The 58,979-nt window shown below is 51.6% G+C and overlaps 2 protein-coding genes across 8 annotated transcripts in view; both read right to left on the bottom strand.

Annotated features, from left to right (window-relative positions):
• Positions 1 to 5,053: 5,053 nt before the first annotated feature.
• Positions 5,054 to 30,102, bottom strand: PHF8 (PHD finger protein 8). 6 transcript variants are annotated; one of them, XM_078874030.1, is made up of 23 exons: positions 29,957 to 30,102; positions 27,676 to 27,761; positions 26,754 to 26,970; positions 26,212 to 26,372; positions 25,666 to 25,807; positions 24,594 to 24,780; positions 23,554 to 23,716; positions 22,471 to 22,558; positions 21,165 to 21,289; positions 20,278 to 20,369; positions 19,630 to 19,719; positions 18,295 to 18,684; positions 17,514 to 17,641; positions 16,298 to 16,342; positions 15,162 to 15,424; positions 14,746 to 14,825; positions 14,034 to 14,179; positions 13,017 to 13,324; positions 12,238 to 12,333; positions 11,357 to 11,466; positions 10,915 to 11,118; positions 9,973 to 10,141; positions 5,054 to 9,410 (listed from the first exon to the last, which is right to left on the bottom strand). In XM_078874030.1, exons 1-23 carry the CDS (start codon positions 30,052 to 30,054, stop codon positions 9,319 to 9,321), a joined length of 3,480 nt encoding a protein of 1,159 aa, XP_078730156.1. In that variant the 5' UTR covers positions 30,055 to 30,102; the 3' UTR covers positions 5,054 to 9,318. The 6 variants fall into 6 exon arrangements, with proteins under 6 accessions (XP_078730156.1, XP_078730157.1, XP_078730155.1 ...); XM_078874031.1 differs by having other exon boundaries at positions 17,514 to 17,644; positions 26,754 to 26,967; XM_078874029.1 differs by having other exon boundaries at positions 17,514 to 17,644; positions 29,957 to 30,101.
• Positions 30,103 to 36,506: 6,404 nt separating this feature from the next.
• Positions 36,507 to 58,979, bottom strand: part of SLC60A1 (solute carrier family 60 member 1) — a 36,804-nt gene continuing 14,331 nt past the window's right edge. Inside the window, exons 3-11 of one of the 2 annotated variants that reach the window (XM_078874275.1) lie at positions 53,737 to 53,932; positions 53,243 to 53,488; positions 51,868 to 52,006; positions 51,061 to 51,173; positions 50,309 to 50,482; positions 47,099 to 47,246; positions 45,841 to 45,911; positions 41,367 to 41,499; positions 36,507 to 36,991 (exon numbers count right to left, since the gene is read on the bottom strand). In XM_078874275.1, coding sequence (XP_078730401.1) covers positions 36,954 to 36,991; positions 41,367 to 41,499; positions 45,841 to 45,911; positions 47,099 to 47,246; positions 50,309 to 50,482; positions 51,061 to 51,173; positions 51,868 to 52,006; positions 53,243 to 53,488; positions 53,737 to 53,932 — 1,258 coding nt within the window. In that variant the 3' untranslated portion in view covers positions 36,507 to 36,953. The remainder of the gene's footprint in view (positions 36,992 to 41,366; positions 41,500 to 45,840; positions 45,912 to 47,098; positions 47,247 to 50,308; positions 50,483 to 51,060; positions 51,174 to 51,867; positions 52,007 to 53,242; positions 53,489 to 53,736; positions 53,933 to 58,979) is intronic. The other variant, XM_078874276.1, reaches the window with a different exon arrangement.

Below are 58,979 nucleotides of genomic sequence, written 5' to 3'. Positions count from 1 at the left end.
AAATTTGTATTGTTTTATATTTATGTTTATATTATTATTTTATTACTTACATATAAAACAAGATTTTGTTTTTAAATATACAACTATTATTGTTTTTATATTTTTATTATTTTATTGTTTTCCTTCGACGTGACTTTACCGAAAGAACCAAGAATATGAATCCCTGCAGTCACGAAAGCTTTAAATCGAGTTTTTACATAATATGTGTTAACATTAGAAACATTCGTGGACGTGGATGAAACGTAGGGACATGCGATAGCAAACTGAATCGTGTCACTATGATTAGTGATCGCAGTGGGCTGTGTACATTTGTACTCTTAGGTTTTTTCGGTAAAGTCACGTAGGTAAAAAATGCAATTTTAATTAATAAAAGTAATAATATAAATAAAAGATAATAATAGTGATTTCTTATTTTATTTTATTTCTATTATTACTTTCATTAATTTTAATAGTGATTTATTATTTTATTTCTATGATTACTTTTATTAATTTTAATTTTATTTTTTACCTACGTGACTTTACCGAAAAAACCTAAGAGTCCTTGCAGTCACGAAAGCTTCAAATCTAGAATGTGTACATTTCTATTTGATTGTTCCCAGGTAAGCCCCACTGAGCTAATTATCTCTCGATTTAGAAGCGACCCGGCGATCACAAATAACAAGGGGGCCGTCCATAAATGACGTCACGCACCTAGGGGGGGGGGTCGGACATTTGTGACGATGTGTGACGATGGGGGGGGGGCGGGGTTGAGAAATGTGACGTCACATCAAAATGCGCAACTTTAAATAAATATAGACAACACGTTCTACTTAATTAAATATACTTTTTAATACATGTTTTCTCCTACAACATCAGAGTGCAGCGGCACATTAAATACGCACTACAATGACAATAGTTTAAAGCGATTTGAAGCATGTTTTTTTTATTTGGGGGGGGGGGGGGCAGCGCTTTGTGACGTCATATTTCAGGGGGGGGTCTGACTTTTTGTGACGTCGTGTGACGAAGTGGGGAGGGGTCAAAAATCGTCCAAAATCGTCCAAAATCGCGTGACGTCATTTATGGACGGCCCCCAAGCTCCACGCGTGTTTTTCTCTACGTGGAGAAAAACACAAAAATCCACGCGACCACGTGGAGATGGAGATGGACACGCCAGGGTCCGAATCGAAACCCACGACTTCGTGCGTACCGGGCGAGGGATTTAACATCTCACGTTCAAGTGTCGACGTCGATTGCGACGCAGCGATGATCGTGGGGGGAGGGGGGGGGGCTCACTCGTCTGCTCGTCTCTCCAGGAACTCGCGCGTGCTGTGGACCATGGCCAGGAGCAGCACGAAGACGAAGAACGCCACCAGCGCCGTCTCCAGCAGCGCGGAGGAGGAGGAGGAGGCCGCGCGCGGGGACCTCACCACGGCGGCCGCGCTCTCCACAGCGGGGGCTGTGTACACACACAGCACACATAGGACACACACAGCACAGATACAGCACACACACACACACAGCACACACACACAGCTGGGGCTGTGTACACAACACACACAGCACACACATACAACACACACATATACAGCACATACAACACACATACACAACACACATACAACACACACATACAACACACACATACAGCACACACACACAACACACACATACAACACGCACATATAACACACACATACAACACACACAACACACACAGCACACACAACACACACATACAACACACACAACACACACAACACACACATACAACACACACATACAACACACACACATATACACACATAAATACAGAACACATACACAACACACACCACACACAAAGCACACACATACACAACGCACACACACACAACACACATACATACAACGCACACAGCACACACACATACACAGCACATACCCAGCACACACACACCACACAGCACACACACCACACACACACAGCTGGGGCTGCGCACACACACAGCACATACAGCACACATAAAACACACAACACAGCACACACACAGCACACACAACACACACATACAACACATACACAGCACACATACAACACACACATACAGCACACACATACAACACACACATACACACACATACAGCACACATACAGCACACACACAGCACACATACAACATACACATACACAACAACAACAACCGCCATTCACCACTAAGTGGCGGCGACATCACCACGGCGCTTGTGCCAGGCTAGGTGCACGTTGAGGCCACGTGAAGTGTCGAACGCCCGCTGGCAGGTCACGGGGCAGACCCAGCAGGTGCCACGGTGTCGACCGACTGAAATGAGTGGCCGATACACCACCTGTGCCCCCTACTGTGCCCCCTACTGTGCCCTCTACTGTGCCAACTTGCTGTGCTTTATCGCCCGGCGCTCCGCACGTTGTTGTGAGCGTCGCTCCTCTGCCCTCTAACTGAGGTCAATTGTTGTTATTTATTCTCTCCCAATTTTATTCCATTTGCGCCATGAGCACCAAGTCTTGGGATGAAGCGTCACCATTGGAAGGAACCATTACCCGTGTGGTAGTACACGAGCCCCCACACGGAGATTAATGGAACTACTTCTGATTACTCACCCGCTCATTTTAAAGTGGCGGATAGCGAACACGGGAGTCCCAGATCCCTGTTCCTAGCCAAGCAGGAATGATCGTGGGTGTATGCAAACATCGACCTCCGCAGACAATGCAATTGGGAGGTAAACACATTCCTGCGGAGGGAGCTGGTAGGAACGTTGGGTTGCTCGGTCAATGGCCAGGGTCAACGGCGGCGTGGTGTATTCCGCAAATATGGCCGACTGTGAGGGCGGGCACAAGCCGGCGTGAGTAGGTTAAGCGTTGAGTTTTATAAGGGCACCACGGGGTGACCAGCCCCTCCCCACCCAGCCCCTCCCCACCCTCCCCTCACCACCCAGCCCCACCCCTCCCATTTTTGGATTCACGACGGACGGATGGACACAATAATCCCCTGTGGGCTGGTGGAACCAGGTGGTTTCTACCAGTATTACCACAGTCCCATGTTAAACACACGCTATGATTCAAAGTACATTTACACAATACTGTCATTGATTTGACGAAAAAACATGAAGTTGACATTTCCCACCCATCAGCCTGGCAGTATTGACCAGAGTTGCTCAGTGGCGGATCTAAGAGGAGTGGCGATCGACAATTGCCTCCTTCATGGCACCCAACAAATTGCGACATCGCATTCGTCACGCTCGGTTGCACGTTTATTCTGTACGTTACAATCTACTTTGCTCAGCACGAGGTCGTGACGGATTTCATATGCCCGGCACCGTTCCCCGTCTGCTGTAATGTGCAGTATGGATGTCTACTTTCTTGAGGGCGCTACTGGGGCTTAAAATTTGTATTGATTAACGTAGAACTCTGCTTTAAAAGCTTGGTGTTGTAGATCCGTTTATGCTGCCAATCTTTAAAAAACATATCCCAACCGTCTGGGTGTCCAATAAACTTTCAATTGTTTTTACGTTTTACTGAACACGATCTCTGAGATGTACATCTTCACGACCACGCAGTCTCCCTACCGCCATGCACGAGCAGCGGTGTCGCCAGCAGAAGCGCCGCTCTCAGCCTCATCTCGCCTGATCGTGTCGGGTCTTGTGGCGCAAGAGCCGGCAGGGATGTCACCGCCACTTGGTGGCGAACGGCGGCCGTTGTCGTTGAGCAACACAGCGGGCTCGCGCGCCGTGGCATTCCACGTGTCCGTCTTGTGAATGTTCTTGCAGTCATTTTGACCCCCCCCCCCCCAAAAAAAAAATCTTGATTTGAAGCTTTCGTGACTGCAGGAATCCATACTCTTTGGTTCTTTCGGTGAAGTGACGTAGGTATTAACTAAAATAGATCACGACGTTTCGGGCGCAACACAAGCGTCCGTCATCAGGTGGGAAAGGATGGTCTGCTGCTGATGCAGGCTGTTTTAAAAGGTTTGAAATGGGTGTAGCCCAAGGGTCATAAAGAAGTGGCTGGGTCTAGTGATGTTAATGTGAGAAATTAGCATGTAACTGGGCACGGAAGTGGCTATGTTAATGTGAGAGATTAGCATGAAATAACAGCTGACATAGGCAGGGAGGATGGAACCGTTTTTATTTTATCGACCCCCCCCCCCCCGGAGGGATCATGGGCCGAGGCAGCCCTCAGTCAGGATCTCAACTCACAATTTTCCAATGAGTACATCCAAAATGTAATTTGAAATATAGATTCAACGCGTCGGTGTTTATTATATGGGTGTACGTGTCTTGGTGTAGTCTGTATATTGACACTTTCAAAGCAAACTTATTTTACCAGGTAAGGCCCACTGAGCTATGCAGTTTTTTTTAAGCGACCTGGCCACAAATGATCGCTCAATTTAGTGGCTTATCATGTGGACATTTATAGAAGCCAAATATTGTAAACGCGTGTTTAGAAATGTCGAGGGAAAAACCGGAGGCACCAGAAGAAAATGCACACGACCACGGGGAGAGACGTGCCAACTCCAAATATACATATTCTCAGGTTTTTTCGGTAAAGTCACGTAGGTAAAAAACATTAAAATTAATGAAAGTAAAATAAAACAAAACAAAATAAAATTCACGACGTTTCGGAGGCAACACAAGTCTCCGTCATCAGGTGGGACCGTCACAGCCGAATTAGCTGCCTCAAGTGAGGCAGATTAGCTGCCTCAAGTGAGGCAGATAATTCGGCTGTGACGGTCCCACCTGATGACGGAGACTTGTGTTGCCTCCGAAACGTCGTGAATTTTATTTTGTTTTGTTTTATTTTACTTTCATTAATTTTAATGTTTTTTACCTACGTGACTTTACCGAAAAAACCTGAGAATATGAATCATTGCAGTCACGAAAGCTTCAAATCTAGGATCCAAATATACAGGTGTCAGGATCGGGATCGAACCCACGACCTCCTGTGCACCAAGCGAGGTAGTTAACAGCTGGCCACGTTGGCACTCATCAATGTCAAAATGTTTTTAATAAAACATCACAAACATAGAAGACAAAAAAACACAAATCCAGGAAGCAACCGGGAATAGCAATAACCAGAAAATTTAATGGACAAATTAAACCATTAGTTCCAAGCACTTCTGGATGATACATGTGGTGTCTATGAAGGCAAATAACCTTGAATGAGACATCACTTTCAAACCCATACACAAACACGTCTGTACAAGTGACAACCGCACGCAATGAACACATGGGAAATGATTACATTACAAAGTACAAAAAGGTTTTCATCACGGCCTTTAAATGCGGGTTACTATCGTTAAGTGTCATTTTAAAAAAACAGATTTCAAAACTCTGGTAACAACCTACAAAAAGCTGCTTACAAAATACAACAGAACTATTCTCAAAACTTTCAGTGTTTTAAAAAAACATGTTGGGCCGGTTACAATTGTGTTCCGTATAAAATAATGCTTCTCGTTACGCCGTCGAATAGACAGTCTGCAGAGTTTGTAAATGTACACAAAAGAAGTCTTAACTCGAACTTAGTGAGAATATTGTTGGCTGCAAAAAAATATATATTCTTTTTTTACACTCTAGTTTAATGTCTAAAACATAAACCTATTACCGGTAACTCACGAGTCTGAGCGGTCAAATGAATTGCGTACCACATACAGTAAGAACAGTATCCACCTCAGTTAGTTGGAGGATACAAAGCGACAAATTAAAAGTCATCTCAGCAAAGCTGCTTTTATCTGCACAAACAGCTCTCCCGCGATCCACCTGGGTTCGGGTAATGATTCCTACGTCTTCATTTTAACTTCAGGCTCAACGCACCAATTTTTATATATATTGCTTGTTCATTGGGTATCATCGGTTCCAGTCTCAATTAAAACCTGCGTTTTACAAATTGACACACAGTGGAGTAGCATACACATTCTAAGTGATGTTGCGATAAAACAAAGCTGCAACTTTTCTCAAATTCACTCTCATCACATGAGCACTGCGCTCAACTTCCTCTGGAGCAACTGGGAAGGCCGAGGTGGGCTGATGGCAGATCGCACAACTGCCAAAGTCGGTGCCGCTGTGCAGATAAGAACACAATAATATACAGTACAAGTGTTCACCAATACCTCGTACACACTAGGTGCTCACGTCAGCTGCTCAGTGGTATTCGGTGATCTTACGCGATCTCAATGGAATATTCTTATATGGGCCCAGTGGCTCTGATTAGATCACCCAACTCGGTGGGACGGACGAACGTTCGAATATCCAGGATGGGGGTCAACTCGGCCAAAACTCCTTCCTCACGGGAGGATGTGTCATGGAGAGGATGGTTGCGCACTGCCACGCATTATATTTCAGCAGGGAAATGCTTCATTTTTTCACGTTTGACCCAGATAAAATTAGTCGTCACATTTTTCATGGGGTCGAGCTTGTGGGGTGACTTTAGCACAATTTACCAGGGCCTAACAGTTGATCGAACCCACCCTTCGCTTATGACGACCTACACTTCATTGGGCCACGTGTTATAACGCAGGGTAAGTAGAACATTTTAAAAAGTTGAACTCACTAAATCTGCAGTGCTTTAATTTCGGGCTTAATATTTATTATAAACTAGTGTGTAAGAGGTAATATACATTTTTTTTACAGAACTTATGCACACTTAAATTAAAATAGGAAATAATATCTCAAAAAAGCTTACAACATTTCGAAACTGAGAGCATATTTAGTAAAATAAGTCTTGCCTCTAAATGTTAAAGTAAATAAAAAATGCTTGCAACATGTCACCCTAAAATGTTACAAATGATAATACACTGCAGTATTGTGATTAGAAAAAAACTTCATAAATAAATACAAAAAAATCTACAACAAAACAAACGTTTAAGATTTCCTATAGTTTTAAACTATTCTCATAATTATTTCTTTCAAAACTGCTTGGCCAGACTGTCTCACAGACTGCGGATTTCCCAATATAAAAGCACATTGTTGGTCACGTGGTCACAGGTTAGCTTCTTCTCAGTGACAATTGAACCACCGCCTCAAAGGATTATACACACACACACCTTCACTGAATCTCTATGTAACTTATACTGTGTTGCGACAGGGCACACGTGTGATGATGTCCAAAAATGCCAATTAAACGACTGGTGATAATGGCCAGTACACGGCAATAATAGTATTACCATTAGCACGTCCTGGTGTTTCTGGGTACCTATTGACTTGCTATTGCCTATATCACATGGCATTTCTCACTTTAGTCAACAACATCTTACCACCAATGGGCAATACCTTTCTGAAGGATATAGTGATTTTATTATTTTTCCCATTGAAACAAATAGCGATTGAAATGCATTACACATTCATTGCTATTCGTTTCAATGAATGACACAGGCAATCGTCAAACACGTGTATTTCTTTCGCGATATCCTTCACATTCACATGCATGAGGCGTATTACAGTGACCCATCATTGACGTTACAGATATCGCCCATCACTCTCACTCGACCCCATGACAAGATCCGGCTGCAGCAATAACACCAAACAAGTGTGAGGGGGCTGAAATAACAAACACAATCGAGCTCGCTTGTGGAAGTAAACAGTATTGTGTAGGATTGAACATCTGACAAAGTTTCTTGTTTATTCAAACGATTGTTTGGTCGGTGCACAGACCAAAAACATCCCATATCCACCACCAATCAAATGCCGAATTTGTAAGATGGTGACTTCTGTGGAATTCCCACAAAAAAGTTATAATTTTATCGGCCCTGGAGAGATGATAGGACGAGTTGACCCCCGATTAACATTTCAACTCGTGACCTTCCAACTGCGAGTGGGAAGTACGAACCATTTTGTAGGAAGTCACCAGTGTTTGTCACTGGCCTCTACCATGGCAATGTGGAATTTCAACCAGGGCTGCCAATGGAGATGAGCACTGCCACATTGCTTGTTTGAGCAAGGCAGCGATGGACGGAGATGTATGCAGACTGGAAGAGGCAGGTCACCGAGACAGACATTGGAGCAGCACCGAGGTCACGGACAAAGTAGGAGACCTACAGCCAGATGGTGGCGACCATGCCGAGACTCGGACCAGACCTTGCAGGACAGCCATTGACTTTGCAACAAAACTACGGGATCAGGTTTAATCACGACAGCGGAGGTGCTTTTTGTGCTTAACTAACAATGCCAAAGGAAATCATTTGTGTCCTGATCATGCCAAATTGACTGGCAAAATGTGGCCTTAACGAGAATCGGAATTTAAGCTACGAACTTTGACCAAGACTTTAACGCAACACCTGTAGTGCATGCGTTGGCAGTGGGCTGCATCTACTGCGACCATTGTGGCTTGCTCGCTAACACTGAGAGAAAAAGAAAATGAAAAAATTGCACCATCATTGAAATACTTGTGACGTATGACGTACTCGGACCCTCCAGAGTGCTACATACAAGCGTTGCTGCTGTTTGTTGCGTGTGCGAAGCTGTGTCCGTGTGTGGCTTTTGTAGGCAGTGCTGGGGGGGGGTAACGCATCACTGCGCTTAGATCACTAAACACAGGTGACCGTTCGTGACATATTACTCCATTTTTAGTGTACAATTAAATTACACTTAGCACATTCCAAAGAATTACTATTACGATTGCATCCTAAATTATAAACATGTCAAAAAATCAAAGGGTAAAATAATCTCACTGGCAGCTTATGCTAATGTCAGGACATCAACAATATTATTTGAACGATTCTATTAATTCTGAGGTTAAATCGTTCGAATGAAAGCTAAATCAAAGTGCTCAACTCAATGTCATTCGCTTGTGAGTTAAAAGTGCACACCCTGGCAAAAGAGGAAATGTTGTTTCATGCATCTAAACGAGATCATTTTATCTCCTGGTTAAATAAGTTAATGAATGGGAGGGTTGACTTCGCTTGTAAGCATTTATTTCTTCTCATAAAATTAGCACCAATTTGCAGGTAAGTAAACGTTCGACGATTTATAGACACTGGCACTTCTTCAGGAATGTAGAATTCCCAACACCAGCCGCAGGGACATCAACAGTTCCTTATTAGTGCTGCCCTATTGCTCCTTAGAGCAGCGAGATACCCTTTGAATTTGACAATGCAGATCATAAAAGTAATCAAACGGAATACAGAGCTGTAACAATTAAATAAATACATAACTAGTTCAAAATGTGAAATAAGAAGTAATCAAGATGGATTTATTTTCAAAATACATCCTCCCAACACTGTCTGTAGGCCACGGTGGTAGTATTGGCTAGCCGGAGCGTGCATTGAAGGAACTCCGAGCACGTCAAGATCTCTCTGTCGACACAAACACACGACCCCCCCCCAATTTAAGCGCTCACAATAAGAAGCGGCCGTTCTTCTGAATCTTCAGGATCTTCCCCAGCCTCTGCTTGGCAGTGGCCAGACCCTTCCGAGGCCTCTTCCCCGCTGGAAAAGAACCACATGAGCAGACACGGCAAAGCAGTCAGCTCCACCCCTCGTCCTAAAGAGAATAAATACCCTGACTTGCTGTGATGCACGCGCTGCCCTCGAATTGTTTTTGGCCATGGGCAAATACCCCACAATTTTAGCTACTGTGACAATTACCCTGTTCATCATTTAAAAGGCCTCTAGTAGCACCAAATAATTACTAGTTCTTACGTAATTATCCTGCATAATTCACATCTGATACTATCAATAAATCAGTCGATGGCCTACTTAGCCTACAGTATCAATGAATCAGAAAATGGACTACACAACATATATTATGAATAAATCAGCCAATGGCCTACTTATTTCAAATTATGTGGATCTTTAACTGTGAAGCAGACGGCACATATTCATTGTTCATACACCCGCAATAATAACCAGGACGGCCTGCCGGAATTGACCCGCGAATCACTGCAACAAGCAGCGAGCGCACTACTGCTGGGTCATGTCATCTGCAACACGGACTGTGAATGCACAGAACAAGCAGCGGGGGGGAAGGGGCACCGGGGTGCTGCCGTACCTTTGGGGGAGCCCAGGTTGGTGGTGGGGGTGCTGGGCACGGGGGCGCTGGGTCTCCGTGATGACAGGAACACGCCGGGAGCCATGGGCGTGGCTCCCCGCGCCAGGCCGAAGGTGCCGCCCCCGGCCGACGTGTACTCGTGGTCGGCGAGGCTCCCCGTGAAGAACTCCTGCCGCCATCACGACACCGCACGCACGCACGCCGCTTTTACAGCCGTCTAGTGGCCTACAACGGTCATCTTAGAGGAGCCGGTCTATCAGACTCTTCAGTCGCGCCAACAGTGTTAACACTACAAACAGGTGGTCCTAGGTGGTGGATTGATCCACGGCAGCCAATCTAAACTAGTTGGTCATTCTCGAGAACTCCGCAGGAAGTGTCAGTCTATAGAAGAGTCTGTATGCAGTAGTCAGAGAAGTGATTCTACAGAAGTGATTCTACAGTAGTGAGTCCACGAGATTGTAAATGTTGTGGCTTGGCTCTCCAACACACCGGTGTGCTGTACTAGCGAAGAATTGGTATTTTCTGTTTTAGTGACAACCCTTACTCGTTGGCTGTGTCAAGTGGTGGCCGGTTTTAACGACACATTTATATATTCACGCGATCTAAACCAAAACACCTCTATTATGGATGATATTAGTTGCGAAAGCCTACGTGTTAAACAGTAGTGAGTCTACAGCAATCAGTCTAAAAGAGTCAGTGAGTTCGTCTGCAGCGTCAGCTTGTGAGAGTCGGTCTCCAGCAGCGAGTCCGATTACACCAACGTCTACAGCAGCGAGTCCGATTACACCAACGTCTCCAGCAGTGAGTCCGATTACACCAACGTCTACAGCAGCGAGCCCTTCTGCATCGGTCAGTGTCGAGCAGCAACACGCTGTTGCTAAAGCACGACTGGAGTCACATGACGGCTACCCCCCCCCCACCCCTTGTTCGGCGGCGCGGTACCTGTGAGCGATTGTCCGGGGAGCCCTGGGGTTCTTTGGGGGGTTCCTCCCCAGGAGGGTCGCTGCCCTCAGCGGTCGCGGAGATGGCGGCGGAGACGGCGGCGTCATCTGCGGCGAGGGGGTCCACCTCTCCCACGCCGCCCGCCCCCGGCACGGTGGCGGCGCGCTTGCGCAGGTACTTCCGCTTGGCCGGCTTGTGCTGTTCCTGCACGCACGAGCACAGCAGCAACACACGGCGGTTGAGCGTTGCATTTCAAAAGCAGGGGTGCACTTGCCCAGTTGTGTCCTGTTGTATGGAGCCCATGTAATGTGGAAGAGCATCACACCACCTTAGTGACGGGGAGGGTGGGGTGGTTTGTGTATGGTGTGTGTGAGCTGGTGCTGTGTGAATGGCGACAGATGGTGCTGTGTGTATTGTGTCTAACAGCGGGTGCTGTGCCTACCTGCTGTGAGAGTTTAGCGGCGGCAGCAGCGAGGCCGGTCTCGATGGAGGGGACGCGCGTACCCTCTCTCACCGGCCGCTCGGGACGTGGCACTGTAGGCACCACTTTGGCTGTGGTACAAGAGACAAGGAAGGGCTGTTAGCAAGCGCCTCTTAAGGCCAGCATGGCACACAAGATGGCCCTTCAAGTACACACACCACACCGGGAATTCCAACTATCTCTGAAATTGAACTTCACGTTCAGTGAATCTGACGTCTTCCTGACACTGACCTTAACGAATGTTTTTTTGCCTCCATCACTCTCAGTGCCAATTCTCCATCCAATCAACACATAGCCTAACCCAATCTGGTCCAGTGGTGCTGTGATTAGAGTACAAGATGAAAGGTCGAAAGTTCAATTAACGGTCAAAAGTCGACTCACCCAATCATCCCTCCAGGGTCAATAAAATTAGTTCCACTCTTGTCTCCCACGAGGGAGTATGGGAATGAAAACAGCAGCTATTACAGCCACATTAATCTAAAGACATAATTTAGAAGTATAACAGTTCTAATTTTGGAGAAAGTGGCCGTACCTAGGCTGAGTTTGAAGTCTAATACTGATAAACCAAAATATCTGTAAGTCACTTACAAGCGTTTCGTTGGAGAAAATGCTTCAGTAGCATCACCTCACTAGCATCGCATTCAAGTGTACGCGAGTTACGGCCGTGCTGTCACAACCACGACCAACACGCTTGACCAGACATTTCAGTATTGATTCCTCGTTAACGAAGCTTGAAGCCTGTATCAGATATCCCTGGACAATCACGACCTGGGTACTTCTCCAAAAGAGGCGCGTTTGTGTTATTGGCACTGGTGGTGTCGGTGCGACGAGAGGCTCAGTACCTCCAGGGTTCCAGGGTGCATCTCCCACGCCCTTCTTTTTCTTGGTGCGGGACTTGAAGACCGGCTCCTCGTCGTCCGACTCCAAGGAAGGGTAGACTGGAACACGAGACACACCACCGCACACATTGAGCTTTAGTGACTGCGAGGCCTGTTAGCGAGTGCCTATTAAGCACACCACGACGGGTTGGTGCAGCCAGCAACATGCTCAGCTGCCTTTAATTAATGTTAGTCGTGGTTAAAATTCAAAACCAGCTCATTGGGATTGCCATGGTAAGCAGACCACTGCACCATTACTCCCCCCCCCCCACACACATTGTGTTTATAAATAACGGCACCGATGCACCTGTTTTACCTGTTATGGTATAGAGGTTTTTCAACCCAAAACCCAACTAATAAAGAGATATGTTAGCAAACTTATATTTATTTGACGAAAGTATATTCACTGGTAGACTTAACTCACTTTCTGTCAGCATTGGCATGCAAACGATTTAAAAAGATTCTGAAAATTAGCGCTATTTTATATCCGACTTCATATTTGGATTCAGCACCCTTCAAAGCCTCCACAGCAACCCTGGGGGCGAGTGCCACCCAGAGCTGTCTCGATCCTGTGGAATCCTTGATGCACGTGCTTTTCCACCAACTCTAGGTGTTTCGTTTAACACGCAGCTGCCGTGTGTCCCCATCAGCGTGGCAGCATTTTCTCCTGCAGGCCCCACGACAACGGCTCAGGCAGCCCCCTCCACAGGCACGGCAAGGCGGCCGTGGCGTGAGCTTCGCACCGTACTCCGAGTCCTTGAAGCACGGGTCCAGGTCGTCGTCCTCAGAATCCCCATCCCCCTCGCTCGTCGAGCGGCCGGGCCGCGCCTCGGGCCTGCGCCGCTGGGTCCCTCTCTTGGCGTCGCCCGCCGCCGTTGTCGTCCCAGCGGCCGCGGCCGCGGCGGCAGCAGCCGCGGCCATGGCCGCCGCCGCGTGCCTTCGCCCGCCCACCTGGGAGCCGGTTACGGGCCAGCCGAGCCGCGTGGCTGAGCCCGCCATCGAGAGCATGCCCTGGATAGCCTCGCGCGTGCTTGGAGACGCCGGCGGCTCACTGGGGGGCGCATGGGAGACGGGGGAAGCAGGTGGCACATAGGAATCGGGGTGAGCGGGCACGGGGGGGGGGGGGGGGCTCGAACGAGCAAAGGAGAAGTGAAGGAGTGACTCCTCAAGACAACGAGTGTGGGCCACCCACACCGCCCGAGACGCTCGCCGCCGTAGCTACGAGTTCACGGCTCGTTTCACTCTTTGTTGCCGTGCGCTGCAATCGTGTTTGAGCAATTCCTTTATTTTCCATTTGTGGAAAAAATGACTGCACCTGCAGGTGGTCAGTTGGGATACAATGTAAGGAAGCCCATTGCCTGAGTGGCGAGCGGTGGTGCGAGTACTGGATGAGTGTAACAGTGGTTGAGTATTTAAATGCATGCCGAATGACTTATTGGAAAGGTACTCGGCAGTTGAATCCATTTTGGCAGTTGAAGTGATTGTACTAATGAGTGGTTAAGAGAATAATTTAGCCAGAGACTGAGTGAGCGGATGAGTGAGTGAGTGGCTGGGTGAATGCTGGATGCATGAGCATCGAGTGCTCAGCGAGAGGTGAGCGAGTGCTTCTGCGATTAAGCGATCACCTTCGTCTGCAAGCAGCAAGCTAACGCTTGCCGAGCGAGTAGCTTCTGTGTCTGGGCGAGTAGCGATCAGAAAGTGAACGATTGCCAAGCGCATGCCCCACGTGACCAAACGTCATCACGGGCCCGTCCACTGACCCGTCGTTGCCAACCTGCCGGCTGGCCTTGAGCAGGTCGAGGATGGAGCCTCCGACGCCACGGGGCACGGCCCCCTCCGCCACTCCGCCCGCGCCCCCGACGTCAATCTGCAGGGAATCCTCGTCCTCGGAGCCGGGTTCCACCACCTGCACGCGGCACGGTTAGCGTTAGACTCGAGTCCACCTGGGGTGCAGATGCGAGTGAAAAGTTTGGCAGCAGTATTTGGACGAAGTGGAATTGGGAGATGAGGTGTATGGGAGAGGATGCAGAGGAGAAAGCGGTTGAACATGCAAGAGTGGAACCAGGAGGAAAGTGTGCCGAGATATTACGATCACGAGCGAGTGAACAACCGAGTGTGCGTGTCCAGGCATGGTGCTAGCCACCTACCTCCTCGTGTGCCATGTTGGCCTTCATAGGTGCTCACTAACAGCACTGCCCCCAAGAATATGTTAAGGCAATACGGAAGATCTTTGACTTTGTATCACTCAGCCTTCGCGAGTGCCTGGTGCAGTGTATATACATCAACTACCGGGAGACAAAGGTGGCAGGCCACGGTTCTGGCAACACTAGCCTCCTGTAGGTTTGCTGACCTTAATAGGTGCTCCCTAACAGCACTTGCCCTCAAGGTCTATATGGCCATACAGGAAATCTTTGTTGAATAATGTGTGTGCATGTAGCTGAGTGTGTCTCTGTGCGTGAGCTCTGCACGCACTGGGCTGGCCTTGGTTTCCTTCTTTACAGCGGATGCAGGCACAGCCCAGCTTTTCTTCACCTCCACTTTAACTGGCCGCTCTGCAACAAAAAATGCAAAAGAGAATTTGGAGACAGCTGATATTTGTGAATAACTAATATATAAACAGTTGTTCTTATTATTTTGAATTCAGCAGTCTGCCGAGACCAAAATGACTTTTAAAAAAAAACGTCTACAGTAACATTCAAAGACCTCCGAAAGTTGGAGACGGGAGTATGTGAGTGATGCCACCTGCTGTGTCAGCGTGAAGACAGAGTGCGGGTGTAGGAGAAAGCTTAGTTCCACAAGTTGGGCGTTTCTCAAAGGGGAAGGCCTCGCACTGTGAACAGCGTCACTGGGGGGGTATTTGTATTATTAAGGTAGTGGCATGCGGCTACCTTTGCCTGTGTGCTTCCACGCCTCCTTGCGGCCCTTCTTGATGGGCGTCTCATCGATCGCCATGCGGTCCTCGTCCGAGTCGTAGTCGTAGGCATCCCTCGCAGTCTTTGCCTCTTTCTTGAGACCTGCGGCCGCCCCAGTGGCCCCCACCACAACTGTGGCCCCCACGGGAGCGGCCACTACAACGCCTCCCGCTGCGCCTCCTCCCACGCCAAACATCGGCTCAAACTTCCCCACCTCCACCTGCTTCAGATCCTTGGCGCTGTGGGAGCGAGGAAGAGGTGGTGGGTTAGATATGCCATGGGGGATGGATAGAGCGCAGTTTCATCCAAAGGCCAATAACCATTGAATTGCCAAATTTTTGGGACTAATTAAGGTAGCTGTCCTTTCTTGGTTCCTGTTTGGGATGTTAATGCACAGGCTAACTGCAGCGATAGACGGAACCCTGTAGTTGCAATATATCAATATTGAGTGAATGTATGTATGCATGCACTCCCATGCTCGCATATACCTTTACGATGGAAATGCGTTTGTACACTACTTCAGCAAAAGTGGTCAAAATGATACACTTTCACACAGCGAGTAATAAAAGTACAAGTGTGCAAGGCATGTTGTCTGCAACGTATACAAACATTGGATAAATATCTAATTTTACAAAACATAAATATGCCCGGTGATTGAAATGTGCCGATATCCAACGGTGTGCTATACTGGCACTTCTCAAAACACAGAACACGTGAACCGACTCATTTTAGAATGCTTTTTATTCCTACAGCATAATGCTACTGCACTAAAATTTACGCATCCACCACCGCACACACAATTTAAATAATGGGGGAAAATTCTGTGAGCAAGCGCCTATGAAGACAAGCCCGGCGCAAGGGGGCAGTGGTGATATGGCCAGCGCCATGCAAGGCCTACTTAATCACCACAGTGCCAATGTTCTTGACCAATATGCATCGCTAATATGATGCCGAGTTAACCTAAGGAAGGCTCTGGTCAGATTCAGATGTTCAAATGTCACTGATAATGTGCAGGGCGCAATTATTAGTATCACAGCCAAGAGTAGGATCGCTATTATGCTATTAGATTATACAATAACACACACATATGCACATGCACACACACTACTTACTGATGTTTAAATGGACTGCCAAGCTTTTTTTTGGTCTTCTTTTTGCTGTTACAAAATATGGGAAAAATGTCAGATGCTGAACACAATGAATCAAAACCAAAAAGTCCTGAAATGACTTGGGATGCAAAGATGTATCGTGAAAATGAATATCAAAATTTACAGGTAAAAAAAAAAAATCACACAATTGCATTTATATACACATAAAACCTATGCACCCACTCATCCCAGACAAATATACAAACTGAGAATTGTCAAAATATTGTAAGCAAATAAGATGTCTGCTGTGAGGTCACCCCGCAGCAATACGACTGGATTAAATTACACTGTCATGTTTGGTGCTCAAATGAGCAATAATAAAAAATATTCATAAAGGTTTTTGGGTTAGATCACGTAAGTATAAATGTGTCGTAACCCTCCACCACCCGACAGTCAGTAAGGTTTGTCACGGAAACAAAACGTGCCAATTAGTTACGACTTCAGTCCACTGGTGCGTTGGAGAGTAAACCCACAACATTTACAATTTGAGTACGATGTTTCGCTGGCAATTACATCGGGCGATTTTCCAAAATAGTGAAGCAATCCACCTATTTCCGGTCTTAGAGTAAGATTATGTCATCACTATGAACCAAACAGGTGCGGAGAGCAAAGCGGGGGAGGGGGGGGTTTGGAATTATATAACAATAATTTAAACTTGCAACGAGTACAGCGGTTTTAATTTCGCTATGTGGCCAATTAGATTAGTTACGTGAAAACAATTTGAAACTAGTGGGTTATCAACCATTCTCTTTTATTCGTCATGTAAATAAATCGGTATGACTAAAGCTACTTTAGGTGGTACCGATTTATGCTTTGGCCCACAGATAATGCTTGTCTCCATAACTTGCCTTCCTCCACCCTCCGTCTGTCCCAGCAACCACGTCCTCCTCTTCCTGATTTACATTCACTAAGCTCTCCAGCCACGCACACAAGTAACCATGTCCGACTACGGCATTCCTCACACACTCTATGTGCAACTGCATTCTCAGGCCAGAGGTTTGTTTTCTCGTTTCTTTGTTCAAAGTCCAACTCTCTGACCCATGCAGTAACAATTACATTACTCATCCCTCAAATAAAATTGACCTCTACTCTTCCATACTTTAACCTAAACCTCGTTCTTACAGTTGTGAAAGCGCTGCCCCATGTGGTCTCATCGCCAAGCTCTGTGGCTCACACCCACCTCAGCACCTTGCCGTTGGACAGCACGAGACGAACGTTCTCGCTGTCCAGGGTCTTCACATCTGCGCCAGTGGGCACTATCGGCACACCCTTGCCCAGCCTGCCCTTCTGCGGTGAACGAGTCGCCGCCTTCTGAATGGGCAACACACCGACCATCACCGCCAGCACCCTCAGTATTCATAGCACTATCAGCATTACCATCATCACAAGCATTAGCAGCACCGGTCACTACGACCAGCGGCAGCTTAATCTGCATTATCAGCACTGAAGCACAACAATCACCATCACTTCCACCCACAAAATCATTCTCCGTTACCTCATTCACTCTTGGTCATGCCCATCCACTATTATCACCACCACACACCAATCACGTGATAGTCTCCGTCAACTACCTCATTGTTGGTCATGCCGATGTTGGACACCAAAGACAAAGATCCCCATATCTCTGTTAGCGAACACCAATGAAGGCCAGCACGGCGCACAATTGGGTGGGGCCAACACAACACCTGACCGCCTGTCTCCCCAGTGACGATGTTTACACATCACAAACGAGGTACTCATTTGAGGCTGAGATGACCTAGCGGAGGCACAAGAACAGTTCAGACAATCGTCACTGGTTGGCCAAGAGCGGAAATTGAACTCGGGTCGCCGGTGTTCGTAGTGCAGTGCACTAACCACTGCGCCACTGTTGCCATATCCACACCCATACACGCACGCACACCCACAGACGTCACCCATAATCACAGACACACACGCACTCCGTGGTGTGCATCTCCACGCACCGCGCCCTTCTTAGTCGTGCCCATCTTGTGCAGCGCCTCCACCGTGTGAATCTCCATAGTGTCGAGCCCCATGTTGGCCTTCGCTGCGCGACCTTTGCCTTTCTTCGAGCGCTTGCCCTTGGCGGTGCCGGGGCCCGCGATGGGGCCGGGGCCGGCGTCGGAGCCGAGGGCGCGCGGAGGCTTGTGGCGCACGCCAATGATCACCTCGCCCGGCTCCCCCTCACTGTCCGACAGCGCCGTGTGACCAGGGACGAGCCGCACGGCACGAGGGCCAGGCTCCAGCAGCAGCGGCTCGGCCCCGCCCCAGGTGGTGCGTGTAACCCCGCGGCGGCCGCCCCCCACTCCCACCGCTGCCCCCGTCACACCGCCACCACCGCCACTTGGGGGATTCTGTGAGGAGGTGGTGGTGGTGAGATATGCCAGGCTGACTTTGCAGACTAATAGATTACAATTGTATCTGGCAAGCATTGATTCATTTAGACTAATGGTCGGAACGAATGACAAGCAAATTAAGACTACAGTTGATAAAGTACTGGCAATACAACCAGCACAAATGACAGAGAACAAATTAGACAAATACTTTTTTTTACACCGAGCTATGTGATTCGATCCCTAGTCAATATGGTTGCCATCATCATGAGCCACGCACGTGCCTTTCAAACACTGCAGATTTTAAGCAGATCAGATAGAGATGTACAATGAATTTATCAATTTTTTTGCATTCTTATACCGCCTCAAATTAAACATTTCGTTTTCAAAGACTTCATCAACCACTTTGAAAGAGCAGAAAGGTGAAAGGCCGAGAGCTTGAGGAAGAAGTAATGTTTCTTGCTGTACTGGTCAGCAAGGAGAACTTCAGGATACAAACATTTTAAAAAGCTTCTGGCATTAGTTATGCAACTTAGAAGCTTTGGACAGCACATGACGGTAACATTGTGGATGTTACCAGAATTAGGTTGCGACGAAAGGAGCATGTGTGCAGGACGGAGCAGGACATGTTACCAAGCCAAACATTGGCGTGCCATCAAGATGTTGTTGGTAACCAAGGGGAAGACCTAAAGCCGGATGGTAGGAGATCGTACAAGCAGACCTTGAGGGAGTGATATCAACTGTGCAAAGACTGGGATCTATCTGAAGGGAGTGATGTCAATGTGCGGCAGCTTAAGCAGCGCTGGCTGCGATGACCTCGCGGCTTTAACTGTGCAGAATATTGCAACCAACACCACTGGCCGTAAGGAGCTTGTGCACTTGATGAAGATTGAATGGAAACAGATCAATGCACTTTGAGCCAAACTAAGGCAGTCGAGAGGGATGAGGCTTCTGGGCCACACGCACCTCCGCAATGCGGATCTCCTTCGCCAGATCCTTGGTGAGCTGCCCATAGTTGATGTCATCTGGGATATCTGGCTCATGGTCCCCCAGCACCTGCAGTCACAACAAAGTAAAACCATGACTTCCAGTAGCATTCAACACTATCAGAAAAAGGTCATTAATGAAATTGCATAATAAACAATATTACATGTGAAAGATTTTAAAGCTAACACATCCAATGCGTGAAAATGTTGGATGTTTGCTGAAAACGTGCTGATCAAATGGGTTATGGTTGTCACCCAATGACTGCCACCATAAACCTTCCTGTAGAACCATACTTCATCAGTTTGCTCTTGAGATCATATATCTGATATGTCATCCACTCTCCGTGCTTGATCCAACCCATCTCCCAAGTCACTGGCTTCTTTTTTTATCGTTTTCCCCACACCGACCCTGCTCAATATGATCCTTTGCCTATTCTCTCCCAACTTTGTGTGTCATCTCTCATACACTCCTTATGAGTCTGGTCTCCCCAACTTCCACAACTTTGTCCAGCCCATTTTGGATTCACATACCATTTGTATAACATAGCACCTGCATTCTCTGCTCAAGGCGATGTGTGTGTGTGTACGAGAGATAATGGCCAATGTAGGACGAGAGCGGACATCGAACCTCCTTGCGCATCCACGAGCGAAGGGTGGAGTTGAGGGCCTTGGCTCCTTGCGTCAGGTAGGCGGGCGGCTGGTTCCCGCGTGCTCGCAGCTCTGCAAATTAAGTCGTGATGGGGGCACAGGGGGGGCACAGAGGGACACAATGGGGGTGGGGGGCACACGGGGTCACATGGGCAGCTCGCTACAATCAAGGCTGCAATCAGCTTTGGGCACTGTTTGGAGGTGAACCATGCACCCTGATGAACGTGAACTTAATCATGACCACTAAGTTCTGTTGCAGTTGTGTGGCCGCACACTCCTGAAATCCACCAGTTTTGAAGAAGTGTTGGTTTGACTCCCAAACCCACTGGCAGCACAACAAGTGGTTTCTTGAACTGTTAGTGCATACCTCATGTCGCGAGAGGCTATTGATGTGGTTCTAGTTCTGTAGTGTCATCTTCTGGAGTCGTTTCCTGACATGACATGACGTTATGCTCTGCCAACTCTAAGGGTAATGAATGATGTTCTTGACCTGATGGACACAACTGATAAAAACAATTCGGAGGTAATAGGTGATTATAAGGAAGTAATGATTGGTGATTTACTTGCTGGGAAACTATTTTATATTGAGCACATTACAATATCAAAGTTGAAGATGCAAAACTCAGTAATAAAATCAGCTCAATCCTTAGTTCTCCAAGACCACTTCAAGGGGAAGTCAACAGTACCACCACTATCCCAGGGCGAGCTGTTCCAATAGCGGCATCTCTATAACCGATGATACCGAGTGTGTGATTGGGGTGCAACCCATGGCTCGGCACAATAAAGCACAATTTGGAGAGCTCTCGGACACGTACCCATACACGCGCGCACACACCCAAGCACATGCACCCACACACACACGCTTACCACGGAAGGTCTCAAGGAGGCTCCGGCCGGTGTACCACAGCAGCGTCTCGAAGTTGGGGAAGGAGAAGAGGTCAGCCGTCTTGAGGCGCTTTTCCATTTCGGACACCCTGCACAATGACCGTGCACTGCACAATCACGCTCTGCGAAACGTCCACTGGAGGCGTAGACCATCAACCCTGCGCGAGTTGACGAGTCCTCACAATTTCTTTGTTTATACCAATTCATGTACGGTGTCTGCACGGTTTCATTAGTTTTTAAATCCTTTATATTAAGTTCGCTTGCTTGCTTAGGACCATGCAAATCTTTCAGTCGTTTTTTAACCCACTTCCCGTGATCCAATCGAGCTGACATTTTGCACACAGACTCATTGTGCGTGACAATGCATTTTCGTGAAAAAAAAAATTCCAAAATTTTACACTGTTTAGGGAAATTTTTTAAAATATTTAATTACCAATTGTTTAATGCTGCCAGACAATCACCTGACCCATAGGTGGCAGCCATCTCAAGCTAGAGGACGAGAGGACTCTAGCCGCCCCGATGCCACGCATATAAAGGATTTATAGTGAAAAACTTTGTTTTTACGGGTTTACTTGTTTTTGCATTAATTCGGACCGTTAGCATTCATAAAAAAATGCAACCTTTGAGGGAGATTTAGTACAAATTTGCCATCATTTCATTTTGAGCACTTTAAGAACATCCACTTCTGGGTTTGTCATAAATGCTCAATCCATCAATAATAATCATTGTTTACACCAATGTTTCATATGACAAGAGGGGGACTCACCAAGACATAATGAATACATGTATTCATGTATTTCATGTCCAATGTTTCCCTGCAAATGTAGGAACTTAATCACCACTTGCTACTCCAGTTAATCCATCTTCAATGAATACTCAACTTAATTGTAAACTAATTACTGCAACTCACGTTAAAAGCAGAGACGTACTTTTATTTTCACATTAATACCTCTGAAAAACTATGCGACACAAGTCCAATGTTTCTCACCATCATATGATGTCTTTATCTGACTCGTTCTAATGAGTGGTGGACATTCTTATATTACCTACAGATAGAGTGCGTTGCAAGGCAATGCAACCAACACGTGCAATGCTGGAGCTGGAAAATGTTGAATTTAGTGCAAAAAACACACGTTATATCATGGTTTTACTGGGCCCATACCATTAACTTGCTAAACTTGAAAACCCAGTTGAATGGGGGACGGGGTGACTGAACCAAAATTTGAATCCGGGATCCTCAACAGTGGCAGCTCTGCAAGTCCCATGGGCGGCGATGTTCGCAGCTCACCTCAGCTGCATGCCGATGTTGAGGTTGTGAAGGAAGTTTCCACCAAAGGCGATGCAGTCGACGGGGGTGAGCACGCCGTGGATCCAGCCTGAATAGGACACAGGGAATTCCACACGCAGCGTCTATCTCCGTCTCCCTACAACAAAGAACTTGCAACTCACCACTATATATCGTGAACTCGAAATGACGCACGCAAGCTCAGGGTTCCTAAAGTCCGGTAATAAAACATTTCTTCAAGTGTCATTCCAACAAAATATTCGTGTACAAGCCTATTTTGTCCATCCACTACAGGATGAGGGCCTTGTGAGACATTTGGGGTGTTATGGCCATAATTTACCATGCTGGTAAATGCGGGTTGGTGACAGTGGAGAGTGCAAAGCAAGCGATTTTGCTACACTACCCTCTACAGCCCACAACGCCTATGACAGCTGTCTTTTGTCTATAGTGGTCTCCTAGCCAAGTGTTATCCAGGCTCAACACTGCTGAACCTTGGATATACCACAGGATCTGCCGCATTCCAGGTAATTAGGTCATAGACGAGTTTGATAACAACATTTTAACCTATACGCTGGCATGTATGCCTAACTGCATGTCCTCGGGATTTCCATTGTATACGTGTGCCAACATATTAATCTCTTAGATGGAGACAATTTACTTTTTATTAATTCCATTACTGTTTCATTACAATGCAATTAACTTATTCAGAAAAGCCACACAGGGTCACAAGACTTTTAGGAGGGTCCTTCATTGACATTTCAACCAATTCAATTTTTAGGAGTGTTTGGCATGCAAGAAGAAATTGCAACATCTGGAGAAACCTCACACTTAAAAAGAGATACCACTTCAAGGTTCACAGATGGTTCCTCGAACCCACTCTCTGTAGTGTCAGCTCAAGGTCCCCTGACACAGACCACAGAATTTGAGTTTCACAAATATACGCAATCCACCGTTTGTCACAAAAGCACAGGTGTGTGCGCCACCGCAACCACAACTTGCCAGGTTCACTCCAACGTGGCCAAGGGCAGCAGGTGGTGCGCACTGCACGAGCTGCAGCAGAGCAGCCTCACCTGACCACGGTCTCACCTGTGGGGATGAGCAGCGTCTGGCCCTGCTTCACCGTGCAGCGGTAGCACTTGTCCACCTGGTCCCCGAAGAACATCTCGTTCTGGTTGGAAGAGAGGCTCCAGCGCTCGTACAGGGCCAGGTTGGCGTTGGTTGGCTTGATCAGATAGAAGATCTTCTCGCCCTGGCAGCGTAGACACGGCATTCTGCTTTTAGTTTGAAGCAATATAAGTACATGTACGTTAACAGCGGCGATTGTGGTCCCGGCCTCGTGAGTCCACAATGTGTACTTACAACAATTATAGAATAACTTAAAGCTGTAAATGTAGGTTCAAGTTAAATATGGTACAGATGCAGCCTTGAAAAATGCACCTCCAATTATCAGTTGGCTTTGTACAGTGCGAAAAAAGTTCAACATACACACATGCTGGTGAAAGGGCCTCCACTAGAGGGAGCTGTACAAAGCCTCTCTAGAGCAGTGTTCTTCATTGCAAGGCCCAGAGACGAGTGGCGGCCCCTGGTGGCCTTTAGTGCAGTCCCTGACGTGCGGGCCCCGACAATACACAAATGTGAAAACACCCCTTTTTTCAAGCAGTGTGGTGGCCCTCACAATGATGTCTTATTGGCGAAAGTGAATACCACTGCTGTAGAGGGTATTTGCCCTACTTAAGTGCTGGACAGATGTCTTGGAAGACCTGGGGGTAACCAGTTTACCCCACCACTCACAAACTGGGAACTGACTGTGGTGTACCCATTCATACTCATAGGTGAACAGAGGCAGGGGGAATTTGGCAGCCCTCAGCAAGCTGCAGAAATCCCAAACATTCGCGGTGAGGCCAGCCTCTCCACAACATAGCCGCTGCTGTACCACAAGTGGTGGTCATTACACTACCCATGGTGGAACCACATGCTGTGTCAACTATCACCCCCCTCCCCAGTCCTGTGGCTCGGGCAGCCTATGAACATCACTACTTAGTAAGAGTCTCTGTAACCACTTTTAACCTGCATTAAATTGCACATTAGACAGCCGGCGTGAATGACAAGCAGGCGAGCCGACTGACCTTGAGTACGTGGTACCACACGGAGGTGCCGCCAAAGTCGATGTGGAAGTCGGTGTAGCTGTCCTTGACGCCCATCAGGCAGTACTTATCCACGTGCGGGGTGGGGAACTGCGAGTCCAGGGGCCAGTAGTTCTCCACCCACGACAGGTTCCGCACCACCTCGGGTGGCTCCACAAGCACGGACAAGCTGCACCAAGCGCAACGGGCATGGCCCTCAGAACAAATTCCACATGGCAGGGCACAGTCTTCTCCAGTGTGCGGTTGTCATACCAATTTCTCGTTTAAAAGAAAACATAAACGGGAGTTCACCGCACTTAAAATACCACACAACCGAAGCAATCACGGCAGCTGGAAATCTTTGGTGAAAAGGGTGGAATCCACATTTTAGTCTTATGATGAAAATATTTGTCAAGGTGGAGTAAAAACTGAATTGTGCCCATCACCCGGAATTATCAGATTATTAAAAAATAAATCGTAGCCCGAGCCTGAACATGACATCATTAACACAGTCCCTAACAGCAATAGGAACGGTAAGGACATTCTACGCGTGGACGGTACCCGCCTTGTTCAGTTCATTTATTAGGTATAGCCCTGTGAGCCATTCGGCTATTGAATCGGGTGCAACCGCAAAAAACAAAAACATGAACAAGAAACATCCTCAAGTGACTACGCGCAACAGAAAAATCCAGGAAAAAACAGCAAAGTCTTCCTGAAAAAGCACCGTATATCAATGCTGTGTGCAAAAATCCCAGTGGGATGCAAGTCAAACAATAACAACCATAACACAATTTAGATTAAAGTTATCAGCCTAACTCTGTACATCAAACAAATATAGCTAATCCAAAACGTTTTCGAAATCACCAAAATAAAGCTATAAAAACAACGTAACAGTGATCCTCAAGCTAACTCAGCTAACACGCCTCTTGAAGGCACTGCAGTCAATCTGAAATCAGCCACCTTGCGGACACACAATTGTGAAACGGAGTAGTTAGACAAACGACCCTTGGGTCAACACAAATAACAAGACGGGTATTCCACACCACCACAGGCTTTGCCTCCTTTGTGTGCTCACCGGGTGTTGGAGAACTCCAGGCTGATGACGTTCATCACCTGGCCATGATTGGGGCTGTTGTAGTACTGCACAAACTCGCCCAGCGTCATCTTCACGCTCGCTTGGCGGGGCACGTCGATCACATCGATGAGGCGTTCACTGCCTGCAGTGTGCGAGACAGGAACATTTCCCGTTACGATGGAATATTGTGGAATCCGTCACGCAACAACGAAAGCAATTACTAAATTTGATGAAATAATGTTATTTCTGTACATGGTCCCATTTTAAGTGAAGTGTATTGAATTCCTTGATCCTCCAATGCTTTCAAGAGCCTATGGGTAGAGTAGATCAGGGTTTTAACTCCTCTTGTTCTGCTTACGAGTCCTCTAAAAACCAGCAAGAAGAAGAGTGACTGAAGTAAACCACCCCACACACACGATGGGAAAGCACTCCACAATCTGTGCTAATAAGTCAACAACTTGCTTACTACACTCCCTCCTCTGAACCGTAGCCCACCCCACCACCCCCAGAGTGGCTTGGCAGGGATGCACGCAGAGAAGCACGTACCCACGTATTGCTCCACGTCGCTCACTGTGAAGGAGGTGGGTGGCACCATCATGCCCAGACCATCCTTCTTGGCGACGAGGATGGGCGTCTCAAAGCCGGCCTGCTCCAGGTACTGCAGTGTCAGCTGACTGCCGTGCGGCTTCAGCAGAACATCGTCCGCGCTGTTGATGCACAACGCCGCCAGGGTGCGGACACAAAGACAAAAGTTCCTAGATGAGCCTTAAATCCTGACAAAGTACAGGGGCAAGTGCTGCGAGTGAGGACCTTATTATGTCAGCATGCAGAAATGAGTATGGTGGGGTTCAGACAGCAGCAGCTATAGCCGCAGCACCAGTAGCAACCCCCAAAGCAACAACAGCATTTTCCACCACAACTAGCAACAGCAGCCATAAGCAGTCATGGCAGCAGCCACATCCCTCAGAGCAACAGCAACCACCAGAGCAGCAGCAGAATTTGCATCAGAAACGTAAGCAGCAGGAGAAACATCAGCAGCAATAACAGCAGCTTCAGCAGCATGAGTAACTGCAGCAGCAACAGCTCACCTGGGAAACATGCGACTGCGCAGCTCCTTGATGAAGATGGAGGAGCCAGTTTGCACGGGTTTGCTCCCACCCAAGCCCCCCCCTGCCAACATGGTGCCCCCTCCAGTAACGCCTTTCCCCCCAGCCGTTCCCGAAACCTTGTCAAGCACCACTCCTGCCTCCTGCTGCTTTGAGCTCTGGTTCCTCCGCCTGCGCACTGCACGGGGGTAAGGAGCTTCTACAAACTCTTATAAGCAGCAATTGCAAGCAGTGAAGAAAATCCAAGACACATTCCAATTTGTATGCAAGCATGTTGAACTTCTTTCGCACCGTACGTAGCCAACAGTGCTCATCGGAGATTTACGCTCCAGCATTTTCACAGGTAACCGACGCTGTCTTGTAATGTATGACTGCCTAGTCTCAATCTCCCCTTTCCCCTGCCCCTCACCCTCATCAGTCCTGTCTGATGTGTTTTGTCATGATTGGTCCATGAGCGTACAAGGTAACACGTGAGTATAACATGCATACGTAATACCATGTATTCACAATCGACTGGAACTGAAGCATTGTTCAATCTACTGTTCAATGTCAAGCTCACCTATGCATTCCCATCTATGCAATCCCTAGGTATGGTAGATAGCATAAAATCCAGGGTTATCATTGTGGTAAGCCATCTTCATCAAATAGACTTGGAAATGTAGATGATGCAGGGGTGATGTCACTGGTCTGACAGTTGGATTTGAACAAACTAAAATGTACCAGTTAGTACAAGTGCATGTGCAGGACATCTGGGATTTAATGGCAAGATAGGGTAACTTGGAAGTAAAAAAAAGTATGATTGGGCTTTACAAGTACTGTAGGTTTTAATCAGGGGAGAGAAAGTTATGATGAGTGAGACAACGCGTCACCATAGGCACAAATGGGAGGTAAATGAGATACTTACTGACAGAGGGCCCATGATGCTTCACGCAGTTGGGGCAGTGATACAGGTCAATGCTGGCTGCTGCACTCTCCTCAACATCAACACAGCTGTGGACACAAGAGGCAAATATTTCACATTTAGTTGTATAGACTATCAGGGGAAAAATTGGTTTAAGTCTTTACCTGCTCAATTTACAAATGTTGACAACCATGACTCACGATTAAAATTTCATATTCTCAGGAAGGAGCCAGTCATAGTACTGTTAACGCAAGACTTGATGGCGGTACAACAGTTTGTACACCAGTTAGGTGGGACTCAGACCAACATGTCTTCTTGGGTGTCCATAATACAAGTTCCACTTGGTGATAAGTCAGAAGTAGCTTTCCCATGATACTACACCCTGCCTTGGATATACAGTATGCGATTTTAATTATTGGCTTAAGGTCACCAGTAAGACAAGTACTGTCCAATTGTCTTTGTAAACAACAACTGCAGTCTGACTTTACTACTACAGATATTGCTCAACACGCAAAAGTTTGACAACTGCATCATACTCCCATACGAAGTGTTTGTGGGAAAAACCTGCCACCACAGCACGTAACAGAGTTGGGGTGGATATGAGTAAACGTTTAAATCCTACAAGTGCAATGATCACACACACACATATATAGGCCACCCCAGCACACATATTTGTAAAGTCCATTAGTTGCCATAATATAAAGAGATGTACATATATAAAAGATAAAAAATGATATATATATCGTGAAATGCAATAACAAGTATTGCAGTCAGCGATAACCATTGAACAGGAAATAATTCCCACATAAAATCTACAACAATTTACAAATGTACTGGTGGACAAAGGCCTGCTCACACTGTACCGTTTGACCATGTACAGTATTTCACCACGCTGGTTGAAGGGAATGCCAAGAGCCGGTCCAGATATCACTCGCAACGGATGTTAGCGGTGGCGGGGAATCGAACTCATAGGTTCATAGGGCAGTGCACCATCAATACGCCACCGCCATCACAACATAGCGGGGTACTAAATATATCAAGATGTGACGAAACATAAACAAATAACATTATAAACCCCAAACGTTTCCATATACCAAGCAGGATCTATTTTACAAGGTATAGCGGGCGATTCCTATGGCAGGTGCAATTACATTCAACATTAAAACAAAGTCTATCGACACTCATATGAAGAATGGTGCTTAACTCCACATTCACTTCACCGTGGAATTGGCCAAACAATCCAATGATGCAGGACCCTCCTGGCATCGTCCTTGAGATTCTAACCATTCCCGAGGCACGCTGTCACGATTCCCATATTCGCCGGATTTAAAGACGCTTAGGAAAGTGGGCCGCACCAAACCTTGGGCCCGGTATCAAAGTAGTACAATTGTGACCACACAAAGATCCTGGATAATAACACGCACCCCTAACATTTGCCTTAAGATACATGGTTTACAAGCCCGTTGTTACTACCGACTTGAAAAGCGACTCGTAAAATTGCGCAAAAGTAGTGAAAGTGACTCAACAGCCGAGCAGTGCGCAAGACCCCGTTGCGGCTGCATGCAACTCGTGGAGTGTTTCGTTGTACTCGCACTGTTCTTAGTGCCAAAGGTTTCGTGTTTAGCCCGAATGATCTTTTCTCTTCCAAAAGTGCCCCCCATCGTTGAGAGAACACGCGAGGTAGACTCGGTGAAAGCAACAAGCGGAGCTCAACCCGCAGAGCTGAGGCAGCGCGGCCCAACGCGAGCACTGCCCGAGCTACGGGCCTACCCCGAGTTCCCTCCTTACCTCTCCGCGCGAGCCTCGGGCTGGCCCGTGCAGACCACGACGAATCGCGCCAGGCCGTGGCCACCTCGCCGCCGACTCCAGAGGCATTGGGAGCCGCGATTTTGTTTGTAACTCGCCGCCTCAGCGGCGCGCCAACTGCGCACGGGGCTCGCCTGGCGCAGGCCCAGGCTGCACGACGGCTACTTTATTGACGCCCGCGCGTCCGCACCGAAAACGCGCAGCCCGGTCGTGACGGCGGCGCCTCGCGGCCTCGCCCTGCCCTCGTCTCGGCCGCAACCCACGCGTGCTCGGCCTCTGCGCCGCAGCGAGCGACGCGGGCCGAGCGCCTCCCCGCGCGAAAACGCCACCGCGCCCAGGCGAGCCGCAGGCTCCATTGATTACGAAAAATCGACCAGGCCACAGCGCGGCCGTGCGTTCGCGGAGCGCGTTGAGGACGGCGGAGGGGGGCGCGGAGCATCGCTAACAGCGCGGCTCGGTGCTGCGCGGCGTTCCTCACCTGCCGTGAAACCAGTCCTTGCAGACGTCGCACTCGATCATGAAGCGAGTGACATCGTAAGGGAGGCGGCAAACGCAATACACGGGCTCGCCCGCCATCTTGCGACGACCACCAACCGCGCTTCTGCGATCTGCACATTCGCCACGCGGCGCCCTGATGCCAGCACAGAGGTTTATCTTTAATATCTTTGTTAAAAATATATATATTTTTACGTATAAAATTTTAACACAATGTTCATGTTGAATGTTAACGGGGATGCGAATATTTGCACTGCAAATTATTATTTTTTGGCTCAGAAATGTGAATATTTGTACGGTCACGCGTGAGAATGTTGTCGAATCTGCACGCGGTGAGCTGAACGTTCGCGCCCGGGCGCGATTGCGCAATCGGTCGCCTTCACAAAGACAAAGGGCCCCCGTGTAGCCTTGATAGCCTGCTGGGGCAAGTGCTGCTAGCGAGCAGCACCTGTGAAGGCCGGCACGGCACGCGATGGGGTGGGTGGCCAGCACCACGCCCGGCCGCCTTTGTCTCCCCAGTGGCGATGTTTACAGATTCGCGCCAGGTACTCATTTGAGGCCGAGTCGACCTAGGGGCCGTCCATAAATGACGTCACGCGATTCTGGACGATTTTTGACCCCCCCCTCTCGTCACACGGTGTCACAAAAAGTCAGACCCCCCCCTCAAATATGACGTCACCAAGCTCTGCCCCCCCCCAAAACCATATTTCCATTTTGAAAATAAAACATGCTTCAAATCGCTTTAAACGATTGTCATTGTAGTGCGTATTTAATGTGGCGCTGCACTCTGATGTTGTAGGCGAGAACATTTATTAAAAGTATATTTAATTAAGTAGAACGTGTTGTCTATATTTATTTAAAGTTGCGCTTTTTGATGTGGAAGCAGCGGGGGCACATCTCTTAAATCAGTTCCATTTAGGAGCCGTCCATAAATGACGTCACGCACCTAGGGGGGGGGGGGGTCAGACATTTGTGACGATGTGTGACGAGGGGGGGGGGGTGAGAAATATGACGTCACATCAAACTGCGCAACTTTAAATAAATATAGGCAACACGTTCTACTTAATGAAATAGACTTTTTAATAAATGTTTTCTCCTACAACATCAGAGTGCAGCGGCACATTAAATACGCACTACAATGACAATAGTTTAAAGCGATTTGAAGCATGTTTTATATTGTTTTGGGGGGGGGGGGCAGAGCTTTGTGACGTCATATTTGAGGAGGGGTCTGACTTTTTGTGACGCCATGTGACGATTAGGGGGGGTAAAAAACGTCCAAAATCGAGTGACGTCATTTATGGACGGCCCCCAAAGGCATTTGTTGTTCCCTGGCAAACTCACGGCCAATGCCGCGTGAAACCCTTGGCCACCAGCAGGTGGCGATCCCGCGCAATCCACGAGGGCTCGTCCCGTGGCATCCCTCGCCTGCCATCTCGTCTCTGCCGTCGCAATGATGGGCAAGTTGGTGGAGTGAGCGCTTGGTCACCGATGACTCCATCAAAGTTTACATTTGGTTGGGGGCCGTCCATAAATGACGTCACGCGATTCTGGACGATTTTTGACGCCCCCCCCCCTCGTTCGTCACACGGCGTCACAAAAAGTCAGACACCCTCCTCAAATATGACGTCACAAAGCTCTGCCCCCCCCCCAAAACCATATTTCCATTTTGAAAATAAAACATGCTTCAAATCGCTTTAAACTATTGTCATTGTAGTGCGTATTTAATGTGGCGCTGCACTCTGATGTTGTAGGAAAAAACATTTATTAAAAAGTCTATTTAATTAAGTAGAACGTGTTGTCTATATTTATTTAAAGTTGCGCATTTTGATATGACGTCACATTTCTCCCCCCCCCCTCCCTAGGTGCGTGACGTCATTTATGGACGGCCCCTGGTCACAATTTGGCCACGCACACCTTGGGGGATTGAACATTTGCCGCTTGACGTGCGGCCAACGGAACGTTGCAAGGTGTGCCCCGAGTGTGCGTGCGAGACTTCGAATTCACTTCGGAAGTATTCCCGTGACGCCGTCATCCGAAGCCGTCCTCTGGCACAGCGGTCCCCAACCTGATTGGCACCAGGGACCGGTTTCGTGGAAGATCAATTTTTTCACGGACCGAGAGGGTGGGGGGGGGGGTCATCATTGGGTCTTTCCCCCTTTTCAAAGAAGCTCTCCAGCGAATCTTCTTGGTTCTTTCGGTAAAGTCACGTAGAAGGGAAGTAATAAAATAATAAAAATAAAACATAATAAAATAATTCTCACGACGTTTCGGCCACAACGCAAGCAGCTGAGGACGGCTGCCTGCGTTGTGGCCGAAACGTCGTGAGAATTATTTTATTTTGTTTTATTTTTATTATTTTATTACTTCCCTTCTACGTGACTTTACCGAAAGAACCAAGAAGATGAATCCCTGCAGTCACGAAAACTTTAAATCTCCAGCGAAGTTTGTTTTTTACTCATTTTGGCTCGGGGTTAGCAGCTTGTGGGCTTACCAACACTGTGACTGAGACAAGTACGCGGTGCGGCAAAGAGGCGCGGATGAAAGTGGTGAATAATAAAACAATGGGGCAGGCCACGCGCGCACTCACCGCACTCACCTCCTCCTGATGTGCGGCCCGGTTCTCCTGCTCAAGCACCACAGAATGGGTGCAATGCTCGCCGCGGGGTTCTGAATAAAATGTCATCTCACACGCTGGCAACAGCACAAATCTGTGGCCACAGTTCGTGTGTGTTCCCAGGTCTGGGCTGCGGTCTGTGGGAACCAGGGCTGGGTCCCGTGTAGCCCCCAACACTCTGGAGCTCCCTCCCTACCTCCCTACCTCTCCCACGGGTTCTCAGGATCGTTCCGACTCTGTGCACATGTTTAAAGAGCGTCTGAAATCTTATCTGTGCACTTCCGCACTATTCCACTTTGAGCCAATTCCGCAATTTATTTTTAGTATTGTATTATTCTACCGTGTCTAAGTGATCAGTTGCACGAATTACCGTCTTGTACAGCACGTTCGGATCCCTGATGATCGGTGGTTTACAAATATAATTCTCATGCTTACTCATTGGAATAAAGAAACGCTTCCTTTAAACATTTAAAAATATTGAATCTATAAATCTTGATTCTAATTCATGAATTGGCAGGAAACAACGTTTTGCTAATATTTTATGAAAACTTCCTTAATTCTGGTCATATTTTCTGCCTAAATAATTAATCAGGGAGGCTCCACCTTGTGGGCAATGGGTGCAAGTGCACGTGGTGTCGTTGTAAATCACGTCAAGACAAACACAACCTTGACAAGGCGGTGAGCGGTTTATTTGGTTTAGAGACTGCAGGGGATCACTGTTGCATGGAACACATCTTGGGATAAATATGACAATCACGTGGTGTCTGCCCTCAAGGGGGCCCATCAAACGGAACACATTAAATAGACGTGTTGGCGGCTTCCAATCACCTGGATATATAATCGTGAAGATTTTTTTTTTACTGTAATCGGTTTACAAAACTCACATTATTGAGACACCCCATATCCGATTGGTTGTCTCACTGCAGATACCATCTTTGCGGTGCAACCTTTGCAACCTAACAACCCTTTCTAATAATTTTCATTTCATCGAATACCACTTGCGAAACTCCACACTGAAACCATTGTCAAACGTTCAACTTTCGAGTCATCACACGTCAATGTGTATTATTCAATGTGACAAAACGAATATAAGATCTTCCTGCTTGAGGATTTGGGTGGTGCTCATATCCATCAGCAACCCCAAACTAATGCGAACAAAGATGTTGGAGTACCCACACTTCCCCCCACCACACACGACCTGCCAATGGCCAAACGCGGTGTAGCTATTCATGCCGCTGGGTGGACAGGCAGTGAGGATATAAGAAACTTGCCATTTGTATACCTTGCCAAGACCAAGAAATTGAGTTTAACCGGCGACCTGTGGCTTGCAAGTCCAGTGCGCTCACCGATAGACCACGGCACCATCTCGGAGTGTTATCACGACGGAGTATAAGTGTCGATTCCAGCCTCTTTCCGCACCAAGTTAAACGTGTATGGTTCACACAGCTACTGCCTAACAAGCATGGATCTAAATGCTCTACAGAGTAAGCATGCAACGTTTCGGATTTTTCTTAGATCAAGCTAAGGTGACTACTGTGATGACACTTAATTACCCCACTCTCAAGCATGCAAAGAGCAGGTTACAAATAAATGCATTGCAAGGTGATGTGTGGATGGCATGTCTAATAAAGTATTTGCTTGACCTTGAAATTGATCTGACAAGTAGCGTCTGCTGAGATGATTTTCCTATATTTTGAAAATTGTGAGGCCTTATATTTTTCAAGGTCTGATTAAGGGGATGTATGGGTGATAAATTTGACCTTGAATCACATTTGTGATGTGCCAGACAGTAACATTACCGATCGTTTTGATGGCTATGTATAGCAGCCACAATGACACCAATCTCTCTTTAATTGTGCTGCAAATGATGAAGACAAAGCTCCCCACCTGCAGCCTTGAAGACTTTTGAGACAAGTGCTCTTTAGCAAACGCACACTAAGAATGGCCACCTTTGTCTCCTCGTTGGAGATGTTCGCACACCACGCCATGTGCACTTTGACAGATGGGTCAAGAAGCTTCAGGACTTTGAATAATAGCGGGTGACTTGCAGAGGGTGCCAGCTATTTCATGGAAAGATCGGGTAAACAACATACAAGTTACATTTCGATTTAAAGCTTTCGTGACTGCAGAGATTCATATTCTTGGTTTTTTGGGTAAAGTCACGTAGAAGGGAAATAATAAAATAATAAAAATAAAACAATAAAATTCTCACGACGTTTCGACTGCAACACAAGCAATCATCATCAGGTGTGATTGCTTGTGTTGCAGTCGAAACGTCGTGAGAATTTAATTGTTTTATTTCTATTATTTTATTATTTCCCTTTTACGTGACTTTACCGAAAGAACCAAAACTATGACACACAAGTTCTGAATAAACATTGCAGGACAACCTTGAAGCCTTAATCGGGAAGGGGAAGACCAACAGGTGAAGCACAAGTGCAGGATGGAGACGGGGAGGTTGGAGTGGCACCCAGCGGCAGCGGCGGTGACATCGGGAAACCCTGGAGACAGATGTTGGGAGACCATACGAGCGAACGGGCCTTGCTGGTTCGGGCATCGCTCGCCTGTGCAACAACCGGGATGCGTGCGACGGAGGCGGCGGGTGAGGGGTCACGGTTTCAGCAGCGTGGGCTGCGATGACCTCTTGAACCTTGGCGTGCACATTGCTAACAAAATATGAAACCGCCGACGTTTTACGACAACGGGGACGTTGAAATCGGCACGAAATGTTAAGGGTGCCGTGTAAAAAACACACGTGACAATAGAACCGGGAGAGTTTGTTAAGTGAATCTTGACCGGATATGTTTTATAGAAGGCCGCGTGGTCTCATATTTATCAGGATACAAGCGTTGCTTTTCAGGATATGCGTCGAGCTATAAATTTCGCGGCAAAGCAAATAAAAATGTAGCTATAGCGTTGTGCACATGGCTACCCAAATGTTCACACGCTTTTTCACAGCTTAGCAAAACACACACGGTAAACTGTTTAAAATGCTTACGTACTTCTTTGTGGTATAGGTTTTCGAAGAAAGTTGCTTAAGTAAAATTAGGGGGTCGTTGCAAACATAAATGATGAGTTTTCACAGATTTAGGAAAAATAAAGCGCAGTCATTCGTAACACGATCATCACCCTCTCGTGAACAGTGGCTCCGTCACACGAGTGCAATGTGGCACTCGTCTTTGTTGATGGCCCCTAGCAAGCGGTGCAAATTCCACATTCCTATGGCAGGGGCCAGTTGGTGGACAATCTCCATACGGGCTCTATAGTGTACACACACTGTCGAATTCACACAAGCTGCGCTACTTGTTTTATCCACCGTGATTATGACTTTAACTTAATTATATCAAACTTCCAAAAAAAAATCTATGGCACAGGCGTTTAACACATGATTGGAGAGTCACCAGTTAAATTCTGCCGGTGTCGACTCGACTCATCGTCTCTCCAGCACGGATATAAAACGAGTACCACTGTCCGGGAGGTGAACAGTCAGTCGATCAACCTCCAGACCGAACGGTCCCCGCCTTTGGGATGTGGCATTTTCACCAACTGCTCAGGTTGCGGGCGATCAATGCCGCACGCTCGTTCGCACTGAAAGACGCTGCGTCCTGAACGTCGCGAGCCCGATGTGGGGGGTTGGTGGAGCACGCGGGGATGGGAGACACGACGGACCACGTGGGGGGCACACCCCTGTTGATAAACGAGGTGGTGCCAGCGGTGAGCAGTACAGCAAGCGGGCTTGTCATGTCCTACCATGTGCCATGCGCGTGGCAAGGCAAGGGTGTCCATCTCTCGTATGCTTTGTAGAAAACAAAACAAAACTGGAATTGGGCAAACATCTTGGGCAGGGCTCTTCTGAAAAATAGCCTTGAGATTTTCACGGGGAAAGATTTCAAATTCAATAGTTATCTCTATGAATGTACACATTAGAAAATAGGGTATGAACCTTTTTTTTTGTCTATTTAGGGAAAAATGTATGTACATAACGTTTGGTAGGAAGTCTTATAAATATATTGCATCCAAACGTGACTCGTTTCTTTCTGTTCAGGGGTCAAGGCTTAGAAGCCATAGGAAAGGTGATCGAAAACGATGGATTGACACTGCACAGCACTTTATCAAATAGACCACACACTATCCCTAACGCGTCTCTACACCACACATTGTACTCATGGACCTATATGTCGAGAAAGGATTGCTATAGGATCACTACAGGATGTTACGTTTCTGGTTGATGCTGGGGACGAGGTGAGATAGGTGTAATTCTCCCATGGGGTGCCGAGAGAGAGAAGCCACGTGGTTGACGTGCGATGGGGAGGGAGCACGGTGGAGCGTCCCAACTGCAGTGAACCTCAACGCCGGCGTGGGTGTCTCACATGCCTGCGCCGCCAGGTTCCACCTTGGAATCTGCTGAATATGCGCAGACACACATACAGTCACACCTCGGTCAGGGTTGCGATTTCGGCATGGAAAATGCAGAAGGAGGGTTCAATTTTTCCCGCATTTCTGCTAATGTCAACCGCAAACGGTGAAAAGACTACTCCTGTGACCGCGCGCTTTTAACAACACGTTAATGCGTTCTATTGGAAAGGATATATGCAAGGCCCAACATCACGCAGGGCTTTGAGCTACTGATTGCAATGAATATATGATTTCCGCATTTCCGCACAAGAACCACATACTTTATTCAAATGCAGAGCCGTGATTACGAGCAAATGTACTTTCTCTTCTTCGCATTCTTCCAGCGCTTCATGTTGTCTTCGGCATCAAAGTTGCTGAGTTTTGGTCCGTCGCGGGCGCAAACCATAAGCGCGTTCAACTGCTTGCACGTGAGGAGCGACCGCTCCTCGGTCTTGATGTTGTTTTGCAGAGAGAAGGCCCTCTCGCAGTCGACAGACCCGTGCGCCAAAGTCGCAGCGATCTTGATGAGCGTGAGGATCTTGGGGTGGGACTTTTGCATGTGCGAGTTGCTGCACACGACCTTGAGGATCTCCGTCGCGCCGACGCCGCGGAAGCTGCCGATGGCAAAGTACTTGTAGTGGTTGTACTCCGTCACGAGCTCGGAGGAGGAGGCGTCCGGCAGGTAGGTCTTGCCGAGCGCGACGATCTCGTGCACGCCAAAGGTCTGGATGTGCGCCGCCTTGGCGATCTCGTCTGGGTACAGCATGGCGAGCGCCCGTACCGTGGAGTGCGTCTCTTCTGGGAAGCGCTCTTCGAGATGAGCAACAAGGCGCTGTACGTATTCGCCCCCGGCGCGAAAGGTCGCCGCCACCTCGTCCTCGGACTGCACGTTGCCCCCGAGGCGCTCGTTGAGCTCGAGGAGCGCCGGTGTCGAGACGGTGTCGAGCGTCAAAGTGGTCAAGAAGGTGTAGCGCAGCTGCTGGACGGTCGCGGCGACGATGCCTCCAACGCTCACGATGTGCATGTCGTCGGCCTGCAGCGCCGTGCTGAGCATGTTGAGGATGCCGCTCACGTCCGACATGAGCGCGATCCAGACGTGGTAGTCCACGCAGCGCAAGTAGCTGTAGTACTTGGCGGCGGCGACGGAGCTCGTGTCGTCCGCGAGGACCTCGGCCACGGACTGGGCGAGGCGGTGCATGTTGTGCAACGACTGCCCGCACGAGAGCCAGCGCGTGAACCCGCCGAGGAGCAGCTTGAGGTGCGGGGCCCCGAGCTTGTCCATGGCCGCGCTGAGCAGCTCCTGGCGCGGGAGCGACCTCTTGAAGTAGTTGTAGATGCCCGCGACGACGAGCATGCGCTCCTCCTCGTACTCGCTCTCAGCGTCTTCTGCCGCAAGAGCAGCACGGTGCGCTGGGCAATGTGCCGAAACCAAACGTGGAACTACTAACTTGAGGCGGGCGGCGACGCCCGTGTTGCAGCCCGTCATGACGGACGCACCGTCGCTCACGAAGCCGATGAGGTCCTCGATGTCGAGGCCGCGGCCATCGAGCAGCTCAATGATGGCGTCAAAGACGGCCTTGGCGCTGCCGCTTGAGAGGGAGACGACGCCGAGCATGCGGATGCAAATGGCGTTGCAGTATACGTAGCGGCCCATGACGACGGCGTTCTTGCTAGATGCCACGTCCGTGCTCTCGTCGCAGCTGATCGAGAAGAACTTGGCCTCGCGCATCTCGTGCACGGTCTTCTCCAAGATGGACGTGCTGCAGATCTCCACCATGTCGACTGCGCTGTCGCGCGAGCAGTATGAGCCGTAGGTACCGCTGGCAGTGGAGAAGGCCGCTTGCCCGCATACGAGTTGATGCTGGTCTGCACGAGGCCGCAGATGTGCTCCATCATCGAGTAGGGCAGACTGTGCTTGGCAATGAAGTAGCCGCACCGCAGCGCGTGCGAATGCCAGAGCGTGTAGTCGGCGGCGCCCGACTCGCCGGCCGCCGCGCCCATGCTCTTCTGCTCCTGCTCGCCGCTGCGCTGGAAGGCCAACTCCAAGGCCGACTTGGCTCGGAGCGTCTCGGCGGCCTTGAGGTGGCCGACGCTGTCGCCGTGGTCGACGATGCGGTCGAGGGAAAACTTGCCCGAGAAGCCCGGGGTATATCCCTTGTTGTCCTTGTGGAAGATGCACGACCTCGGCCCGGCGGCAGAGCACGTGGTGCAGAAGAAGGCGCTTTTCTCCTCGTCGTACATGAGCCACAGGCGGCCGAGGAACCAGCGCTCGAGGACGATAGGCTTGCTCTTGGTGGTGGGGGTGCTGCTCATTTTTGAATCTGTGTGTGATGTTATGAGCTATTATCGTTAGCAGTAAAGTGTATTTATTTGCAGGAGGTATAGAGTAGCTACGGCAGAGGCAAGTGGGTAGACGCGAGATATGTGCGCCAACCGCGCGAGTACGGCACCGGTATAGGCGGGAATCGAAGTCACGATTTGCGGAAGTCTTCCCAGGAATCACCGCAAATTGCGGAAATTTGTGCGGAAGAGGGTCACAGAAACTACCGCGAAATGCGGTCGAAAACAGCATGTTTGCGGAAATTGGAGCGCAAATCGCAACCCTGACCTCGGTATACGACCGCTTTGGAATACGTCGAATTTGGTACACGTCGTGTTTTGACGAGAGAGAAAATGTCTTGGGATACGACGTCTTGCTTGGGATACGTCTTGCTTGGGATACGACGTCTTGCTTGGGATACGACACGCTTGCTAGAACTTGTATGGGTCGGAATGAGTCACCGCGTACCCGCGTAGACCCCGTTCACGACTCCTCCCCTTCCTCACCACCATCCTCGTAGGCTATCAATTCCTCTCAGCAAGGTAAAGTGACGTTAAATTGTATTTTTATTTAAATATATATAATTTATTTATGCATTTATTTTAATGTATGTATGCATTTTAGTAATAAGTAGTGTCTAAATTATTTTATACAACCCTATTAATGTATAATATGCCATATTTAATATCATTTCTTATACTCTGGAACGGATTATTTCCTTTCCCTTCATTTCTTAAGGGAAAAATGCGTTTGGTGTCTACGTCATTTTCAGTATAAGTCCTACCTTCTGGAACGAATTAACTACGTCTCCCGAGGTACCACTGTACACACAGTATCACCTGTTCAATCACATGCACACCCTTCACTGGCACACACACACTGCACAAACAGACAAAGACCCCTCGAGTAACCTTTCATTGATCGGAGGGAAAAGTGCTGTATGTGCGGTGTCGGCATTCATTGGTGCTCGCAAACAACAATATGCCCCAACAGTCTTCTGATGGCTATATTGTTTGGGCATGTGTGTACACACACAGGGAAATCCATATTCCATAAATGACACAGTGCACCTCAGATTATCACGGTTGGGGGCCGTCCATAAATGACGTCACGCACCTAGGGTGGGGGGGAGGGTCAGACATTTGTGACGATGTGTGACGAGGGGGGGGGGGGGTTGAGAAATGTGACGTCACATCAAAATGCGCAACTTTAAATAAATATAGTGAACACGTTCTACTTAATTAAATAGACTTTTTGATAAATGGTGTCTCCTACAACATCAGAGTGCAGCGGCACATTAAATACGCACTACAATGACAATAGTTTAAAGCGATTTGAAGCATGTTTCATTTTGGGGGGGGGGGGCAGAGCTTTGTGACGTCACATTTGAGGGGGGGGGGGTCTCACTTTTTGTGACGCCGTGTGACGAGGGAGGGGGGGTCAAAAATCGTCCTAAATCGCGTGACGTCATTTACGGACGGCCCCTTGGCTACATACGGTGCAAAAGAAGTTCAACATCATGGGCAGAGTTTGACTTCTAGATCTGGCGGGGATGGCAGGGATTCACTTTGTCCCTCGGATTAGGAATCGCCGATGCATATAATACATGTATTTATAATCTTGATTGTAAACTACTCAAAATAAATTAATGAAGGTGTCCAGTTTGGGCAGGGCATTGCCCTCCCGTGCTCCCCTCCGCTAAACTCCACCCGCGTTCAACATACACACAACAACCGCCATTCGCCACTAAGTGGCGGTGACGTCACCACGACGCTTGTGCCAGGCCATGTGCACCTTGAGGCCACGTGAAGTATCGAACGCCCGCTGGCAGGAAGTCACGGGGCAGACCCAGGTGCCACGGGTCGACTGACCGAGATGACCGAGACGACTGACTGATGCACCACCTGTGACCCCTACTGTGCCAACTTGCTGTGCTATAGTCACCCGGCGCTTCGCTCGTTGTTGTGAGCGTCACTCCTCCGCCCTCCGTTGTTGTTGGAGGGCAACTGCCTCCAACATACACGCAACATACACACCCGTGCATCGACACGCAGTCACGCCTACCGTGAGGGCGATCTTCATCATGCGAGGTGAAGAAGCGTCGGCACGCGATAAGGCCCAGGAAGGCCAGCAGCCCCAGCACACAGATGATCAGCCCAGCGGGCAGGAAGATCCCGTAACCTTGCTGGTCAATGATCTGCGTCGACAAAGGGTTCACAGTCATTCCCCTGCGACCCGTTCGATCGTCACGCTCGTGAGCTCAAGCGCATCCCTGTTCACACGGCCGCTGGGGGTGCCACTCTCGTTCCTGCTGGCAACCCTGAACCCATCGTGTGAAATTCCACATTGCTATGGCCGGAGCTACAGCCTTCTTTCGGTAAAGTCACGTAGAAGGGAAATAATAAAATAAAAAAAATAAAACATTATAAGAGATATAATAAATTTATTTTATTATATTAATTTTTTTTTATTTCCCTTCTACGTGACTTTACCGAAAGAACCAAGAAGATGAATCCCTGCAGTCACGAAAGCTTTAAATCGAAACCAATGTTGACTTTGTAAAGTGCTACTCATTTTGTCTACCACAGATTCAGATGGTGACGCTGGTGACGATGATGACGATGATAGTGATGGGTTGTTGACTCAACCTGTAAAAGGGATTTAACTTTTGCAACCTTCAGATTTCCAGTCAGGCGATCACAATCGTGGGAAGTCAAGAGCGAAAAGTTCCATCGTGGGAAGGGCTCCTGCCATGGGAGTGTGGAGTGTTTTATCACTGGCTCAGAGCCACACACAGTGATGAGCGAGTGGTGCCCTGATCGCTCGATTTAACGTTTATAGAAACACGTGAATACACAAACACGTCACAGCAGAGTGAGGCATGATTCTTATCTCGGCCCGTTTGTTATCTAGCCCTGATTGTTGTTTAGGCACGACGGGACAATCGCCTATTCTCTCGAGAACAAAATCACAATTATTTCACGGACATCAGATATGCCCCCATAAGTGATGCATGTGCCTCCCCGTGCATTATTATCGTCTGCGTCGAGTTATTTTCCTTTTCCAGTACTGGCCAAACAATAGTGTACAGAACGGAGACGTTGGAAATAATCATTTCGCAGGCGGCTCGGGGTCTGCGTCGCGAGACATTGTGGTACAGCTCTACACCGCAAAACAAGCGCACTCCGCCAATAGCGTCTGTTGCTTTACTGGCTACAGCAGTCCCACCGCCACCACCACCGCCGCACAGCCGACACACACAGGAAGGCAAACCGGGCACGCAGGGGACTTGGGATTACTAGACGCATTTGGTTCTCAAGTTAAAAGCAAAATAACAAAGACCAACAAAGAAATTCAAATTTTCTTGCTGTGGATTTCACACCTGATGATGATTGCTTGTGTTGCAGTCGAACCGTCGTGAGAATTTTGTATTGTTTTATATTTACATTATTTTATTATTTCCCTTCTACGTGACTTTACCGAAAGAACCAAGAATATGAATCTTTGCAGTCACGAAAGCTTCGCATAAAAAAAGAAAAACCAGCAAGTTATTTATGGGAAAATAACCGACCGCATTTCAATACGCCAGCAGCCGCCGCCGTATCATAACCATTTGAACAATACTGAAACGCAGCCCCCCGTCGCGAGGCGTCTGTGGCGAGGGGCCAAAACAGAGGTCGCAACCGGGTACCCAATACCCGTACCCTACCCGATACCCAGCTACCCGTACCCAGCCGGGTACGGGTACGGGTAGCCGTTTGCGACCCTGGTGCGGCCGGGTACGGGTAAGGGTAGGCCGTGAGTCACTTGTGAATAACCGTTTGTCACTCATTTCGGGTAGGGTACGGGTACGGGTACCCATTTGCGACCCTGGTGCGGCCGGGTACGGGTAAGGGTAGGCCGTGAGTCACTGGTGAGTAACCGTTTGTCACTCATTTCGGGTAGGGTACGGGTACGGGTACCCATTTGCGACCCTGGTGCGGCCGGGTACGGGTAAGGGTAGGCTGTGAGTCACTGGTGAGTAACCGTTTGTCACTCATTTCGGGTAGGGTACGGGTAGAGAACGGGTACGGGTAGGGTACGGGTACCCATTTGCGACCCTGGTGCGGCCGGGTACGGGTACGGGTAGGCCGTGAGTCACTTGTGAATAACCGTTTGTCACTCATTTCGGGTAGGGTACGGGTAGGGTACGGGTACCCATTTGCGACCCTGGTGCGGCCGGGTACGGGTAAGGAATCAAAACCCGTTTGCGACCTCTGGGCCACAAGCGGCCCAGCGCATGATGCACCGGTTCCCCTGCGCCAGGCCGGGTGACGCCCGCGCTACGAACGAACGTGCCTCGTCTCACGGCGGCGGCCATGGCTCTCGTTTAGCAGGATTGCGGTGAACTGCTGCTGCTTGCTACGCTTGGATGCGTTTTGGTTTTCAAATGAAATGTGGCCCAAGAAGTCTTTCAATAAACCAATCACATTACAATCTTGAGACACTACCGTGGATCGCGTTAACGTTGCCGTTTAAGTGTTTACGCATCTGTCTGCGGTGCACTGCGGTTGCTAAAGCAGCACTCAGCTCATACATGGAAAAGTCAAGAGGTCAAATTTTGGTCAGCGCAAGCTCAGCCCATCATGATTTACAGGGTCGATAAAATCAGAACCACTTCATAGGAAGTCGATTTTGGTCGTCGTAGGAACATACTGGCTCTGCCATATGAATGTGCAATTTCCACCACTTTTGTTTACGAAGTACAAACAGCCCATGTGCCCTGTGATTCAGCATGGTACCAGTAGATTGTTTAATTTTATTTGTGATAAAAACTGCAAAACTGAGAATTTAAGTGTACATTTATTACAAGCTATTGACACTTAAAATGTAATGGTGACTCCTCTTCATAGTGGCACTCTTTATATTGAAGCCAGATGGATGATGATGGGCAGAGATGACCCCCCCCCTCCCCCCAACCAGGATTCGAGCCCAAATCTCACAGCTGTGCCGGGAGAGCTCTGCCCGCCGCAGTGCGACCCTCCCCCCAACGTCGCAGCTTGGGCAAAATCGTGGGGGGGGGAAAAAAACTTATGGCATTTTCGTTGTTGAGCCGAGCTCCGCAGCAGTTGTATCGAGGTGTGGACGATTGCAAAAATTGAACTACGACATCAGTTTTGGGAGAGGGCTACATTTGTTTAACTCGTTTGTGTCTAAACCCAAGCGCACGGCGGCTGCCTCTGCAGGTCGTGAAGGGTGCCGAATACGAACGCACATTGTCGACAACTCCCGTTTGTTGGGTTACGTTGTCGCGTGCGACGCTCCAGCCACGAGAGAGCAGCTGGGACCTCCGCCGCCTGCGCCCGGTCGCGTAACGCTGGCGCGCAACTCAAGCGACGCGTGCGGCTCGTGCCCGCCGCGTGCGCGATGCCTCCTCCACGGGCCTCTGCCCACGCCGGCTCGGAACAACCTCGGCGCCTCGCTATGATGGGAACCGCGAAAGTGCGACTTTCCCGAGCATCCAATTGTTCTTCGGACCGCGGCCACAAAACCAGGAAGCAGCGACGCTATGGGCGGGAAGGAAGCCCAGTGGAACCATAATAAAGCGAGCGGGAGCTGTTTTTGCACGGAGCGCCAGACCAGCGTTGCCAGTTGTGGGGAATAAAATCCTCGAGGCTCAAGGGGGAGCGAGATTCGGAGTCGGTGCAAACACGTACAGTGTAGACCGTGTGGTGGGGGGGGGGGAAACCCTTTTAGATTTGAAGATGAGTTGTGCGTGAAGGACAAAGGGTCGATTCAATCTGCTGACATTGCGGTGGCTGGAGCACTCAACTCGCAATTTTGTTTCAAGTCGACTCAGCTCGACATCGCACCGGGGTAGATACAATCAGTAATGCATTGTGGGAAGTCAAGTGGTCATCCTATAGACACTAGCCCTTTCCACAGCAACGTGGAGTTTCCACCACTTTGCTCAGGGCCACCACAAGAGACGAGTCCCATCGCACGATTATTTGGGAAGACAATCGCCGACGCTCGCAACAGACCCGGCTTTAACAACGGAGATTGCAGCGTGAGAAGTTTGGATCCACATCCTGACCAAGTCACCAGGAACGTGCCCGATCTCATCACACCTCGGGTCACCAAGCAGGGTTCAGCCCGGATCGTGCTCGGATGGGCGACCGCAAGTCACTACAGGCGGCTCCTGCTGCTGCTGCGGTGCTACATTGTGGACAGCAGGGGGCGGTGCAGCAAAGTCCATTGTTGTGCTGCACGTCTATGCTCCCAATGGCTTTGCTCCCACCAACGCAGGCTGACCAGCGGGTGAAAATATGGTTCACCCAGACGTGAGAAGTGGCCTCATCCAGCAGTGGAGGGACACGACGGGCGGTGTGGGGGTTCCACGGAACGACTACGTCCCAGACAACGCATTCCCAGGGGGGACCCCCCCACCCCCCACCCCGCCTTGATGTGGAAGCACTGGGCCAGCCGGGCAGTAGCCCGGCACAAGCGTGGGCGGAGAGGGCCGGGCGGGTAGCGCAAGTGGGGAGCGCTCACTCACCGTTCCCACGATCACGGGAAGGAACATCTCTCCGGCGCTCGCTCCCGTGACCAGCAGAGTGGTGGCGCAACCTGGGGGGGGGACACAATCGCGGGTCGTCGTTACAATTTGTGTTCAGTGCTCGCATGCACGTACACCGACGCACACGCACAGACGCACACACACGCACACACACGCACACGGACGCACGTGCACACGCACGCACACACACGCACACGGACGCACACACACGGACGCACACGAACGCACACACACGCACACGGACGCACGTGCACACGCACGCACACACACACACACGGACGCACACACACGGACGCACATGCACGCACACACACGCACACGGACGCACGTGCACACGCACGGACGCACACACACGGACGCAGACACACAAACCTACAAACACAGGCACGTCAGTAGTGGAAGCACCGGCCGTTTGACATTTAAGTGACGCTCCTTTTCACCAACCCACACCGACCTGCGTGGTGAAGTATGGTCAATAATTACTGTCAGTGCAGCAAGTGCCAGGCCAGGTGCACCCTTAGCCGAACACGCACACACAGATGCGATGGTGCTGCTTGCGAGGGCCTGCGAAGGCCCAGATGGCGCACAAGGTCGATGGCGCGGCCTGAACTTTGCCTGGTCTCCTCACTGCTTGTGTTTACTCACCACACCAGGTACTCATTTAAGGCTGAGTTAACCTAGATGGGGGGGGGTGGGTGGGGAGGCAGGTCAAGTTTTATATGGCTTTCCACCAATAGAATAAGTACCACACTGTAGGACTAAGCACTGATCATCCTACGGGTACAACCATCACTCGCCACAGGCATGTGGAATTTCCACTTTGGGCGCCTGCAGCCGCCAGCTCACGAAGACGAGGGGGGGCGGGTTTGAAGGGGGGTCGGGGAAGTCAGCCAGGACGGACTCGTCCCGGCACCGTGGAGTGGGCACACGCGCCCCCGTGTAGCCTCTCACAGAGTGTTTGGGGCAAGTGCCTCAAAGTGCACCCAGCCTGGCACAAGCGCCGTGGCGACGTCACTGACACTTAAGTGGCGAACGGCGGCTGTTCTGGTCGTTGTTTGTTTGTTGTTGTGGGTTGTGGTGGTGGTTTGTTGTTGTGGTTGTGGTGGGTTGTGGTTGTGGTGGGTTGTTGTTGTGGTGGGTTGTTGTTGTGGTGGGTTGTTGTGTGAAGCGATGTCCCTGAAATCGGGAGGGACGGACTGGTCCCATTGCGAGTGAGCGAGCGTGCGAGCGTGCGCACCGCGGTAGTCGAGGCTATCCTCGGTGAGCGCGAGGCCGCTGGGGAAGACGCTGCTGAGGAAGAGGCCGAAGGCGGCCGTGCCGAAGTAGAGCGACATGGGGTGCCGCGAGAAGGTGAGCATCACGGCGAAGGAGGCCACGCAGCCCATCTACACGCACGCACGCGCACAGTCAGTTTCTGACACAGTCTACACACACAGTCTAAAACAACAACAACAACAACAACAACCGCCATTCGCCACGAAGTGGCGGTGGCGTCACCACGGCGCTTGTGCCAGGCTATGTGCACCTTGAGGCCCACGTGAAGTGATGAACGCCCGCTGGCAGGAGGTCACGGGGCAGACCCAGCAGGTGCCACGGGTCGACTGACTGAGATGACTGGCTGATACATCACCTGTGCCCCCTACTGTGCCAACTTGCTGTGCTTTAGCCACCCGATGCTCCGCTCGTTGTTGTGAGCGTCGCTCCTCCGCCCTCCGTTGTTGTTGGAGGGCGACTGCCTCCAACTGCCCAGTAGCGTCCTTCACGAGCCTCCTCCACAGAGGCCGATCTTGACACCACTGGTACCAGTCATCGGCAAGTTCACTCAGCTTCACGTCCTCCTGTACCACATCACTCCATCTCTTCTCTAGCCCGTGCTGTGCCCATTTAGCCCCCTCGATCCGGCCGAACAAAAGCTGTTTAGGCATGCGGTGGCTGGGCATGTGGGCTACATGACCCAGCCAACGCAGCCTTGCCTGCCATAGGAGCTCACCGATGGGACCTTGTCCAGATGTTTCAAGGATATGTGAGCTCCTCACACAATCTAGCCTGGTTAAACCCAGGATGGATCGTAGGCAGGCCAGCCTAAATGTTTCCAACCGGCAAAGCTGCTCCATTTGGGGGGGTCCACGTTTTGCAAGCGTAGAGAAGGGAGGGAATAACCGTGGCCGAGAAGACCTGAAGCTTCATGTGGAGCGACAGACCAGGCAGCTTCCACACAGCGTTACGCAACCGATGAAAAGATATTGCCGCTCGACTGATTCGGAGTGAGACCTCTGCTGTTAAACTGGAGCCGGTCATAAGCACACTGCCCAGGTATGGGAAACTCTCCACTCTCTCCACAACTGGCCCATCACCGATTGAGAGTTGTGGGGGTGGAGTGTCCGATGATACAAAATACCCAGGCAGGTGCTTAGTTTTGGTGGGGCTGATCATAAGGCCCCACCTCTTAGTAGCATGCTCCAGTCTCAGCAGCAGCGTCTCCAACTCCTCCTCTGAATGAGCTGCTATTACCAAATCATCGGCATACATAACGTGGTTGACCAATAGGGAGCCATCCCTTGATCACACCTGGGCATCGATCAGCCTCCCATTATATCTGTACCAAATGGAAATTCCCCCGGTACAGCTATTGAAGGCTTCACGAACTACGTGGTCAAAATAGATGTTAAATAATGTGGGAGCCAGAGGACATCCCTGTCGCACCCCAAGGTGTACAGGGAATGGCTCTGACTCCCGGCCACGTAGTTTTACCCGGGCCCGCTCACCATCATGAAGGTCCTTAATGATCGTGAGCAGAGGGTCAGGGACTCCGAAAGCACGAAGAACAACCCAGAGCCCAGGCCTACTGATGGTATCATAGGCCTTGACCAGGTCAATAAAGCAGAGATTAAATCTTGTTGGAATTCCCTACACCTCTACTGTAGCAGACGGACAGAAAATTTGGCATCTGTGCAGGACCGCCCTTTCCCGAAACCGCATTGGGGCTCCGCAAGCCTCTCCTCAGCGTGCCTAGCAAGGCAATGTTGAACAATCCTTGCCAGGACCTTTCCCGGCACACTGAGGAGTGAGATGCCCCTGTAGTTGTTACAGTCTGTGCGGTCCCCCTTCTTAAAGAGGGGGACCACCAGGGCATCCTTCCAATCCTGCGGAACCCGTCCAGTGGTCCAGACCGTCTACACACACACATACACAGTCAGTCTAGACAGACACACAGAGTACGAGCATGATACACACGTGCACACACACAGTGTGCATACGAGCATGATGACACACACAGCAATTCCATATTCCTCTGTTGAGGGCAAGCTTATGTATGAATGTTCAACTTCTTTCACACCACACGTAGCCAACCCTGATCATCGCAGGTGTCTATCGATAGCACAACGGCTCTAGACTTCCCCACAAAGTGGTACGTATTATATCGATCCCAATGGGATGATTGGGCCAAGTCAGCCTCCGCGCACTCCCAACGAGGATGCGAGCCGCTCGCTCTGCCGCCGAGCCGCGCGATGGCACCAACGCGGACGGGACGACGGGGACACACGAGGAGCGGTAATCATCATTCACGGCCACCACGCTCGAATCGCAGCAGCAGCTGCAGTAGCTGCCGCCAGAGGCAAAGCGCTGCGACACGGCCGCTGACAATGAGCGCCATTGGCTCACGCTGCGGTGGCTCCAGACGGCTTCGTTTGAATCGGTAAGTAGTGGCGGCTCTTAGGCCAAACCCACAGCCCTGAGCGAGCGAGCAAGCGGGCGGGCGGGAGCGCAGAGCTGGGGGGGCACTCCGCCTGGCGCTCCGGCCTCCACTGGAACCGACCCGCAGCCTTCCTCGCACAACGCGAGGCCTTCTCGCCTTGGTATCGACAACCCCACTGTTGAGTCACTTCACTGCTCAACTGCACATGCTCGCTGTGGCAGCCAGAATTCTCACTCGCACGTCCAACTCGGATCGTATCGACCAATCCGCAGATCCCCCTTGTCTGGCTTTATTCTTATCGTCACCGCTGTGATCCTTTAACCCAGTCTCAAGACTCCACCTCAGGAGGGCCCTGTCAAAGTTGTCCTGTCGGGGGCGATGTTGCGCCTCTGTGTGATCCAAATCGAGTGACTTGCAGGGAATTTTTCAGCATCGGAATACAGCACTGGGATAACGACACACACACACACAGGGACACGGACACGAACAAAAGCCCTAACAGACTATTGGGACAAGTGCTGGTAGCGAGCACCTATGAAGGCCAGCAAGGTACACGAGGCGGTGGGTGGCCAGCACCACGCCCGACCGCCTTTATCTCCCTAGGGGAGGCCCAGGACCGGTTCAGATCATCGTCACCGGCGTTGCCCGCGAGCGGGAATCGAACTCGGGTCGCCGGGGTTTGTAGCGCAGTGCGCTAACCGCTGCGCCACCGCTCCCGCCACACGTTGCGGGGAGTCGAATGCGCCGTACCCAGTTGATGGAGAGGAGGATGCTGAGCGGCACGCGCGTCGACAGCGGGATGGAGACGAGGCGGCCCAGCGTGATGAAGCCCCAGAAGAGGCTGTTGAGGAAGGCCGCCTCGCTGGGCAGCATGCCCACCGAGCTGTGCGTCGAGTAGCTGTGCACAAAGCCCGCAAACTCGGACTGCACGCACACACAAAGACAAAGAACCCCCGCGTAGCCTTAGCAGACTGTAGGGGCAAGTGTTGTCAGCGAGCACCTATGAAGGCCGGAACGGTACACGAGGGGGTGGGTGGCCAGCACCACGCCCGAACGCCTTTGTCTTCCCAGTGGCGATGTTTACACACCGCACCAGGTTGAGTCGACCTAGGGGAGGCCCAGGACCGGCTCAGATAATCGTCATTGGTGTTGACCGTGAGCGGGAATCGAGCCCGGGTCGCCGGGTTCATATCGCAGGGCGCTAACCACTACACAACCGCTCCCCACGCACAGACAGGCACAGAGACACACACAGGCAAGGGAGCCCCCCCCCCCCCCCTCTCAATGCTCACGTCTTGGCTAACACACCACGTGCTAACTCCAGCGTATGCGTCAGGGATCGCGTGACACTCCTCCCGACGCGCACAGTGCCTGTGGGAGTGACCATGTTGACGATATATTTGAGGACGATTGTGACGAGGGTGATGATGATGATGATGGTGGTAATATTGATGACCACAAATACGATGACAGTGACGATAATAGCGATGATGTTGTCTTACCAAGACTCCTTCAGAGAACAGCAGAATGAGCATTCCCAATATATGGATGGACATCATCTTTGTCGACAAGTTCTGCCCAGTGAAACAGTTCAGAATTCCATGCTGTGTAGGCCCTACGACAAACGATAAAAACACAGAACAAAAACACAATGGAAATACAAGAACGCCGATAAACGTTGATGAACCACACACGAGTTTGGTGCTCGGGGCCTATGACGCCAGAACACAATGGCCTACCCTTGAGAAACTCCTGGCTGAGAGTCGAACCACCACCTCAATGAAGAGTGCCCTGGCTAAGAAACCTCGCAGCCTCTGGGCAGCAGAGTCGGGCACTGCCACTCCCTTCCCATCCTAGCCCTGGGCAGCAGAGATGGACACTGCCCCTCCCTTCCCATCCTAGCCCTGGGCAGCAGAGATGGACACTGCCCCTCCCTTCCCATCCTAGCCCTGGGCAGCAGAGATGGGCACTGCCCCACTCTTCCCATCCTAGCCCTGGGCAGCAGAGATGGACACTGCCCCTCCCTTCCCATCCTAGCCCTGGGCAGCAGAGATGGACACTGCCCCTCCCTTCCCATCCTAGCCCTGGGCAGCAGAGATGGACACTGCCCCTCCCTTCCCATCCTAGCCCTGGGCAGCAGAGATGCGTGCTGCCCCCTTCCGAGCCGTGCGGAGAGACCTTTGACTGCAAACCCACACGGATTGGGGCGCCCCGAATACGAGCGTGCGGAATCCCCGTGCGACCCGCTAACCCCACGCGGGCGTGGTGACGCGGGGGTGGGGGGGGGGGGGTCAGGGGGGGGGGGTCACCTCGTCGGTCGTGGTCGGGCCCCGAGTCGTCGTCGTCCATGGAGATGTCCTCCCCGAGCAGCGGGGCCTTCTCCTGGCTGCAGCACTGGCTGCAGCGGCTCCGCACCATCAGGAAGAGCACCGCCAGCGGCACGGGCAGCTGCACGAGCAGCACACGCAGGACATGGGCAGCACACGCGGCACACGCTCAGCACACGGGCAGCACACGCAGCGCGTGCGGTGCGGCGAGTACTCGTTTCACGCGTGGTGTTCACGCGACCAGATTTCTCTACAACGCGTTCTTCCATGAGGGAACACTTATCGTACAACGTGGAGGGTCAGGGTGGGGGGGGGGTCTTGGGTGAGAGGTCGGGGGTAGGGACAAGGGTTCGGGGTGAGAGTTGGGGAGGGGTCGGGGTGGGGGTCGTCTGGGTGGGGGGGGGTCTGGGTGGGGAGGGTCTGGGTGGGGGGGGGTCTGGGTGGGGGGGGTCTGGGTGGGGGGGGGGTCTGGGAGGGGGGGTCGTCTGGGTGGGGGGGAGGTCTGGGTGGGGGGGAGGTCTGGGTGGGGAGGGTCTGGGTGGGGAGGGTCTGGGTGGGGGGGGGTCTGGGTGGGGAGGGTCTGGGTGGGGAGGGTCTGGGTGGGGGGGGGTCTGGGTGGGGGGGGTCTGGGTGGGGGGGGGGGTCTGGGAGGGGGGGTCGTCTGGGTGGGGGGGAGGTCTGGGTGGGGGGGAGGTCTGGGTGGGGAGGGTCTGGGTGGGGAGGGGTCTGGGTGGGGGGGGGGTCTGGGTGGGGAGGGTCTGGGTGGGGAGGGTCTGGGTGGGGGGGGGTCTGGGTGGGGGGGGTCTGGGTGGGGGGGGGGTCTGGGAGGGGGGGTCGTCTGGGTGGGGGGGAGGTCTGGGTGGGGAGGGTCTGGGTGGGGGGGGTCTGGGTGGGGGGGGGGTCTGGGTGGGGGGGGTCTGGGTGGGGAGGGTCTGGGTGGGGGGGGGTCTGGGTGGGGAGGGTCTGGGTGGGGAGGGTCTGGGTGGGGGGGGGGTCTGGGTGGGGGGGGTCTGGGTGGGAGGGGGGTCTGGGAGGGGGGGTCGTCTGGGTGGGGGGGAGGTCTGGGTGGGGGGGAGGTCTGGGTGGGGAGGGTCTGGGTGGGGAGGGTCTGGGTGGGGGTAGGTCTGGGTGGGGGGGGTCTGGGTGGGGGGGGGGTCTGGGAGGGGGGGGGAGTCTGGGTGGGGGGGGTCTGGGTGGGGGGGAGGTCTGGGTGGGGAGGGTCTGGGTGGGGGGGGGTCTGGGTGGGGGGGGGGGTCTGGGTGGGGGGGGTCTGGGTAGGGGGGGGGGGGTCTGGGTGGGGGGGGGTCTGGGTGGGGTGGGGGGGGTCTGGCTGGGGGTCTGGGGGTCCGGGCCTCACGTTGATGAAGGCCATGATCCAGAAGGCGTACTGCACGTTGGTGACGGCGCGCCCGCTCAGCGGCAGCACGACGGCGTCGTGCCGCGCCGCCACGTGGTGCGGCACCAGCTCGCTGCGCAGCGACTCCAGCTTGGAGAAGTTGTGCACCGTGGCGTTGGCCGTCAGCAGGCAGTGGTCGTCCGACAGGAAGGGCTCGGCGATCAGAGGGCTCAGGAGGCCGCCCAGGCCTGCCCAGAAATGCAGAGCCTGGACGGGAGAGTTGGGGGGGGGGGCGGGGGGGAGCGGTCGCCAGGGTCATTGCTGGTGTCGTCACAGACAGCGCTGCTGCCGTCATCATCGTCATTCTACACGTGATCACCATCGAGGCTGTTTGCACCGTGACGTCGCACCTGCAGGGTCCGTCTCGCCTACAGAGCGTCTCCCTCTCATGCAGGGCGGCCCCCCCCACCCCCCCCCCCAGTCTCTCTATCCCCTGCGGGGCGCCGGTGCCGCACCTGCAGGAAGGGCGAGGCGTTGTGCTGGAAGAGGCGCAGGATCTGCGTGTTGGCGATGGTGTCGATGCAGCCCATGGCGAGTCCCACGAGCGCCAGCACGAGCGCGAGCAGCACGACGTGCGAGCACAGCGGCACCACCACGAAGAGCACCGACACGGAGAGCGTCGCCACGAACAGCAGCGGCGCCGCCGACACTCTAAACAACAACCACAACCACTATTATACCGCAACCACTATTATACCGCAACCACTATTATACCGCAACCACTATTATACCGCAACCACAACCACAATTTTCCCATAACCACTATTATACCACAATCACAATTATACTGCAATTACTATTATACTGCAACCATGATCATACCGCAACAACCACAACAACCAAAACCACTATTATACCACAACCACAATTATACCACAATTATACCACAACCACGATTATACTGCAGCAACAACTACGAATTCGAACACCACCACAAATGACCACGGTGAATTATAACGATGCAAGAGCAGCAAGAGCCATCAAAATAGAACAGGGACAGCAAAGCGACAGGTACAACACAAACAACAACAACAACAACGCCGCCAAGTGAAACGTGGACGACCGTGATAACAAAGGACTACAGATAACCTCGCGCTCACCGACAATCACCACACCAGCGTTCACCCAACCATGGTATCGAATCCATCATTTGTATAAATCCGCTTCTTGAAGCGTTCCTGGTCACGTGTTCCAGTTTTAGTTTAATTTTCTCCGCCCGTGTCTAGTTTCTGACACCTACGTCATCAAGGATACTCCGCATTGGTTGGACGCTTCCACGTTTTCGCACATTGATACATGGCCTTGCACGATCATTTCACAGTGAGAACAGATATAAGCCTTTTACATTTTTCATCAAGGACCTTTCTAGTTGAGATGTCTTGCCATCAGAAACGTACTTTCTCTACTGTTCATACAAGTGGCATCTTGATTCCTAGCAGCAACGTGTCGCCTATCCTCATCTTAGCTCCCATCTCTCTGCGATCCCCCAACCCTGTTCCCAAGATTGTTAGATAGTTATCGGTGTCCATTACAAACCCCCAACCGTCGTTCGCCGCTACGTAGCGGTGACGTCACCATGACGCCTATGGCAGGCTAGGTGCACTTTGAGGCCACGTGTCAAAGGCTCGCTAGCAGGAGGTTACGGGACAGATCCTGCAGGTGCCATGGGTCGACTGACCGAGATGACGGACAGATGCACCAGCTGTACTGCCCACTGTGCCAGCTCGAGTTTTAGCCACCCGGCGTTTCACTCGTCGTGAGTGTCACTCCCGTAACCTCCGCTTTCGTTGGAGGAAAATTGCCTCTAACTGCCCAGTAGTAGCGTCCTTCATGAGCCTCCTCCACAGAGGCCGATCTTGACACCGCTGATACCGGTCATCAACAAGTCCACTCAGATCCACATCCTTTATCGCTTCTCCAGCCGTACCGTACCCATTTAGCCCCCACTATCTGGCTGTTTAGGCATGCGGTGGCTAGGCACGCGGACTACCCAGCCACCCACCACCACACCCAACGACTGGACGTTTCGCAACGAAGCAACAACAACGATCATCCATGTAACGCTGTCTGTCTGTGCCCCTCCGAACCCTCCCTGTGCGATCAGCCGCCCGTGTCTTAGCTCACTGCCCCCAGGGCATGACCTTGTCGAAACGCTTCGACTCGGCACTTTTTACAAATACCGTGGCATTTTCCCATTCTTCTAATTTTTACACCGTCAGACTCGCAGCCGCCCCCGCCCACACCACGAGCTCGCAACCTTCCCTCCGATGTGCGAGCCGCTCGCTCTAGCCCGGAGCCACCTGGCCGGAGTTAAAGGGCATCGTGCACGTTACGAATCGCATTATCACTCTTACTATTGTTGTTGTTGCTGTCTCGTCGTTACCCGCTTGCTACGGTGCAATGGTCTTGACACGGCGAGCCGGGCCGCAGGCTTCTCTGATCCCGCAGAGCCGCGGGCCCCCCACTCGACGCGCCGAGCCCTTCATCATCGTCGTCTTCGTCATCGTCGTCTTCGTCTTCTCGTTCGTCCAGCAGAGCCACGCCGGGTCCAAGGCCGCTTCTTCAGGAGGATCCTTCATTGGGTTTGTATTTTAAGATGTTTTTTCCGCACAACGTACGAGTGTTTGTACAGGTAGGAGGAAACCGACCGGAGAAAATCCACGCACGCAAGGGGGCAACACTCGATCCCCGTACAGATGGAAGAAAAGGAAATTAGTCCACTTCCTGTCCAGCCTTCTGCTGGCGAGCCAGGGTTATGGCACCTTCCTCGTCAGCCACGGGAAGGGACTTTCGCAACATCTGTGCGTGATCCACAGGCCTCCTTCGCTGCTGCTGCTGCCTCCACAGCGTGGGATCACGACAGGCTGCCAGATGCAGCAGCAGCAGTCTCGCCACCAACACCAACACCGCCACCACCGCCACCACCAACACCACCACCACGACCACTGCCACCACCACCGTCGCCACCACCACCACGACAACCGCCACCACCACGACCATGACCACCAACACCACCACCGTCGCCACCACCACCACCACAACCACTGCCGTCCGGCTTCTCTGGCTCTGCGCCGACGGCGGGGACCCTCGTGTTTGCTGGCGACCACCTGTGGCTGTGAGGCTCACCCCACCCGCCGCTCACCCCGCCGCTCACCCCCGCCGCTCACGCCCGCGCGCTCACCCCGCCGCTCACCCCGCCGCTCACACCCGCCGCTCACACCCCGCCGCTCACCACCGCCCGCTCACCCCAGCCGCTCACCCCGCCGCTCACCCCCGTCGCGCTCACCCCGCCGCTCACACCCCGCCGCTCACTCCCCGCCCGCTCACCCCGCCCGCTCACACCCGCCGCTCACCCCCCTCCGCTCACCCCGCCGCTCACACCCGCCGCTCACCCCGCCGCTCACCCGCCGCTCACCCCCCGCTCACACCCCGCCGCTCACCTCGCCGCTCACCCGCGTCTCACCCGCCGCTCACACCCGCCGCTCACCCCGCCGCTCACCCCGCCGCTCACCCCGCCGCTCACCCCGCCGCTCACCCCGCTCACCCCGCCGCTCACCCCCGCCGCTCACCCCGCCGCTCACCCCGCCGCTCACCCCCGCCGCTCACACCCGCCGCTCACCCCCGCCGCTCACCCCGCGCTCACCCCGCCGCTCACCCCCGCCGCTCACCCCGCCGCTCACCCCGCCGCTCACCCCCGCCGCTCACCCCGCCGCTCACCCCGCCGCTCACCGCCGCTCACCCCGCCGCTCTCACCCCGCCGCTCACACCCCGCCGCTCACCGCCCCGCTCGACTACCCCGCCGCTCACCCCGCCGCTCACCCGCGCTCACCCCCGCCGCTCACCCCGCCGCTCACACCCCGCCGCTCACCCCGCCGCTCACCCGCCGACTCACCCCGCCGCTCACACCCGCCGCTCACCCCGCCGCTCACCCCGCCGCTCACCCGCCGCTCACCCGCCGCTCACCCACCCGCCGCTCACCCCCGCCGCTCACCCCGCCGCTCACGCTCCGCTCACCCCGCCACGCTCACACCCGCCACGCTCACCCCGCCCGCTCACCCCCGCCGCTCACCCCGCCACGCTCACCCGCTCCGCTCACCCGCGCTCACACCCGCACGCTCACACCCGCCGCTCACCCCCGCTCACCGCTCACCTCCCGCCGCTCACCCCGCCACGCTCACACCCCGCCGCTCACTCACCCGCCACGCTCACACCCGCCCTCACCCCGCCGCTCACCCGCCACGCTCACCCCGCCACGCTCACTCCCGCCGCACGCTCACCCCGCCGCTCACCCCGCACGCTCACACCCGCCGCTCACCCCGCCGCTCACTCCCGCGCACCCCGCCGCTCACCGCCACGCTCACCCCGACCGCTCAGCCCGCCACGCTCACCCCGCCACGCTCACCTCCGCCACGCTCACCCGCCACGCACTCCGACGCGTGGCTGAACTTGAGAAAACCAGTCCTGCCCCTTGCCCAGCCGGTTCCAATGACTTACACTGCCACGGAGGAAACATTCAAGGGCGTTTCAAACTCTAACAAACAAACTCTGCTGCGTTTGACTGCATCAGCAATTGCATCTCGAAGCGTTGCCGATCGGGCGCCCAGGTGGCGCCCCAGGTGCCGCGCGTTATTCTGATCGCACGATCGAGCCACGCGCGTTCCCCCACGCCCCCCCCCTCCCCCCCGCAGGAACGCCCAACCACGAACCACCCTACGCGGCCGTGGTGGGCTGTTTTGGCCATACTTCACCACGCTGGTCAGTGCGGTGTGAGCCGAGCAACACGTCCCAACGAGGACACGCGGCCCGAGTCAATCCACTGCTGGATGAAGGCTTCCCCCACGTTGTGGCGGTTGTTAAACCACACTGGTGAACCATACCTCACCAGTGAGGGCTGGCAAAGGGTGCGGGGGGGGCGGTGGACAGGATCGGTTTAGACATCGTTGCTCGTGGCCGGCAGGCGAGCCCAGGCCGCCGAGGGATCACGGCACTGCGTCCAACCCACCGCACCGCCGCTCCGAGCCCCCGAGTCCACGCGACCCCTCCGTGGGTCGTAGGGGTCACCCTCGCAGTGCGCTCACACAGATCCCCCCCCCCCCTCCCGACGTGCTCTCTCGCATTCGTCTCAATCCCGGACGCGGGGCTCACGCCTGGCCGGGCGTCGCTGCGGCGCGCGACTCAAAGTCCAAAGTCGACAAACTCGCACAGGCCGGCCGAGGGTTCTCTCCACCCATCGTCACTCCGGGCTGGGGGTTGCCACCTGTCCGGGATTTTTCAGGAGCGAGGGACATTGAGAGTCTACGTTTGCGCGAGGTGAGCGACGCACCACACTCCACGACACGTGGGGCCCTCCGCTCTGACGCTCGTCACGGTGCGTTCTTGGCGGGGGTTTTGTACTTAGCAGGTGGAAACCCTCCTCCGGCATCGTGAAAACAAGTACCAGCGTTTACACCATTGGTACCTCATTTGCCAGTAAAAAATATGATTGGTAAAAAAACAATTATATTTTTTACTGGCAAATGAGGTTCCAATGGTGTAAATGCTTACCCCGAGCTCTCATACTATGATGGTGCATTGTCTTTGAGTTGTGCGCCTTTTGGCGTCATCTGGTCCAACCCATGTGAGACTAGGCTCTAAGGAAAGCTGTCTCGGGTGTGGACCAATCAACTTCAAGGACAGTGCATACATGATCAGAGTTATG

Source organism: Lampetra fluviatilis, chromosome 38 (assembly GCF_964198595.1).
Source record: "Lampetra fluviatilis chromosome 38, kcLamFluv1.1, whole genome shotgun sequence".
Classification (NCBI taxonomy): Eukaryota; Metazoa; Chordata; class Hyperoartia; order Petromyzontiformes; family Petromyzontidae; genus Lampetra; species Lampetra fluviatilis.
This window is presented reverse-complemented; position numbering and strand designations above follow the sequence as displayed.

What these genes read in the sequence shown, in the direction of transcription:
- PHF8 (XM_078874029.1), bottom strand. Translation starts at nt 30,054, where the DNA reads ATGGCGGGCGAGCCCGTGTATTGCGTTTGCCGCCTCCCTTACGATGTC. An exon ending in AGGAAACCAAGGCCAGCCCA is followed by an intron (nt 14,180 to 14,745) that starts GTGCGTGCAGAG and finishes TGCCGCGTGCAG; the next exon opens with GTGGTGGAACCCGGCTCCGA. An exon ending in TGCACCCTGGAACCCTGGAG is followed by an intron (nt 11,467 to 12,237) that starts GTACTGAGCCTC and finishes CTTGTACCACAG; the next exon opens with CCAAAGTGGTGCCTACAGTG.